Source organism: Thermobia domestica, chromosome 11, assembly GCF_964235325.1.
Source record: "Thermobia domestica chromosome 11, izTheDome1.hap1.1, whole genome shotgun sequence".
Taxonomy (NCBI): domain Eukaryota; kingdom Metazoa; phylum Arthropoda; class Insecta; order Zygentoma; family Lepismatidae; genus Thermobia; species Thermobia domestica.
The window spans coordinates 259,993,130-260,050,235 of NC_137464.1; the positions used below are offsets into that span (position 1 = coordinate 259,993,130).

Below are 57,106 nucleotides of genomic sequence, written 5' to 3' on the forward strand. Positions count from 1 at the left end.
ATACTTAGCATAGATTCATATATTTGGAGTTCGCTGATAATGCATATAATAAGACATACTAGAAATATTTCGTTAAAATTTTCGTTTGTAGATCTAATCCACGCTTCTCTCAATGACATAGATGTCGCTGCTTCGTGTTGAACTGCAGAATTCCCTCGCGTTCTTGAAAATTTCCCACTTTAGCAGAGTTGGTAATTCTCGAGATTTCTGTCGATTTAATGTTTTTTGCTTCTAATTTCTTTATTTTAAGCTAATATCTAACACAAATATTAAAAACGGGTTTGTTATTAACCTGTCCTGCTGGGGAAACCTTCCGAAATTTCGAACATATAAAGAAAACGGAGATATTTTCAAAAAACTTCAAAATAAAGAGACGCGTCATTTATTTTGCTCATGGTAGTACGTACCATGATTTTAGGATAAATAGAGTTGATGCTGTAGCTGCTTAACTGGAAATCTATAATTAATCTAAAAAAGGCAGAAATTAAAAGGGCTTAAACAAACTGTAGGACCGATGTAAAAAAATAAATAAATTGAAGTGGAAATGTGTTGAATAAATCCATTTTAAAAGTGACTTGTTTTTCTTAGCAAAGCTAAAGATTTCTCAGCATCCCTGTAAACTGGTTTGTGCAAATATCTGTGCTACTTTTTTAAAAAAGGATATTTTCTTTTCTTTCTTTATCCAAATATATACTTTTGTAAAGTCATATATTTAGATCTTGTTTTAGCACTTTTTTCATTATACTATACTGCCCTTTGCTAAAGTTGTTTTCGATGAGAAAAGCTAACGACTCTTCTGTTGGGTGACATATGGGTTGATATATGATATTAAATGTGTTGGGTCGGCTGGGCATTTAAAAACTAACTAATGAAATAAATGGAATTATCCAACTAGTCATTTTATTCAAATTTAATTTAAAAATAAAATATCAAATTTACAGCGTGCTAACATTCAGTAATAGAATGAATCGTCGTCATTTTTTAAATATCCCTAAGCGCTTTGCAAACAGAACTTACAATTGACTCACGAGTATCCAGTCTAATGTGGCAAGATATATATATATATATATAAAAGAGGATAGGCCGGAATTCTACGAACTCTTTAAGAGGCCTCATCACTGCGAAATTTAAATACCGCTAATTTTACAGTAATTAAGTAATATATTCAAATAGATAAAAGATAATCAAAAAGTGGAACAAGACCTCCTTAGACAGTATTATTTTGCGTGAGACACCGTTATCACGACTCATTTATCTGTTTTCGATTTCCAGCCATTTAGAAAAACGGCATTTATTTTCGCGTTTCTAAATAACAGCAAACGAAAAGCTACTAGGTGACTCGTGATAACGATACCTCATGCAAAATAACATCGTTTAGGGAGGTCTTGATCCACTTTTCGATTATTTTTTATCTATTTGAAGATATCACAAAATTACTGTAAAATTAGTAGTATTTTAATTTCACAGTGATACAGACTCTTAAGCATACCCCAAGAACAATTTACGAAAACAGTATTGTACGGTTATAATCAGGAACAGCGGCAAACCTACTGTGTTGGGCTCTATTACATACTGACAAAACAATGAACAAGGAACAGAACGCTGCTCTTTTCTTGTCTCAACTTGTAAGGTAGGTTGCAAAATGACACGAACAATCCAAATATGTGAGATAACTTTAGTAAACTCACGTCAAGAATAGAATACATGATATGTAGAGATGCACAACGGAGATATGTGTACAGACCATGGATAGTTCACTCATTTCCACGGTTAGCCAAACTGAAAACAAATAACAACCAGAACAACACGATAATGACTGCTGCAAAATGATACGAACGCAATGCAAAAGCCAGTTCTAGTAACTCACAAATGAACCACTGCGTAACACCAACTTGAACGCTCGATCAGACATGCTGTCTACCAGCGTTTGCAGCAGAGTCACATCAATTTGATTTCATGCAGCGATGATGGCATCTTGCAACTCACGATCAATGTTGCACTAAGTACCGTTGGCGTACACTGAGCGACACAATATGCCCCATAGATTTTCCATCGGGTTTATGTGTGGGGAATTGGAAAGTCAATCAAGGCCTATCACGTATTTCTAACGAAGCCAATCAATCCCTGGTGGTTCCAGCACCGTGTATTGTGGCATTGTCCTGTTGGAAGATCTACTCAGGACCAGCAATTTGCTCGACAAATGACAACAAATTGTCTGCAAGTACTGTTTTGTACTTGGTTGATGTCATTAGATGTAGGAAATGCGAGGTTTGTTGTACCATATTGACCAAAGCCCCCCACCACTTTTACTGACTCTCCTGCTTGCTATCGCTTTGGGAACATCTCTTCCTCCATCCGCAGACCGTGCCAATAGTATCGTAAGCCATTGGAAGCATCAAATTAATTTTTTTCACGTTACTAAAGTTGACACGACGCCAGTTCTGCTTCCAGGTCACATGTGTTTTGGCCCCGATTTCCCGTCGCACCTTGTGCTACGCCATGAGTCATGACTGACGCTTGCGCTTCTTGTATCAGAGATGATTGACATGTTTCACAGCTCTTGATAGGGTAGATTTATGTACACGGAATGTTAGGGTCTCGTACCAACTATGTAAGGAATATTCCATCACAACTTATCTTTCTAACAACCTCTTTTTTCCTGTTGTGGCACTAGTTTACGCGGCCTTCCTGATGATTTCCTTACTTCATATTGCAACGCAAGTTTAAGAAAATTCTTCACAACACCAGCAGTCCGCCCAATTCATTAACAGATACACCTTCTTCTTAATATGCTACTATTTGCCTCTTTTCGCACTCAGACAATACTTTGCCGTGGCCTATTATGTTCCTCTTACTCACCACCTCTCACAGACGTCCTCGCTGTAGTATACTACCGTACACTTTTATCGCTCGTTTGCTATACATCTCGCCTTCTCGTCTAACTCCCTCTATGTTCCGTAGCAGCGACCTAGCTATTTGTTATTACGCTAAACATGTCAGCGTTCGTACCATTTTGCAACACTTCTCTTGGGCTGTTTTATGATTTTCGTTTCGCCCTCTCGTCTATTTATATAAAACCTGTTTCGTGTAACATAAATACAACACTATAATTCACCCTCCCTTTCAGTTTCCGTTCCCTTTCTGATCACATAATGAGACGATATATTGTATCGTTCGTATAATTTTGCAACGCAACTTATTTTGTACACGACACGTAGGAGGATCAAAGCAGAGCCCCGCTTCCAATGCCTTGCCAATGTTGTCAATGTAACGCCTTGCCTTCCTCATTTAATTACGATAAAAAACTAGACCGGATACTCGGTAGTCTACTGTAATGTCTTTTTGCAATAAACAATTCGACGAGAAAACACACTTTTCTATAGCATAAGTAGAGACTAACGAAACTATGTTCTGTAAATACTAGACCACGATTTCACGTTAATCAGTAGGTCCCGTCTCATATAGCCTCGCTGCTGAAAGGGACGTTAAACTTAAAATCAACTGAACTCACTATCAAGCCAAAAATATGTATTGTGTTAAGCAAACTCGAATTAAGTACCGAAGTTAAAAAATAAATTAAACTAAATGCGAGAGCTAGTTTCTAGTGTGTATTAGAATATTAAGGAAAGACGAAATGAGCGGAAAACATCAACATCTCTTCGTAAAAGAGATCATTTCGCTTCAGCTGATGGTACCACTATTGTTAGATATCATACTTTATACTGTTTTCTTAAAACTTTCAAGATGGCGCTTAGTTTGTGTTTGATTAACGCGGTACAACTCACTTGTTCATTTCTAACTCATTTCGAAAATGAAAACGGAAGGGGGGGGGGGGGGAGAAGAAGAAAAACTCACACGTTGAGTAACAAAACAGGCTTAAGTTTTATTATTTACATTCTTCTATGATTCAATATATATATTCTACTTACATCAGAACCCTCAGCTTATCGATAAAAAGACAACCCTTCCTAAGGAGGTTTCTTACCACTTCCCCTTGTATACTCTTGATTTATATACAGTAAAATATAAATACAATTTACAAACAATGAACTTTCCTTAAGATGAAGTACACGTTGTCTTTGACATATTTTTCAATTAGAATTTCTCTTGAGTACTTTTCTAGTAAATAGCTTAGCTCTACTCAGTAAATTAGCCAATGTTTTCTCGATGCACCTAAACCTTGAACTATATAGTTACCACTAATATATGTGTTATCATTAGGAAACCACAAACAGTTGTTTTTTTTTCTTTCTTCAGATACAGTAAAGAATCTGTTTCACCATAGAATAGATGATCAGTTTTGACTATTACTTATATACCAATCAGGCATACTGGAGATTGGGATTAAGGTCCATGTTACTAAAATAGTCATTTATTTTGTGTGTGTGTGAGCGTAATTAAGAGCCTTTTGGTGTTTGTTAAAGTTGGACGCCCTTCTCATCAGCAAGGCTATATAAAACGTGGATCTACATTTTAAGGGACAATCCGAACCACCGTTAATCGAACCTGGGCTCACATGCATTACAGGAGCGCGCGCTAGCCACTAGACCAGCGTTTCTTAACCGCTGTGTCGCGACACATTGCTGTGTCGCGAGATTTTTAATGTTTTCTAAGGTCTTCCGCAAAGAAATTATCTTTAGAACAAATTAAAAATGTATCTCCAATCGACTTGATTTCACACTTGCCTTCCAAGTTTACAGCTGAAAAGTGTGCTTCTAACGCTGTTCATTTTTCTTTCGAAAGAAACACTGGAGATGAGAGTTTGTCTATCAAGAATTCATCCATGTATATATATATATGCTTTGCAAAAATCACCAGGGACAAATATCTGGTTTTAAGTTCGATGTCTTCTTATATTCTTGATGGTAACATTTCTTTCTCATATTCCTGCTTAAGAGTCATAAGTTTCTTTTATGTTATTATGTTTCTATTCAAGAGTCTTACGTAATTGGCTTGTGAGATTTGTATCTCATGATCGTTCCAGAATAAAAACATGTATGTATTTTTATGTTTGCTTTTTTGCATCTAGGAAAAAGTTACATGCAGGGGTATCGCGAAAGTTTGAAACGTATTTTCGTGTGCCCCAAAAGAAGAAAGGTTGAGAAACGCTACACTACATAGCGAGGAGGTTTTTTTGGTGTTTCAAAACATCAGCGAAAAACATGTCAAAACTAAATAAAACAGATAAAATACAAAATCAAATGAATCATATTCATATCCGTTTCAACCAGAATATGTTCTGTAGCGGACCACTTCTATAAATTACTAGCAGATAGCTTCTAACTGAGGTTTGAGGAATAAACCACCACGATCAAACACGAAAAGTTCGCGTCATTGGTACATCAAGTTTATTACCAAAGATTGAGTTTTTCTGTATTATTCCACCATTATTTGTGTACGTTGCTTCACGTAAACGGGAATGGAAATTTTTCTAATAAATTTGTTGCACAATGATCTACAACAAGTTCTTTATTTTTCAATTTCCTATTTAAAAGCGAAAAAACGTGGACGGGACAATGTGTACCTCCTCTTAAGTTAACCATTCCTGATTTCACATATCACACCCTTTCTTGATGTATTAACCTAATCGTATAACAGGTATTGCTTCCGTATCAAACATAAAATCATCAAACACTATCAAGAGATATTAAGATCTGTCCTCAAGTTCATGATCACTAGCACTTTGTCTGGACTCAGTTTATGAATCCCCATTTCTGCCAACACTTCTTTTGGCGCTGGCATCTGGGCGACGCTGTCCTCAAAGTCTGCCCCCGATGACTTAATGGTGTCCAGCAACAACAAAGCAGACCCTCTTGGAAGATTCAGGAGGATACACGCTTCTTTGATCCTGACAGAAAATAGAAATAATAATAATAATAATAATAATAATAATAATAATAATAATAATAATAATAATAATAATAATAATAATAATAATAATACCAGCACATGAAAAGTCATTTCTCGTAATTCTCGAGTAATTTGAGTTTAGCGTCCCTTTAAGCAGCGAGGCTATATGAGACATGGAACTATAACTTAACGTGGGATCCGAACCACATGAACTCCTGCCTTGAATAGAACCTGGGTCCCCGTGGTAAAGGCGCGTACGTTATTCACACAGCCACGAAAGAGCTCTTTCCCAGCATAAAGTATAAAACCCATTTGGAGATCAAAGTAGTAGAATAACCAGTATTTTCACACAATATAGTCTATAGGTATGAAATCAGTAAGATTTAGTGAATTGAGAATCGAAGCTGGGTCCCTGGCTTATCATGTCGGTATGCTATACGCTGATCACATAAGAAAATTTTCTCTATCTGCACAAGCATGAGCGTCAATAGGACAGATATACTCTTTTAAATTTGCTCCTTAACCTGCCCAACATATGAGCAGTTACTACCTCACAATAACAGCAGTTTCATTTTTATAGGAATTGAGCATGTTTGTACTCTGATTTCTCGCGTTAGATAGCACCTGAATGTTTATTTTCCAGTATGTTACAGAGGTTGTTTTCAATTTATGGTGACGAAATTACACACCTTGTGCAGCACCACCAAACGGGAACAGAAGGAAGTTGCGACTTGTGTGGGCACCTTGTACAATTGACTATGAGTGACAGGTGTGGTAAGTGCATATCGGAACAAATGCAGCCGAAAATAAGTGCTTATTGGGAGAGTTACATAACTACCCTTTCCGACGTGAACTACAGTTATAGTGCCATTATCAAATTTTGTAGTAAGGAGCTTAGATTCACTGTGACCAAACCTGGCATATCACGGATGTTAAAAGGGACGGGTAAGGCGAGGCATGGACTGATGCCTGTGGGGCAGAAACAGGCCAATCCCCGACCTGCCATTGGCCGCACATGAGCTTGAATTCGGGTAGACGGGTCTCTGGTCACCAGGGAGAATCCATCCACAGAGGAGTATCGCTAACCGGCTACAGACATCACTGAAGACACTGCAACCATCATTCACCGCGATTTGAGGATGGTAAAGCGACGGAAGGAGCGTGTTCCTAAGTTCTTGCCAAAACATATTCAGGAACATCGCACCAACTGTCGAAAGCTATATGAGTGGTACCTGGCCGGTGAAAAGTGGAAGTTTGCTGTAACACTGGACGAGGCATATGTTTATCTAGATGACTGTCACAAGCCACGTGCAATTTTTTATCGATCGACAGGTGCGAAGAACTATCAAAGATGGTTTACAGAATGCAAGGAAAGTTTTAGCACAGGCTTCATGATCACTGCTGGATACTCGTATCAGGGCAAGCTGGCCATACATCGTGTAGCCAAAAATACGAAGGTGAATTCGGAATATTATCAGGCTAACGCCCTGACACCCGTTTATCGCCATGACATTCCCCATCCTTACGAGAGGGACAAGAATCTTATGTAGGTGCATCAAGACAAGGCGTCAAGTTACACATCTCGCTCAACCCGCCTCTTCCTCCAACAAACGGCAGCAGAAACTGGAATTTATGTCATTCCATTCACAGACATTCTAGTGAAGTCCTCTGATGCGTCACTGATGGACGTTTGCGCCTTTGGCCTAATAAAACGAGCCTTGTCTCACAGGAGACCCCGCACTGTTGAAGGGCTATGGAAAGCCTGTCCACGAGGAATGGTTGCGGTTGACATGACTACACTGCGTGCCAGTCTCCTACAGTGGAAACATCGCTGTCGGGCAATTGCACAAATGCAGAGCCACCAAACGAACACTCTCGATGGTGGCGACATGCCTTCGCTTAAGGTAAGTGCAGGTTGAAATCGTCACCAGAGATCGGAAACAATCTCTGTATATGCTGAAATATCTTAAAAGATTATGATCCCAATTATTACCTCCCTACCGTGAAACATGGAGGTGACTGTAATGTTTTATACGTGCAATTTCCTGATATTCAGTAGATTCTATGACCGACGAACTATTGCCAGCAATTATGTGGACATTTTAAGTGATCATGATCGAGATCTTGCTTCCGGACAGTGACGCAATTTTTCAAGATGACAAGGCGCCAATTCATACTTTCGAGTTCTTGAAGCATGGTTTGATGAACATCGGAATGAGCTGTAACACCTTTTCTGGCCTGCCCAATCCTCAGACCTCAGCACTATTAAACAGTGAAAGCTCAAATTCAGGAGCTGATATTTTCCTCCTTCTCATGAAGACAATTGAGAAATAACACTTCGCTCCCTTGAATGCGGAATGGCGGAATGCGACACATATCCTGAAAGAGCCAGTCCTAATCAAGATGCAATGGATTCCCAACGTCAGTCAGCAATTGGTTCGGGTGTCATGGGCCTGTAAAGTTAACATAGGAATCCATACGAAATACAATGTCTAGGCATTTCCTTGACGTCTCTTTCTGTTAACCTGAATATAGTGCAACGTTGTTAATGAGGACACGTCATAAGAATCTGAATGTCTCAGGGTGATCCCAACAACTTGGCTGGAATAGGTGTAGCAGTTACCTTCGGCACCGTATGGAAAAGAGAAAACAAAAAGACAAATGAGGACATAAAAAAAAACTTGAACCCGTAGATGCTGATTTGAAGAAGAGGCTGATTCCTGGTGGATGTACAGGAAATATTCAACCATTGGATGTGCACTTCTTCGGGTAGTACAAGTCATTCGACCACTACGTAACCGACACACTGTTGTTGATGAGTGATGTAAACTGGCATCGTAACCGATTCTTGGCATTGCAGTCGTTCATGATCTATCAGCTCAGAGTTTCCCGGTTCAGGAACTCGATTCGGTATACTTCCTACAAAGCTGATTACTTGGACGAAGCACCGACAATGTGGATTTCCCCTTAAGATTACTGTTTTGACTCAATCGGCAGTGACACGTGTTCCAAGTGTAATGAATTAGCTTCTGTCAGATATGTACACTCATGTCCAAAATGATTGTCGCATATCTATAACTGTCTCCTTGTAAGAATATAATTTGATAGTGATTTTGCAGGGTACTTTTTATACTGATACTATGAGTATAATCGGAAAATGTACACTTGTAGTAAATTTCATAGGAAAAGAATTATAAATGTGAAAATTAGAATGAGTAAAACAAAATGTTGCTAAATGGACAAGAAAGTTTTATTTTCGTTTTATTGTTCTTATTTACTGCTCTTTTGACATGAAATTTGCCACATACATGTCTTTGTCAATTATACACACACTAAAATTATAAGAAATACCGGCGAATTCGTTATCAAATTATATTCCTACAAAAATGTATCTATAGACATGCGACAATAATTTTGGACATGAGTGTACATTGTGAGCTAATTTTCTGTGCTTCTCATGCTGTTTTTCGATCTGCACATAGATTGTTTTCTGCAAATCTTCCAACGTACCTTGAATAACAATCCTTTGATTTAAACTGAAGTCAGTCTTGCTGTCTGTTTAAATGCTATCTTCCACTTGCCTCTCATGTTTTATAGATATTATGGTTTCTATGTAGTACAGTGAAACCTGTCTACGTTGGCCACCATAGGTTCCACTGAAAAGTGGCCAACTTACAGAAAATAAGTGTGATTGGTGTACAGTATTTTTAGAATAGGATTTCTAGTATTATTTGATTGTAAAATTTTAATAACCAATAACACAACAGCTACTTTTAAATAATCACCACCATCCCTTTATCATGGTAGTGTTCTGGCCATTGACCTCCAAGGACAAATCGTGGGAATTCATGCTTCCTTGTCTCCAGCCACAAATACAGAACATCTGCCTCTCATATGGGAATACGAAAGAGTTAAGAAAAATAACAAAATGGTATTTTGCGTGGCCAAGATACGTACGTAAATTTATCATTATCATCAGTGAGTAAACATTGCTTCAATGCGGCCAACTTCCACGAAAGGTGTCCAACTTTTGAGTAATAAGTAACGAATGTCTTATGAAAAAAAAAAAGCAGGTTCAAGACGAATCAGGCCAAGATGAGCAGGTGGCCAACTTGCACAGGTTAACAGGTTTTACTGTATATTATATAAGGTTAACAGAAAGAGACGTCAAAGAAATGCCTAGACATTGTATTTCCTATGGACTCCTATGTTAACTTTACAGGCCCATCACACCCGAACCAATTGCTAACTGACGCTGGAAATCCATTTGCATCTTAATTAGGATTGGATCTTTCAGGATATGTGTCGCATTCCGCCTATTTAGATTCAAAGGAGTGAAATGTTACTTGTGAGTGTTGTAATGCACGAAGAATGTTACAATGTTCTCTGGGAACCATTCATGGCTTATATGACCTCATTCCACGGCGAATCAGAGCTGCTCTGCAGTTTAAGGTAGTCTCACGCCCTATTAATGAGATAAGCTGCTGCGTTGATATTATTTTTTAAATATATCTCCCTGTATTTACATTTCTTAGTTATTATTTTTCATGCAAGTAGCCGAATCAAATATTGTAAGTGAAGAAAACCTAAAATTTATGACTGGAAATTATTTTAATACACTTATTTGTTTGCTAAAGGAAAAACATGAACACTTCTTTACTTGTTTAACGTTAAATTTAACCAAAAGCAACTACATATCATTCCTCATGCTCAGATAGAGCTGTCAAAATTATCAGCAAAAAAGAGTGTTATGAACTTGATAATTACTATCTTGTTTAAATTTATATATATATGTTACTTACTCTCTGAAATAGTTCTCTGGTTTCTGCGTAAACTGGCCAAACAAAGGAAACAGATTTCGAGTCATATCGAACTGGAACTGGGCTGCTCCTCCTTCGTTGAAGTGGTTCTCCAGAATTACTTCCTCAAATATGAACTGAAAATATGTAAGAAAAGAGAGTTTCGTTTCACAGTGTAAAACTACAATAGACTACAAACCTATGAGAATTCAATGTTGAAAATGGAATAGTGCATCTACAACTTCCAGTAGCAACAGAGGAATAAGATAAAAAATAGAACCTGTTCCTCGAATCCTAAATCCATATCAAAAAGGGATTACCCACAATCTCTTACTGTTTTTCTTCTATGGAGATCAATATTGTGCAGTAAAATACAATGGTGTGCAGCACCCTGCTACATTACAATTATTACTAGAGACCGGATGTTAGGCAAAATGCCTAATTTTAAAGTTTATATGGCGGGTTATAGTTTCAATTTAAGCCGATTTTATTTGGCCTATTTTGCCTATTTCGCCCATTCTGCCTAAATAATTGCTTTAGTCCCTAATATTGCCTATTCTAAGTATTTCTTCAAAATAAGGCTTTATTGGGGAAAAATATATAATTTAGTACTTCAATAAAGGATTCTGCCTCTTCCGAAAAATATAAATGCTGTTTGTAGTGGTAAGATGTCGTAAAATTTTGGACTACTAAGTGTACTGACAAAGTGCTATAAAACTTTGGACTGTATGTGTACTGATAAAGTGTATAAAATTTGGACTGTTGTGTGAAGTGATAAAATGCTGTAGAGAATGTATTTACCAAATCTATATGGAACACATGTCAAATTTCGTTTACATATAAACGGTATCCATATATATATAGTAAAAGAAAATATTAACAAACACGTACGAGTCATGTTTCTATATTCTTTGAACATTATCTGTGACTTGACTTCATTTTTTATTGTATTGAGTATTTATCTTTATTATTTCGAGTTACATTTCAGTGCCTATTTAACTGCCTATTTTTTTAAATTTTAAGTGCCTATTTGTCTGCCTATTTTCCAGGTTTTTAGTGCCTGAACATCCGGTCTCTAATTATTACAATTAAAAATATTACAATTATAAATTTATTGGACTATTTAAATCACTGTTAAAAACAAATCATTTAATTCATTAATTCAGCTTCGAAGAACATTTGACTACGGGTGTACATTGTCAGACAACCATTTGTAAAATCATAATATTCATTTCCTCATTCTAAAATTAGTCAAACGAAAGACTGGTGTTCCTTTTCTACTACGCCACATTTCTTTAGATTACATGAGCCTTCTGGTTGAATGATCTACAACGTCATTGTTCTTTTCCTAACAAAACTACACGAGACACTTCTCAAGGAGGTAGTTGTGAATTGGAGGCAGAAGCCGTCTTCAGACCGTCCCGGACTTTTAGGAGCTGAGAGTTCATCGCAGCAGAAGCAGTCTATAAAGGAAGCCCAAGGCATCATTCATGCAAGCATGCCAGTTCATGTTTACGCAATACTGCTGATGTTATTTTACTTTTCAGCCTGAACATTTTATTAATTTTGGAAAAATCACTGACAAATCCTGTACTCTCCAAGAATGCCATCTAAGAACTGACTTAAAGACAAAAAGATAACATTGATTGGAGGGTTCTAACAATGATGTCGGAAAATCAGTAATCAAAGAAGATGTTAATGACCAATAAATAGATAACACATCAAAAGATTATACAGCTTATGAACGAGCCTAGCCAATCAGACGAAGCTTCAAGTTAGAAGAAACTTTTGATGAGAAAATAAAAATTGCTGAATTCTAAATTTTAATTAATTTCGAAAATATTAAGCTATACTTTTATTTAAACTATTTGATGACTTTTTATTTTTAAATATGAACGAAAATAATGAGATAATTAACTTAACAAAATATAGAACTGCCCAAATAATACCAAAAATAATTCAATATAGAGGCTTTTGAAATAATAATAAGTTAATTAGCATACTTAACATAAATTACAAATTTCACTCTACGAAAATAGCATTTCTTGAGAATGTAAAATTTTGAATTATAGATTTTACACAAAGTTCAGAATTTTACGACATAATTATATATCATAGCAGACGACCACACAGAGAACCCGAAAATATGATACATCGACAGATGGAGAGGTATTAGTACGTTACCTTCAACGTATGGGAAAGGTTCTAAACCTAGTTTCGTGGGTAATTCATTCATTCAGGGCAGACAACAAGAGCCAAAGTGCTGTCATATGCGGTTCTTTTCTTATCCACCATCGTGAATCCTTACGCCAATATCAGTCTCTTCTCTCGTATTGTTACCGGAGATGAGAAATGGTGCCTGTACGTGAACTTTAGGCAGAGAAAGGAACGGGTCAGCTCAAACAGAGGCAACACACAGGGTTTTCATCCCTAGAAGACAATAATTGTGCCTCATGGGACATCTCACAACTCCTACCCTCTACCTTGTAATCAACTCCAACGTGTCCATGCAGCACTTCAAGAAAAAAGGCCAAATAAACAATATGGCTTCATCATTTATATGGACAACGACAGAGCACATGTGGTACACATAACAACCGTTGCCATTCAGTAGCTTCAATGAGAGATTCTTTCTCATCTGTCGTATTCCCCAGGTATGGTTCCTACAGATTATCATCTTTTTCCGGTTTCTGTCGAATGCACTCCATGGAATATATTTCGAAAACAATGAGCCGCTGAAAAATTCCATTGATGACTTTTATGCATCCAACAATTGTCTGAACGTTGGGAACACAATGTGAACAATGTGGAGGAATATATGTGATTCTTGTCTAATTAGTTCAACCCTCAAACAAGAAATGTATCCACTGGCTTAAAACGCCACGAACTAATGAATCAACTCAACAGTTAATCTTAGCAGTCATCTTTGTTAAAGTATGGAAGTTACTGTTTACACGAAAAAAAAAAAAAAAAAAAAAGTTTGTTATTCATATGAAAGAAAGGAAAGTATAGAGCACATATGCTCATTGTGCTTCTTACCTGATTGAGTTGTTCACATAGCATCTGCCAAATCTCATTGAAGAGGGGCACCGACAGCAGCTCCTGGAGTTCGTTTAACTTTGCAGCTAAGATTTGAAACATTGGACACACACTTGGCGTTACACTGGGATTTACGAACTCCTTAGGCGAAGGCATTGCAAACCACCTGCAATCACAACACAAGCACATAAGTATCAATACACAACTACAAGATACAGTCATTAGAAAGAGGTAAAGCCATCCTTGAATTTAATTTTATAAAGTGATTCCACATGGCTATATGCTTAGCGCACGCGCCTTTCGCGTCGGAGACCTGGTTTCGATTCTCGGTGGGAACTCATGTGATCCGGATCCCATGTTAAGCTGCACACGCTCACCAATCTAACCAACTAAATTTACTTACGTCTTTTTTTTGGGGGGGGGGGGAGGAGGATAGACAGGTTCATTGGAGTTAAATGTGCCTTTTCAGTAGTGAAGCTGCAATATATGAGATGTAGGATCCGAACCACAAGAGCTACTCCTGGAAACAAAGCTGCACCAAAGAGATAGGATCAAGGATTGCCGTAGCCACAGAGGCATTCAACAACAAAAGATCACTAATAACTAGCAGGCTTAATATTGGAATAAGGAAGAAGTTACTTAAGTGCTATAGGCTTCTATGAAGTTTTGAATTGTATGATTCAAACTTGGACACTAAGGAAGTTAGAGAAGAAATATTAAGGGTACTTCGAAACGTGGTGCTGGAGGAAAATGGAGAAGATAAAATGGACAGAGAGAGTAACAAACGAAGATGTTTTAAAACGGGTAAGAGAGAAGAGGACGCTTTTAGACATCCTTCGTAGGAAGGCCGATTGGATCGGACACATCTTGCGATGAAATTGTCTTCTTCATAACGCCATAGAGCGAAAGATGGAAGAATAGTAAGAACACAAGTGACTGATGATTTGAAAAATACAAGAAAATATTGGAGAGTTCAAAGAAGCTGAAGATCGAGATCTAAGTACCAACGTCAATTAATTAATTAATTAATTAAGGTAGGTAGGTAGGAAGGAAGGAAGGAAGGTAGGTAGGTAGGAAGGTAGGATGTAAGAAAAGGAAGCAAGCAAACAAGTACGAAAGTAAGTAAGTAAGTAAGTAAGAAAGAAAGTAAGTAAGTAAGTTAGTTAGTTAGTATGTACGGAAGAAAGGAAGGAAGGAAGCAAGCAAACAAGAAAGTAAATTAGTAAGTAAGTATGTAAGGAAGAAAGGAAGCAAGTAAACGCATTAATCCCAGGACTTGCCAACAAGCAGAATACTTATCAATTATAAAATAACATAAGAATCATCAATACAACCATACTTAAGCACAATAGTATCAAAAACGCCAATATAATGTTCATTACACATAAATAAGAATTTTGTGCTTCAAGCACCGCATCTTATCTATCTTAGACTGATTGTGTCACATCCGAAATAATCGGGTTTTCAAAATTTATTTAAAACTTTATGAGTAATAATTTAAATGCAAATAATTTGTTGACTGCGTTCGGTTTCAGGTACTTACTTATCCTTTCTGTAAGGACGACTCTTCGCTTTCACATCCAACATAACAGCCTCACATATGGTCTTCAGAAGGTCGTTCTTCATTAGCGTCAAAAGTTCCAATATTTCATCAAACACTGTTCCTTCCAAGTCTTCTATTTTCATATCTTCTATTGGTTGATGAGTGAGGCTGGGAACATTGGAGCCTTCCTCAGACGGACTTCTACTTGGCTTGTCCATAGCCTCTGGAAAATCCAAACTTTCAAAGTGTTCCTGAATGTCATCAACGTGCAGATTTTCATCAGTAGCGGCTGCTAACTCTTGATTCTGCAACTTCTCTCTTTGGGCTTTGTAGTACTGCAGCTCTAAGAAATGCTGTTAGAAGAAGAGCAAAAAAAATACTTTCAGTTTTAAAAAGAAGTTGCTTGGGCTGTAGTTGCTTAAAATTCAACATCCGTGTTCAACACCATATATGATATCCACCGAAGAACTTACTACTCATATATATTAGAGCCTTTCTATTTGATCTGAGCCCCTTCTGGCGCTGCAGTCGATGTGTGCTTTCTCGTACCTCCCTCAAAAGAGGCGGGAGAAGTTGTTCCGGCCGAGATCTTTCAATTGTTGGATGCGGAAGCGTTGCCAAAATGAATTATTTCACGGACTTCGCTGTCCTCTATCTTGTTAGCCATTCTAAGTAGCCTACGATCTTCACTCGTCAGGACCAAAGGATTGAATGACAAATTGGCAACGCAGCTGAGGTCATTCACTTCTTTTCCGTAAGCAAAGGGAGAATTTCCTTCGTCAGAGGGTGGCCGGGGTGGGGCCGAAGTATAGTTCGCATACTTTCCGAGGGCATAGATGAGATAGACAGGCTCTAGCACTGGAAATCGAACTCATCTTTTCCGTATAAAACAGTAATCACTGAACCAAAAGGGGACCCAAAACACATGGCAGACGTAGAATTATATCCAATTATCTGGATCAGTGTTCCCAGATTTGGCTACAAGTAGTGAATTGGGCGATCTTTTAAGTGCCCTCGGTACCAAAATTTCAAATTGAGCGACACGCTACTTTTTCAGCTATTTTTAATTATCTGCACACTATAACTCTTGAGAATGTGCTACTTTCTTATTTTCATACATGAAATAACAAAATTATTAGTTTTATATAATAGAATAAAATTTGTGCGTGTTGAGTGTTCTATTCACAATGAACACTAGTTTTACTAAAACTAACATGTTCAATACTAGTTTATTTTTTTTTTTTTTAATCTCCAGCAGGGTTCGCTGGTTTAAACCAGCTGGTTTTTTCAAAAGAACCAACTGATCTAAACAAACACAAACAAACAAACAATAAAAACAAGAAACAAACAAACAAACAAAAACGAAACATGCTTTAAATCGTATGAACTTAATGGTGACGTTTCTACATATCAAACCATCTGCATTCATTTCATTTCCTTTTCACCTTTTAATCAAGGCGTCCCATGGTCAATTCTCAGTCGAACCACAACTATTCTCTCAAGTGTAAACCAAGTAGCGGTTCGGATGTCACTTTAAGCGAAGGTCTTCTTCTTACCTCGGTATTACATAAGGATGTTAAGCCTAAACATACGAAACGAAATCAAATTGTAGGCCTGAATGCCTGTTGTTTTATAAAGAAGCCAAGGTTGCTTAAATATATTGATATAAATTGGCAAAATTTATCGACTGTCTACATAGCTTCCAACATTAGCTTGGATTGGACTTTCAGTTTTAATTTAATTGAATGATATCTACATATTAAATTTTGTAATTTAATACCTGTTTTAGCGTACTGATGATGATACGTTAACCATAAAATTTTACATTACAAGCAATAGCGGGATTTTTTTCATTACTGCTTTTTCATTTAAAGCAATAACAGGATTTTCCAAATGGCTAAGGCGGGAGTTTCCCGATTTATATGTAATTCTGTATATTGGTTTCAATTGTGCAACTGTTTATCTTTTTGTCCTTCTGAAATGATTCTTGACAATTATATTAATAAGTATGTAAAGATCAGTCCAACGTTTTTTTTTTTTTTTTTTTTTTTTTTTTTTTTTTTTTTTATCAGGAGTCCTTCGTGAGTAAGTCGGCAGACTCATTGCATTTGTGGCCAATTAGTCCCGGTTTCGAGTCCAAATGGAAAACAATTTCTTTCGGATGTAAGCCGAGAAGCGGTCTGAATTCCGCTTTAAGCTTATTTGACCCCTTCCAGCATAAGCCCGTTGTTGCATAATAACATCAAGGCGAAACAAACTTATTTCTATTCATATAAATAGAGAGAGCAAATCATTTAAACAAAAACACCTGGTTAAAAAAAACTGGTTTAAAAAAAAAAAGTGTTTTCTTTGTTTTTTTTTCAATAAAAATATGGTTTTTGCCAACCCTGATCTCTAGCTCTGACAACACTAGACTTTTGTCCAGTTTGCACTGTTGCTGTTTCAGTTAACGCCTACCCCCTAATGCTGCTTTGCTGTGCTGTGTAAATGTGAACACCGCAATTTTAATTTTCTAACACTGTATTATCCATATTAATATAATGAATAAATGGAGTTACAATAAAAACTTCCAAAATTCATAGCCCTCAGATAAACCCACAAAACTGATTTAAGCGAACATGTACCATTGTAAATCAGAAAGTTCGCCCATTTTATATTATTACCGTCTGCCCAGTTCATTGCACACTGCTGTTCTACTGCTCCTGACGTAGTATGGAGTTTGCTCTAACGCACTACCACCAACAGTACGAAAGCGCGGTCGCTGCCTGATCGCTGCCAACCCAGACATCTGACGCATTTTTAACTCCAGGTGATCAATAATGTATAGCTGTAAAATAATTCATTTTTTTATGTTTGGGCTATAAATAGTTCAAATCCGCTACTTTTGAAACATAACCTCACTACTTTTTAATCTTCAGATCTGGCAACAATGTTGTGACCGTAAAATTCTTGAAGAATTAAACGCAGATTTTCTTCAAGTAGAACAAACTGATCAAGCTACCGTCACTACTGTTTTCTCTGTTACAACACGCACAGAATAAAAAGTTACTGAAAGAGTAAACTCATTCATTTTTAGTTAAAATTTATTCACAGACATACAGCTATTCTTAACACTGAAGAAAATTTTACGATTATGCACATTTATCAGGTATGAAAATATTCTAATTAAAGCGACTGGAATTCATCGTGATAATCTGAGTAGTGTCCGTGGCGACTCTTGAGGTCGCGAACTGTTGATCAATTCAATGCCAGCCTGCCTACTTCTTAAGCTAGTAAAACTCAAGAATTAAATTTCGCATTTCTGCTGTATAGCATGTTCCAAATAATATTTAACACAAAATGAGATGAAACGGAAGTGGTACGAGAAAAATCAAATCTTCTAAGTCTTGTATTACAAAAAAGAAAAAAGTTACACCTGAACTATCTCCACAAACGAAAAATATATAGATTATATTTTGAAATGGAAAACAGCGAACGCATATTTACATGTAAATTTCTTACTTTTTAAGTGTTTCAACAATTATACAATTTACCGATCATTTCGAACGCATACTGTCACTCGGGATTGTTTCGATAAGATTTCTAACATTCATTATTTTGTTCTGGATACAAGCGAACAAGTTTGGCATAATATTCACCAGAAGAAATGTCACCAGTGGTGATATCTGATTGTGTCATCAACTTTGTGAAGCATCGCTCAACATATAATTAACATTATAGGGAACTGAGCTGGAGATTATGTACTGGTACTTTTAATCACTCCTCTCAACAAAATTACCAGGGACCACGAAAAATATGGGGCTTAGGACTGAGATTTCTGGGCTTTCGGTATCTAAGGTCATTTGGCTCTTCACGTTTTTGAGGGATGACGTCCCTTGGCGAGCACACAATTTGGGGAAAGGGAAGGAAGAAAGGATTGGGGAAGGAAGAAAGCGGCCTGGGACCTATAAGTGAGATACCACCCCGGCATTTGCCTGGTGTGAATGAGGAAAACCCAGGAAAACCTCATTCAGGGTGGCTGGCCTGAAAAAGCGTTTTACACTTTTTCGACCGAATGGCACCACCGGGAATCGAACCCGGGACCGCTCGCACCGAAGGCGAGAGCGTTAGCGACTACGCTACGCGGGACCACCACGAAAAATATGGACATGACTATGTTCGAGATATCGTTTCAGGACTCCAAGGGCAAAACAAATTCATCAGACTAGTATCAGATCTCTTCACTGTAATCAGTAAACGGAACTTGGATGCTTGTTTCCTGCTTCATTTGGTGATAAAAGCGGAGGAACGTGAGAGCAATGTGACTTGATGCCTTGTCTATGTGAGTGTGTACATTTTTTTTTCTGTATGAACAAAAGTGCGATATCTGTGCGAAAAATGGGGCCATAATGGCTGACCAAAATACGCAGCATGCATCTTTAATCATCAACTTTCAAGCATAACCAAATCCCGCTAAAATATCCCTTCTGAAAAAGTTACCCTGTAGTAGCGGACAAAGTCACTCAACTTTTGCTTCGTTAGGATGGTAGGCAATGGATTAAATTTCTTCACTGTCGTATGGATAAATGAATGCCTTATCTCGTGTGACCACATACCTCTACTCAACCTTATAGACAATGTTCATACAGTTTCTGCTCGGTAATCTTTTGTTTAGCGATACGTTGAGATTGGTGGTGTGAACGCGGGACTTAGGTTGACACTAGCTGGAGACACGTGGAACCTTCGGGCTATCTTCCTTTGAGAGACTGGCTTTTCTTTCAAGTCATCCGATGTACGTTAGCAACACTTGATTCATTATTTTCACTAATCTTGTTGGTAAATCTTTCCCTACACGGCCTTATTAGGTAAAGCGGGGGCGCACGGTGACTCAGCTCACGGTGGTTTACCTTTGGTGCGAGGGTTCCTTGGTTCGATTTCAGGCCATGTGAGTTTGTTGTGGGTTATCTCGTTATCTCCCACATTCTCATTCCACCAATTCTTTCATTAATCATCCGTCTCCTTTAGCCTACAGGGAATTACAGTGGAACGTAAAATTAGAAAAAAAAATCTGATTTCATTTCATTTTCTGATAGATGTAATGGGTCATTATGGTATGAATATCCACGTTTATGCGGTTTTACGCTTTATCGTTAAGGGAACTCTGGATGGAAAAAAGATATTATACAGGGTATTACAAAATTTTGGGAACAGATTCTTCACATCAAAATAAGAAAAAAAAAATCATATGGACTTGTGTTCAAAAGTGGGTAGTTTCGGGAGTTATAGGGTGCTGAAAACGTGAAACAAGTGAAATTTAAATATTCATAGCTCTACTACTATGGGACCTATCCTCGTCAGGTCAAGACATCACTGACGAACTGGTATGTCAACTATCCAAATATCCATGTTTCAGAATGCTCCATTACTTGCACACCAATTTTTAGAGAGGTAAGTAGAGAGCGAGCAAGTACTTCCAAACAGCCTCTCTAAAAATGATTGTATTTTGATACGAGGAATCTATTCAAAAAATATTGTGACAATTTTTTTTAACGCCCTGTATACCACTTCCAACAGCGGTTCAGTTTCGGTGGCATTGTTACTGTTACATGCACTTTACTTCGGACGCTGGTTGAAAAAGCCGAAAATTAAAGCAACGAACTGTCCTTCGGTACAGTTGACACATCCAGATACTAACGTACTGAACTTTTCGCATCTCAAAGAATCTTGTATAAAAGTAAACTTTCACTTAAGCTATCTATCACTTTATTTCATGACTAGTGTGATACAGACTAAACATTTCTTTTCGCATTACTTTGAACAATGTACATTCAGCAGTAGCTGACGATAATTACACTATAAATCTAGGAAAATGCTTACATACCGGCAAATCACTCCACTCCTGTAAAACTGAGGCGAGGTAGCTGATGGTGTTAAGTATTGGCGGGAGAGCAGATGAAAGAGGGTCCTGACGTTCTTCGTGCAACAGCTGAAGCAAACGCACACGAAACTCATCCAGAAGTTCTAGTTGAAGATCCAAAAATTGGATCCTGTTACAACAGAAAATACAATTATTATTATTATTATTATTATTATTATTATTAACTATTAATTTCACCTTTTCTACACTTGAACTTAGTTACATTGCCTTATTTTTCTATTCAAATTTCTTTTTTGTTTGAGGGTCGTGTTCCATTATCATGAATGCTACAAATAAGGGTGGGTGGTTCGCGCTATACTCTAGCGGAGAATTATTGAGTAGAATAGAATATAATAGAATAGAATAATTTTTATTGTCATTAAACAACGAATGTTGCAGTCGATAGCGTCAATAATATATAAAATCAGATTATTTGTTATAATTTACACTTTTATTCAAATTCATTAATACTATAAATAGAATTATTTACAATGGCTTTCGAAATCGACATTACCCATCCTTCGAATATGTATTGGCAATACATTATACAGTTTCATGTCAGTATACTTATAGCTTCTTTGAGTTGTATTCAGTCTAACATGTGGGGTATTTAAATCATCGTTACATCTTGCATTATATGAGTGAACATTACTGCGATACCCAATACCATCCTGATTTCTCTAACGTTCATAAATGTACAAAGAACGAACTGCATTTCCTTAAAGAATGATCTACATGATACAGTATCTGGCAAACCTTTTATTGCTTTCATAGCTCTTTTGCCATTTGAAGACAGTCTGAGCACCCGATGAGTTACCCCGCAATAATATACCATATTGTACACGTTGATGCTAGTGGTCTACTACTCTCACGCTTAGCTGCATGCATGGAGAGAATGCCCGCGATCGTTCGGTCTATTTGATGGACGGGTTCCGCCAAACAAGGCACCCCGCCCGTAGTTGCTCGTGCTTGAACCTGAGTCCTCGTGCACGATGTGCACCGTCAAGATTTGTCCCCTAACCTTGACGCCTTAGCGTGTAACCCTCATTCACTGAGGAAGTGGGATACGCCCACTGCGCGGCCGGACCGAAGTCCTGAGTGCCTACCAGTTAACCTACTGATGGAGGCGGTCCTGCTAGCGAGTCCGGCCCTACCATACTCTGCAGGCATGGTGCCCGAGCGTTATAAGGCAAGCTCAACTCCCACACATGTTCACCGTTACCCAGGTTCCTGGGATTAGCTCCCATGTGCTACCGAATCCCACGGTATGACCACAATCCTGCAGAGTCCAACCCAATCCGGGAACCCCAGGCAATGCCCGAGGGTTCAACTGGCAACCGCCGTGTTAGAGGTACCACACACACGTCGAGATGCTTCGCATCTCATCCCAGATCCAATGGTACGTGTTAAGTCACCATTTGAGTTTGATGCCGGCCCATATCCTACAGGGTTTACTCCCTTGCGTGGGATCAGAGCTGTTACCTAGATGCCTGGGATTGGCCCCTCCCCACCTCCGTTTAGTCTCTCTAGTAGGCAGGAATCCGACACTCCTCTCCCGGTTGGATCGTCCATGCAATACGGGACTACCTCTCTTTAACGTGTTGAGGTACCACGTACACGTTGAGATAGTCAGTATCACTTCCCGCACCCAGGATCAGAAACTAAGGTTCCAAGGCCGATATTTCTGGAGTTTCGTCTTTTATAGAGATGTTTCAGCAGTTTCAGCCATCCGCCACCTACGGCACTACTTGTAGGCAGGGTTGGGTAATTACGCGTAAAAAAAGGTTTTCTACGTGACGTGTAAAATACGCGTAAAAAACGCGTAATTTACGTAAAATACGTAAAGTACGTAAAAAATTAGAAACAGGTCTACAAATTAAAAGAAAACGTTCTACGCGCTGAGCTTTAAAAAAATTCTTCCTAAATTGTATGGAATCTAGCTGGATTGTGCAAAACTTAATCCGTAAGCATAAACTGGGAATTTTGTATTGGCTTTGTAAAGTAGCATTGTATAATACGGTTTGCACGCGTGACTGTTCAAAACCCATTTCATCATGTTTCATGTTTTAAACCCTCTGTAATCGAGAAAAGTTTTATGCCAGAGAAGCCATGGAAGAAACTATTGTGCAATATAACAACAATGGTAAGCCTTCGTGGTCTCCATTTGTGACGACTTCCTGCAATGTCTGAGAAAAGCACCACGAACAAGTAGAGGAGTTTCTGTTGGAAAACCTCGGCCCTTCAGGAATAACTAGCTACCAGCAGTATCGGGGAAAATGTGGAAATTTTGAAGAACTTATGAAGAAGGGAATTACAACACCACGCACATTCTGGTATTTCGCTACTCGGCAACATAAGGAGTTGTCGGAATTTGCTATGAATTTACTGAACATCCTAGCATCTTCAGCGCAAATTGAAAGACTTTTTCTCAAATTGGTCCTTTGTCCATAACGTCACAAGAAACGGCTCAGCTTCGAACGTTCGAAGAAACTACTTCAAATATACTACACCCTCAAATTACAAGACCACTCAAGTTATATTAGTGTGATTAAGAGTATTGTGTTCGAATTGTACTAAACTATAATGGAAATGACATGTAACTTTTTTTTTTAGAATTAAAATAATGGCTAAATTTTAAATGAAATGATATACGCAATTTTATTGGAACCAAGTAAAATATATTCAGTATTCGAACTAGGAAGAAAGACAAACTGTTTCTTTCACAAAAAAAAAAAAAAAAAAAAAAAAAAAAAAAAAAAAAACCAAGTAGTCCGATATTCTGTTGAGTATTTTCTTCGGTTTTGTCTATTTATTATGAGCATGAAAAATGTTTACATTAAATGTTCAAATCATAGTCAAGTGCTAAGGAAAGTAATATATTTAGTGTTGTTGGACTTGGAAGAAAAGAGCAAAATAAATGAGTTCATTCCGAAAAATTTAGTATAATGTTCTGTTGGGTGCTTTTATATTTTTTCAGTTGTGTGTGTTTAAAATGAGAATCTAATAATTTTTACATCGAAAATTCAATATGCCCCAGTGCTAAGTGAAGTGGTATATACAGTATCGTTGAGACGTGGAAGAAAAACAAATCAGTTTATTCTAAAATTTCATTATTTCAATATTCTGATCAGTATTTTTCGTATCAGTTTTGTGTGTGTGTTAGTGTGTAATATGAAGGTGAAATGATCCTAACAGTCAATCTCTTTTTCTTTTCTAATAGAAGTTTCAAAGTATACTGAAATGTTTCGAGTTTTATATTAAAAGCTGCAAAGGTATAACAATAAATTGTTATAATCAAAAGGTTACTTGATACTTTCAAACATATCCGAACCAACACATATTTTTAATGTGTGCGCTTATATGTTGGGTGGTTGTGCTTGGGTGTGCGCTAATAGGTGGAAAGTAGTAGTGGGCCGGCGAGGGGCTATCCAAAATTATCTTTTATTACTATGATTTCTCATGAAATCATTGCTTTTAAATATAGTGTTTAGAAGATAATAATGTTTTAATGCTTAAATAAGAAAACTAAGGTTACAATATAACCGACTATTCAAAATGATCTTAGTTTTAATGAAAGAAATATAGTTTTCTACGTCTGCGTAAAAAACTGGTTTTCTACATGACGTATATTACTAGTAAATTACGCGTAATTTACGTAAAATACGTAACAAGTAAATTACCTTGCCAACCAGTACCGGCGGAAGGGCCGGGCGACCGCCCGGGGCGCCAAATTTTAGGGGAGTTTGGGGGGCGCCAAAATCCTTGCTAAATTTATATTATTGTAAACGGTGAACTAAAAATTAACTTTTTCATAAATAGTGTAGCAACATTGGTTACTACCTCATGCCATAGGCCTCACTCTTTATAACAACCCCGGTTTCTTCTTGAACCTCCTATAAAGGAAATCCCTTCATCCCTTCACCTTATTTGTCTATAAAAAAAAATCTCCGCTGACAAAGCTAAAGGCTATTGTTGAGAGTTGGGAGTTTTGAGCAACAATAACACGCTCTGACACTTACAACCGCCGCGGTGCCGACAATTGCACTCCTTGCGACAAAGCTATGTCGGCCGCTCTAACAATACATACAAACAATATTGAGTTATCGGCAACCAAAAAGAAATTAGTCCTGTTTGTACTGTCAAATGTCTCGTGAAAGAAAATCATGAATCAGAAGTCATGTACAGCGGTGGACACTTCTAAATGGTACACTTTAGCCGTAAATTTCCATATGGCTGTACCACTTAGAAGTGTCCACCGCTGTACATGTAGTGCAGGCTTCATGGTGTGCGTGTTCTTCTTTTGTCTCCTGAATTTCGACTCTTAGTAGAAGAATCGTTGCGTTAATGTGTTCTTTATCAACATGTCGGAAAAATAGAAGCCTTCTGGAAGTGTATACAGAAAAAGAAGAGCACAATTAGCGGCTGAAAATGGGAAACAGGCAGCAGCATTAAAGTAATTCTTTCGTACTCCTGAAACAGACAATAATGGAAATGAAAACGTAGAACCAGAGAATGAGGAAACCAACAAGAAATCAACAAATATTCCAGAAGATAACAACACAGTACAGGTAAGGAGGCTTACATTACGTAACGTATTTTCGTTTTATTACGTTTAGTAGAGAAGAGGTGTTTACACACGTAGCGTCTTAGCAAGCTGGGGTGGGTAGGGTGGCGGCCTCTCAGATAGGCGGCGAACTTCAGGCTCAAAGAAAGTTCTTTCCCCATTGATATAAGTAGCAATAATTACATTCTATACCAACACTGATGCTTGATACATGTACCAAAGCGATAAAATTTTTACTCATTAGATGTGTATTAACCAACTTTAGCTGTATTTCAAGCATTAATCTATTAATTAAGTAGAGGGCCTCCATAGTCTAGAGGTTAAAGCGTTGGACTCATGTCTACGTGCTCCTGGGTTCAATCCCCGGACTTTCCGCTTTTCAACGGCAGGAAAACTGGGGAGTCACATAAATAAAGATATGACGGTCACTTGGCCTGCAAAGCTCCTAATACGCCTGTTGGCGGGTAGTGACGCGACCGGCTGACCCGCGTTCTGTTACCCAGGTGGATGAATTTTTACCACTCGCTATCAGATGAGTTGGAGCAGGCCCAGGATCTATTGGTCTGCCGTGGCAGTGATTATTATTATTACTACTATTATTATTATTATTATTAGTAGTAGTAGTAGTAGTAGTATTGTAGTAGTAGTAGTATCGTCTACTAACTAGAATTCTGAAGAGTTAAAATGTATGATTGTTACCGTTAACAGATCTCCGTGGAGTTTCGCTATCACAAATTTTGCAATAGACCCATTATTTCATAAACATATCGTAAATAAGTAACACGTACCAGTGTAAGACTATATAGATTATGTTTCTATCCAATACGATTAACGTGACTTAAAAAAAGTTTTCGGGCTTCGGCAGCTAATTTAAATGCATTCGCATCTATTTTATGAATGCGCTGAATCTTGATGATTTTCACAACACAAAGTTGTTAATGAATACGGAGAGAATTTAATTTTTATGTACAGTTAGCAAAAGAAAAAATGAGGCCATTCTTACCTAGATTCTGTAAGAATAGCCCCATTTTTTGTTTTCCTAACTGTACATTTTCACAATGAACACGGAATATGTAGATTCAATATTTATACGCAGTTATTTTATCATTTATGCATTTTCTTCACCTTTAAAATACAAATTAAATATATTTTTTTTCGTTTAAGAAAAGAAACTTTATTTGTAACGTATTAGTTCTTTTCCTTTCCACAGGTGGATCGATCGATTACGAGCATTTCGCAGGAGGAAGAAGAACAATTGAAATCTGGAACAATTGATATACGAAACGAAGATGGATCAGCATTTCCACAGGAAATTGTAATAGACGTAAGTTAAACATTTTGCTATTTGAATAAACATACACATGAAGGCTTTCCAATCGTGGTTTGAACTTGCAAACCGATTACAGTCAGGTAAAACTGTTGACGCTGAAAACCAAGCAATTATTCGCAATGAAACTGAGCGTTGGAAAGAGGTTCTCAAACGACTGCTGTGTATAATTCAGTTTCTTGCTTCCCAGAACTTGGCATTTCGTGGTCAAAATGACACTATTTACTTAAGAAACAACGGCAATTTTCTCAAACTAGTTGAATGTATTGCACAGTTTGATGTTACTATAGCTGAGCATTTGCGACGAATAACATGTAAAGAGACACATGTACATTATTTGAGCAAGGACATTCAAAATGAAATAATTGAACTCCTTGGGTCAAAAATAAAGGATAAAATTTTGACTGATTTAATGAAAGCGACATATTATTCCGTAATATTAGATTGTACACCAGACGTAAGTCACACAGAGCAAATGACACTAATTGTTCGTTTCGTGAAGGTAGAACTGGGTAAGGAACCATCCATTGAAGAACATTTTTGGGGATTTTTGTGCATAAATGATTCTTCAGGAGAAGGACTAACTACCACTATTTTGGAAGAATTAGAAAAACTGAAAATTCCTCTCTCAAACATGCGTGGCCAAGGGTATGATAACGGTGCCAATATGAAAGGAAAGCACTCAGGCGTTCAAAAAAGAATATTAGATCTAAATAGTCGAGTATTTTTTGTCCCTTGTAGCTCCCAATCATTGAATTTGGTTGTGAATGATTCTGCAATGTGCTGTAGTGAGGCTGTAAATTTTTTTGCTTTATTGCAAGAAGTATACAATTATTTTTCTAGTTCCACATATCGTTGGTCTGTTCTGCAAAAACATATATCCAATTTCACTTTGAAACCTCTTAGTCATACTAGATGGGAGAGTTGTATTGATGCTGTCAAATCGTTTCGCTACCAGTTAGGAGAAATTTACGATGCTCTTTTCGAAGCATCAAAGAACTCAAAGATAGACGTTATGGGCAAAAATAAGGGTTGTTCCCTGGCTAGGAAGCTTCTGAATTTTAAGTTCGTTTGTGTTGTGGTGTTTTGGTATGAAGTTCTTTCTTGTGTTAATGTGGTTAGCCATGTTTTCCAACAAGAATCAGTGGACATTCAGCAAGCAGTTGATCTGCTTAAGAAAACCAAGTGTCGCCTTGAGAACATGCGAAGTGATGAAGGTTTCCAGAATATTTTGGTTGATGCCAAAGTAATTGCTGAAGAGCTCGACATTCAACCACAATTTGAGAATGAACCAAAACTCCGACCTAGAAAAGTCAAACGACAATTTTTGTATGAATCTGAAGACGAACCGATTAATGATCCATACAGTGCGTTTAAATGTAACTTCTATTTTTGCGCATTAGACACAATTATCTGTTCCCTGAATGAAAGATTTCAACAACTGAAGCAGCACAGCGAAATATTTGGTTTTTTGTATGACATCCATCCAATAACGGACAAAGAGTATTTACTAAAGTGTTGCAAGGACTTACAACTATCTTTAACAGACAAAGATCACTGTGATATTGACGGATTTCAGTTATATCAAGAGCTCTTACTTTTACCTTCATTTCTCGGTTCTGAAAGTGGGAGCAAACCGTTGCAAGTACTTACATATATTTGCAAGAACTCCCTTATTGGGTTATTTCCAAATGCAACTATTGCTCTAAGAATCTTACTAACTATTCCTGTAAATGTAGCTTCAGCAGAAAGAAGTTTCTCCAAGTTCAAACTTATAAAGAACTACCTACGATCAACGATGACGCAAGAGCGTCTTGTAGGCCTTTCTATGATGTCTATTGAATGTGATGTTCTGTGTGAGCTTGACACTGATACTTTAATTAAAGACTTTGCAGAGAAAAAGGCACGAAAAGTTAACTTTACTTAGCATTGTAAACAAGTCAAAGGACAATTTGCATTAAAACTGTATAAAGATATAAAATTATATTACTGGTTGTATTATTTGTATTACGAAATCTTTGTACAATGCTGTTACAAAATATATTTGTATGTTCTTTTGTTCATATATGTGTTTTCTTTCGCAGTTAACAAGGTTGTTTATGTATATATGTGTAAATAAATGCTGTATCGCATCATCAATCTTAATTTTATATAAATCGTTGTTTCTTGAATCGTTCTGTAAATTTCTAATCAGTGACGTAGAATAATTTGCATGCTCATGTGTAAATAATTGTTTCGTATATCGTTAACCAAAACTTACTCTGTGTATTTAACTGACAAAAGTTAAGATCTTACTCAGTTTGATAACTGATTCTTATAGTTATAGTTATAGAGTTCAAGGAGTTATCCTTTAAAAGCAGCTATCTGTAAGGTAGCATAGCAAATTTAAACTCAGTAATACCAATGGGTTGTAGGGGGCGCCATATGGATTCTTTGCCCGGGTGATATTTTCCCCTTCCGCCGGCCCTGTTGCCAACCCTGCTTGTAGGTAAACAAAAATGGCGACTAGTTTGGAAAACTGATCTCGCGAAAAAGTCCGCTCAGTTATTCGATTTCTGTAGGCGAAACATGTAACCATGGCTGAAATTCACCGGCAGCTGGTAGAGGTTTATAGAGAGACTAACTCTCGTCAGCATATCACAGAATGGTGTCGAAAGTTTACGGCTGGTAGAGAAAACGTCACCGATGAGAAGCGCAGTGGCCGACCGAGCATGGCATCAACATCGAACAAAGCTGAGACATCATCCTCCCTACATCCCGGACCTCGCTCCAAGCGTCTTTCACTGGTCCCGCACTTAAAAGAGTACCTAGGAGGATGTCGCTTCGTTTCAGGTGAAGAGGTGCAATACTTCGCGACAACGTGCCTGAACAAGCAAGGACACGATTTTTGCCAGGAGGGGATCTTCAAACTCATTTTACGATGTGATAAGTGTCTCAACCGACATGAAGACTTGTTGAAAAATAACCTAATGTATGTGCTATTTGTTGGCTGTATTGATCGTATGAAATAATATATACACGCTTTACTGCGGGCTCTGTAACCATACTTTCTGATTACCCGTCGTAAATGACAATAAAAAAAAAAAAAAAAAAAAATGGATAATATGCAGTAAGAAGCGGGGTTTCAATAACTGTTGTCCTTAGTTCGCGAATTGTGTGATCTTTAGCATCAACTGAAATATAAACATGAAGATATCTTCTCATCGGTTTTAAAGAGGCGTTAATGTGTGAGTTGGTAACATTAAGATACAGGTGCAATACTTCGCCGTTGTTAATTGATCGTCTACAGTACGTCAAGCAGGGTGGAACGGAGACGAAATTGTAGGTGCGCGGTTAGTTGGCGCCAGTGAATTTAAGATGGCCTCGCGAGGAGCATTAGCGCAATTAGTTGGCGCAAGTGGGTCTAAGATGGCCTCGAGAGGAACATTAGCGCAGTTAATTGACGCAAGTGGATTTAAGGTGGCCTCGCGAGGAACAATAGCGTCGTTAGTTGGTGCAAGTGGATCTAAAGTGGCCTCACGAGGAATATTATTGAAGATGATGACGACTGGCGAAGAATAACAGTGAAGAAAAGAGAACGCCTCAGCGGCAATTAAAGCTTCCCCGTCTTCGATTCTCGACAGGAGCTCATGTGGTTCGAATCCCACACATTGCTGAGAGGGACGCTCAATTCTAATCCAGCCATCCATCTATTGGAGAGGATTATTACCAATGACCGTAGAACAAATAGGCCAGAAATGTCTACGGAACTCAATCAACACCTAGAACAGCCTATTGCGACAATCCTTGCTCGACAGAGTAGCATAAGTTGAACACAAGCAATTGAGTTTTCCAACCATTAAATCATTTCGAACAACTCTTCGGCGAAAAGAAAATAGTTCCGAGAACATGCAAAGTGGACTGTCTATTGTAACGTAACAGCCTCAATAAATGGAAGAAGATTGTATTTCAAAATATTAATCTTGTACGAGCACGATTATTAACATCCGAAACGAGACAGAGGTATAATCTAATTATTTGTTCTCACTGGTTTTGCCCTTTAGTGACTATGAATGGAATTAGGCCCGATGTTGACCGACCCGTTCCGAATATGAATATGAATCACTCTGAAGCTTGCAGGTAAAGAGTAGCTTAAGGGAAATAACTTACCCTATAAAGATCTTTAATATTCATATATATATATAACTAAATGCATTAATATTTTATAAAACTGGGAAGAAATGTCATCGGTACCATCCTGGCATAAATATAAATGTTGAAAAATGCTTTAATTTTACTAATATATGGTATCTATAGTTCAAAAGAATTAGAAGTATTAATATTAAAATTTATTATGGACAAAAGGACTCCGTGCTATTTCCCTATCAACCTGTCAGCTGAAAGGAACCGTACTCAAATATTAAAAGAAAATGAAAGTGATATAATGCTTGTTTAAACCTGTTGTGTTATCTTTTGAAAAAAAAGAAAAAGAAAAGAAAACACTATATATATATTATTGTTAATAAATATTTCACATTAAAATTTTGCTTTGCTATCACGATATACACCTTCAAGGCCCGTGTTGGTTTCAGCTTATTGGTAAAATATTTTAGAGGCATAAACATGTTACACGATGACTGGAATCACATACTATGATACGCTTAATCCTCCTCTATAATTCAGATGTCTCCAGCCAATGACGTCATTTTACAATACGCCAATTCACACTGTTCGAGCTGTTCAGATATGGTTTCGCCTCACTAGGATGATCTACAATACGTCCGCCGCCCAATTACCACTGAAACATTTTCAAATACGTAAATTAAGCCTCAAGCGATCACCAACAGCTAAAACTACATTGTTGGTGATTTAGATGCACTACCCAGCAAATAATACTAAAACGAAATTACATTTTAAACTTTCCCTAAACCTACACTTAGGAAATCATAAGAACAATTACAGATAAGAGAATATAAACTGACCTGTGTCCAGGCTGAGGCAATGCCTTGTATCGCTCAGTCATCGTTAACAACAGTGTCAGGAAGCTTTCTCCACACTCCGTCACCTTCAATTCATCAAGTTCTGCGGTGCCCAAAGGATGCCACGCTGTCTCAGAAGACATCATTTGGTCCATTTTCTCGCCAGCATCTACATGAAGACAAAAATTACGCACATTATCAAATTATCGAATACGAATCTAGCAGGAAAGATAGAAACTTTTTTTTTTCTCCTTTGCAAGATGCAAGTTGCAACTAGCTAAAAGTTCATGATAGAGATTGGTGTAGGTAGATCGCTTATCATCTGAGTAATGTCACAAAAATGTCTTAATTTCGTAGGTAGGTAGTTTTAAAGTTTAGCGTCCCTTTTCAGCGTGAGATGCGAACAACATGAGCCCCCATCCGCAATCGAACCCGGATCCTCACACTGAAGGGGCATACGTTACCCCTGGCAACCACCTTTTACGACTACAACACTTCACAAAATACGTGATACAAATCAAGTTTTCTTTGTTTCATTTTCTGTTTACTAGTCTCCAAAATTGGCCTGATTTTTTCGAATTGCTTTCGACTTATACTGCTTGTAACAACGAACGAAATGTCCCTTAGTTTCCTCTTCAAAGACCGAAAAACGAGGTGATATTTTTATGGGCTAAATGGAAAGCTCAGACAGGTCGACACAAAAAGTGGTGGAAGTGTATGTTGCTGAATGCACAGTCTGCAACATAATCACCAAATAGTGCAGTTATTTGAAGAGAGCAACATAAACCTTAACAATTCGTTTCACTCGGCCCGGTCTTAATTGCTGCCACACCAACCACTGTTACAAGCATTAAGAAGGTAATTAGTATGAATGATGGATCTATCTGCTTCACTGTCACAGCAAATTACCACTTCACATCGCACAGCATACAATATTTTGCATGATAAGCTGAACTTTAAAGAATCCACCGAAGCCAATGCGCGGTGAGTGGCCAAGAATATGACAGACAAAATTTTTTGTTTAATTTTAGCATCCCGTTCAGAAGTGAGGCTATAAAAGACGTGAACGTACAGCTTAATGTGGAATCGGAACCACATGAGTTCCCACCGTGAATCCAACCCGGGTCCCTCACGCTATAGACATAACCGCGAGGAAGCTCGACAGACAAGGTTTTTAGGATTTAGGAATTATATTTCTGGGCTTTCGGTATCTAAGGCCATGTTAGCCCATCACTTATGAGGGATCACGTCCATAGCGATCACACTATGCGAGGAAAGGGAAAGAGGGAAGCGACCTGGGACCTACAAGTTAGGTACCATCCAGGCATTTGTCTGGTGTGAATGAGGGAAACCTAAATCAGGATAGCTGGTCTGAAAAAGCTTTTACACTTTCTCGACCGAATGTCTCCACCGGGAATCGAACTCGGGACAGCTCGCACCAGACAGGTGCAGCTAGAGAATTTAAGACCATTTAATGCGTTACAAACGAAATACTTCTCGAAAATATTGTGACGGAAAATAAGTTCTGTGTAGTTATGTACATTTTCGAAACAAAGCAAGAGACTTCTCACGGCTGTATGGTTAGCGTATGTGCCGTCACCGTAGGAAATCCGGATTCAACTCTCTGTGGGACCTTATGTGGTTAAGTAGTTCTCCGTTAAGTAGTAGGCCCACATCTCATAGCCTCGGTGCTCAAAGGGACTTTGAACTTTAAACCAACAACATCGAAACAAACCAATCTAGTGTAATACGAAAAGATCCCAACTTCTACGAAATTCAGAGTCGCCTATTTTACCCAAAAAGTCTACTAACAAATATGTTCTGATGAAATTTCGATACCTGAATCCATATAACAAAATTGTGTCCTGACCTTCGTCGAAAACACTAAGAATGCTTCAAATATCAGACTCTCTCTTTCATATTGTCCGACACACATTCGTGCAAAAATGATAAATTCATCTGAGAAATACTTCAATATCCATCTTACAATCTGGACCTTGCTTCTTCAGACTTTCATATTTTTGATCCCCTGAAATTATTTTATGGGCAATCAACAGTTCAGTTCGGTTAAAGAAGTCCAATTCGCAGTTATACGCTCAGAAAGCGAACTTTTATGACCAAGGAACATTAAAACTAGCGTTGCGCCTGGAAAAATGTCTCGAGTGTTTTACCTCTTATATTGTAAAACAGTTTCATTGTGTGTATATTTTGTTAGGGAAGAAAGAGTTTGCTTTACTTTTCGGAATCTTCTCATAATTTGCTCAAACCTTATATAATTGAGGGACCTTTAACCTTTAACAATTAACTGACTTTTCTGGGGTGCAAATCAGTTTAATCATTCAACTTATTAGTATTTCCTAACTACACACTCCTTTACACATTCCCAACAGTTTACTACTTATAACTTTAAAAATAAAAAGGTCAGCAAAATTGTTTGTTCGTTAGGAGTTTAACATCTCTTTTCATCATGCACACAACAAGAATCCTACCACATATACTGCCAATGAGAACTGAACTTGGTCATCCAGTAGTTGGTAACAAAAACTTCAATATTTTATACAAGAATATAGAAAGAGTGCAGAAAATGCACTACTGGACCTGGCTTACCGTCCTGATGTGTTCACCACACTACCCAGTCCTACATTCTATCATTCCTGAAGTTATACTCACACATTCAGATCACACGGACTGTATCACAGCTCTGTTGAGCTTGGCAAAACCAATATTTATATTACAGACCATCTCTGACGATTCAGTCGTGCAATTCTTTCAGTCTTTATATAGCACTAAACTAGCACCTATGGTGAAATTAGTGTGATATTATATATTTCAACTCTTACATTTCTTTTCCATATTGATCCACTTGACAAAAAGTTGAGCTTGTGTAAGAACACTAATAACGCTGGGTTCAGATTTGGGATAGCCAAAGTTGCATCTGAGCTCCCGTTCAAACGACAGCGTCTCATCCACCATATGAGAAAACAAGTTATCGTCATACTGTTGCTCAGGTAACTCCGTTTGAAGTTTCTCCACCACTACTTGAACTAAACCTCTCATCAGTTCCACCTGGTAAATGAAAATGAAATGATTAAAAAAAAAAAAAAAAAAAAAAGCTAATTATTTTTAGCACGTCGCACAACCACTTTCTTCTGAAGTATTTGTAAATAATAACAACAATGAATATTATAGTTAGGTCATTTAACGTGAACTTCAAGAAAATAGGCGGGCTACGCGCGCAACAAAAAGTGGGCGGAGACAGCAAAGCCAATGAATATCCCATGCTCTTGCCACATTAACATCTGTCTCGCTCAGTCACTGTCAAGATTTCATCTTTCGCGCCCGAGGTGACACATGAGAAGGGAGACTTGACAACAGCGAGGTGTAAGGTGCACGTGCAACCCGTCTATTTTCTTGAAGTTCACTTTAGGATTTATAAAATGTTACTAAATAACAAGCACTTGCTTCCCAGATTTTTAATACAATTAACTAACAAAAACTCGTACTCGTTACTCCATTCATACCGCACGAAGCCAACCGTATATTTTCAACTCTGATAACAGTCCTTTATTGAAAGTTAGAAAGTAAGAGAAGTAAATATTTTGAGTATTTAAAAGAATACAACGAAAAGGATTAATAGATCATCCACGGAAGTTCTCAATACTATTTACATTTGGCCTTCTTTGATGACCAATGAAATACAAAATAACTAGGTATGCAATATTGCAAACTTGGAGCAAAGCGATAACCTTTATTGATTATTCATAGAATTTTTTAGTCCATCATTTTTCTCGTGAACGAACACGATATGAAAATAATTGAATTTGGCATATTAGCGAAAAGCAAAATGCTTTTGAAAAATTGTGTTGGAAGAACAAAATGAAAAGGATTTCTCCCTATTTCTATTGCTTAAAATTCTATTTTCCATTCTTTACAATGAGAATTTACGCGCCAAATGCTCTTCCAAGATTAAGTCTATGGGTATCCCGTTTTTCGGTGATTATTCCTCAATGGTATGTCCGATCGGGACATGCGACTCCGTACGACAATCAGTACGCGCTCTTGAATCACCATGTCAAATTTGCTTAAGAGTCTTCATCCTGGTGAAATTAAAATACCGCTAATTTTACAGTAATTATGTGATATCTTCAAATAGATAAAAGATAATTGAAATATGGAACAAGAGCGCCCTAGACAATATTATTTTGCGTGAGGTACCGTTATCACAAGTCACCTAGCGGCTTTCCGTTTTCAGCTGTTTAGAAACGCGAAAATAAATGCCGATTTTTCAAAATGGCTCGAAATCGAAAGCAGATAAGTGAGTCGTGATAACGGTTTCTCATGTAAAATAATATTGCCTATGGCGCTCTTGTTCCACATTTCGATTATCTTTCATCTATTTGAAGATATCACATAATTACTGTAAAATTAGCGGTATTTTAATTTCGCCGGGATGAAGACTCTTAAGAATGGTTCACGCATCTCGTTGGAGTATCCGCACACACGACTGCCTAATCGAATGAAGAGGAGCTTCGTTTTGAAAGCTTATGTTCGCAGAACAAAACGAAACGGGCTTCGCTCTATTTCTTACGCTGAAAATTCTATTTTCCATTCTTTACAATGAGAATTCGCACCCCAAATGCTTTTCCAATGTTCAGTATATGTGTATCCCTTCTTTCGGTGTTTTATTTCTCGGTCTTTCGGCGTTTATTCCTCAATGGTTATGTCCGATCGGGACATGCGACCCCTTACGACACTCAGCGCACGCTTTCGAAACACCATTTCAATTTGGTGAAGAGGTTCAGGCATCTCGGAGGAGTATCCGCATAAACTAACGCCTAAATCGATTAAAGGGAATCTTCGCTCCAATAGTGTTTCTTATTAAATGGATTGGAAATAAGCATCCCTTGTAGCACCGAGGCTATATGAGATGTGAATCTACAGCTTAACGTGGGATCTGAACTACATAGCAGCGAGGGAACTCAAAATGTTCTCTATACTTACGTATTGTAAATTCTACCTTCACACTACCTTAACATGAAGTGTAATCGCAGGCACGATAACAGTAATAAAACCTTCACCTTTGGTGTAAAAGCTTCTCGGTTCGATTTCCAGACAATGCACAGTTGTGATAGATCGGGTCTAGTTTCTTGCCACTATTTTCAATTCAACAATTCTTTCATAATATTTTACACGCATTATCAATCTTCTTTCACAGCGCTCATCTCTGGTTCAATTCTTAGATGGGGCCACGGTCTCAATGATACAACGTCCATCTATGGTACGCGGTGTTCATGGCTCGATTCCAACCCTCGCCAAATGGCTTTTGTGCTGGACAACGACCGTACACTTGTATTTTTCCGGGTTCTCCCGTTTCCTTCCACTTACTACATTCCCATATTCCATTCGTAATCATTTGGATCGCGAAAGATCAACGATAGAGCGTTCATCTCTGGCTGATTCGATCCCAGCTCGCATCAAGTGGGTTTTATGATGGACAAACGACATGTGCGTGCGTTCTCTCGTTTTTCGAACTTTATTCATTATCATCACCATCTCCCTTACCCTTGGTGCATAATCGTGGGACGTAAAACTGGAAATTTAATTTCGTTCATTAGCCTCGCCGTTTCCATAAGCCTCGCAGCATAACGTGGAACATTAAACTTAAGAAGATTCCATCATTAGAGTTTCTGTACAGAGAGAGGAGAATTTTCAATATATGGACTGAGTGTTTACAGACAAAAACACTCGAGAGAATTATTTCAGTGTGTGGCACAAGGAAAGCTTACCTCATTGATTCATTTTTGTATTTTTACATTCCTTATCAGCAAATAGGCTATATAGGATGAGACATAAAAATAAAATGAAATACTTCAGTTTAACGTCCCACGATTATATCCATTTAGCTAAGGAAGACGATAATTTAGGCAAGTGAATGATGATAGAACAACTGGTGGAATGAGGATGCGGGAGGAAACGGGAATACCCCGAGACACGATGTTGTCCACCACAAACTTACTTGTTCGGGGATTGAACCAGGACCCCAAGCACCACAGGTAAGCGCTCTACTACTGAGCCACCGTGTCCCCTACTTAAATAAATCATAACTAGTTTCTTTGTCACATATGCCCCTTTGAGGCCAGGCGGCTGACGCGTGTAATCCAGGGTTCGATTCTCACTCAGCTCGGTAAATCTAAGTAGTGATCCGATTTTGGACCCCGATAGCTCAGTGGTAAAGCCTTCACCTCTGCTGCATGGGGTCCTTGGTTTGATCCCAGCTCGCACCAAGTGAGCTTTGTCGTGGACAAACACCGTGTGTGGCTCAGGCTTCTCTTGTTTTCTCCCATTTTCTTTATTCCATCATTTCAATCATTTCTCAACATCACAGTCTCCTTTAGTCTAGCCGTTACAATCCTGGGACGTAAAACTTGAAGATTCCATTTAATTTCATTTCCGAATTCTATTTTAAGCATTGGGCCCTGTCTCGGAAATTCAACTCCTACCAACCAATTAACGCCGTCCGTCGCTCTTATTAACACTTTATTATAATCCAACTAATTTTCTGGACTCCTTTCAACCTTAAAAAACAAAATCATCAGTTTCAATGTAATACACTGAAAACAATGCGTGAAGTGTACACATGAATATACACCAAATAAAGATAGAGACTTACCTTAGCCGAGAGGTTTCCGTAGCCCTGCTTCTTCAGCACCGGCTGCACCCACTGATCGAGAAACGCCGAATGATCTTTAATCCACGTAAGCACTTGGGTAAAGTACCACTCTGGTTTATCCGGTCTGTTGGTAGGCTTTGCTCCGTAGAAGTGGAAAAGAAACCGTTTTCTCAATGGCTTTAACAACAGTTGCAAAGGCAGCAACAGAGGTTTAAAGTCTATCATCAGAGCTGATGTCACAGCCGATCTTGTGCTTAGTTCACCACTGGCGACACAACAGTTAAGGAAGCAAAATTAACACCTACGATTGCATCAAAGTTCTGCGTATCACAGTCCCTTGTGCATAAGAATACCATGTACACTACATGCGATATCTAAAATAGTAGAATCACTATTTATTTCCCACTTTTAATATATTTCATACACTTGTGATATAATGCAAAACTACGTTCTAGTGACTGCCTACTACAGATTGATGCATATTTTTTGTACTAATTTGAGCATTATTCTAGCAGACAGTACAGCCAAATTTTGACACATTTCTTACATTTTCAGGTTAGGTTAGAGCTTTATATTTCTTTTAGCAGAGCATGCACTATATGAAGAGCTCCATTACTACTTGCAGATTGACTTCAGCAGGGCTCAGTATAAATACAGTGGATGTATGGCATAAAAACTACAGTACATAAGACACGAATCAACTTGTGCTATGTGGCCAAAAGCACGAGTGCTATCTACCTGAGTTAGGGTAGGAGCGCATTAGGAGGACTCGAGTGATAGCGAGCGGGTGAGTCCATAGGGAGCAGGCGCGTCAGCGATGGGGAGATACGTATATGCGAGGATAGTGGATACACTTACACATACAATACTTTCATTATCACTTAAAATTCATTTCAATATGCTGTCATTGATGGTAATTACTTATATTCACACTCTCATTCCTTCACGAAAAATGTAGGGCTTCACATCGTATTTTACCTACAAATTTTCTATTTCATAGAACCGTTTGCTCGAGTGAACCCCTAATTCGCTTACACGTATAACCACCTTCGCAAATTCGTCCGTTCCCTACGGACATACCTCGACTATAGCCCTCCAGCTTCACCTTTGCATAAACCGTAATAGATGCAAAAAATTGCTTGTAATAAGCAGCTTGCAAAGTTTGGTGCGTAGTTTTAAGACGTTTGGCTTTTATTATATGTACTAACTATGTATGTATGTGTCTTATACAACTGTACGCAATTGGTTGATTACACTCTAGGAATAAGTAGATAATACGTTTTGAGCTATTTGCATGGTCTCCCCCCCCCAAAAAAAAATACTGTATTTACAGACAACTTTTATGCCCTCCTAAGGTTAACCTTTACTGGAAAATTGTTTAGAAAATACATTCTCTAAAATACTATGGGCTCATTTTGTCAAAAAAAAAAAAAAAAAAAAAAAAGTACAGTGTATATGCAACTTATTTCTTGTGGGATTTCTATTATACATCTACAGCCTCACACGTTTTCTAGCTACATATCCTCCTTATTTCTTTTTGCGAGTTAACAACTTTATTTGAAAATTATAAAAAGAACTGCATTTCTAATTTACACCGTTATATTTCCGCCTTTGCAAGAACAAAGTTCAGAACATTTATTTCATTTTTTGATATAGCATACATTGTATCTATGCAGTTACTGCTTCCACGTTAATGCCTTATTATAGTAGAATTGAGTTTCGGAGTTTTACCTTCAACTTTTTTTGACGAAATTTTAGCCTCGCTAGAGGTGTGGCTAGACCAATCAGCCCTCAGTGTTAACCGTACCTGAGAGATCACTTTGGAAGCTTTATGCATTGCACAGTCAAGGTGAAGGTTGAGGTATCCCACAGGTACGGTTCGTCTAGGGGACCCCTACGTGGTCGACTATGCATATGGCCCTTATATCGGTCATTTTCGATCATTATTATATATCTTCCTCTTCACCAAATTGCGGGGCTGAAATTGGATTTAAATGGGATCGGAAGTGTCACTGTTCATCCCTGACCCTGAAACTATGAATTCGACACAAATATCGGTCATTTTCGATCATTTTTAAATATCATCCCCCTCCTCTAATTTGCAACGTCAAAGTCATATGATAAAAACCATCCCAGGTCCGAACCTCATCTATATTGAAAGTTTGATCGAGATCGGTCGGGTGGTTCAAGAGATTAAGAGTCACAAACATAGTCACCTTCAATTTTATAATATAGATTAAAAAAAGCTATTATCACTCAGAGTTAACGTTTGTGTACTGCAAATACAGTCATTTTGAGGAGGTCCCGGATTCAAATCGCGAAGCCGGCCATCCTGACTTGGATTTTTCCCTTTTCAATAGACGGATGCCGGAATGGTACTTTTAATATATACGCCTTGGCGAGTTTCTTCCAACTGTATATGAACTTTGTTTATAAATAAATAAAATAAACCAATTAGAAGCACTGACTTACGTTGCATGAAAACTAAGAAACTAAAAAAAGGATACGGCAGTTGAAGCTGAAGTAAATACTGCACAAGCATCTGGAATCTCTGCAACGCTTCTGTCGGTGGAGCAGGAGCAGAAACAGTGATGTTGCCCATCACAAAAGGCCACCGAATCACTTTCAATATTTCTTCCAATTCACTGAAATACAATTATATATTAAATTTTGTTGAAAGCTACAAAAGCACTTGGAATTATAATAACATATGAAAGTGCTTGATAAGCCAAATTTTTAATTAAAAATTTCAAGTAGTACGCTTACCTCGAAAACTTTTCCTTGAGGAACTTGTGCCAGAACAAGACGGTGTCATTTATAAATTTTACTAAATGTTTACATGATGAACTTCTTAACTGCGTACACAGTTCACATAATTTGACAAATCCCATCACCGTTTTCTGCTCTTCTTTCTCCAAGAAACAGGTCTCCATTGTGGTGCTATACAAAGGAAAACGAGAAATCGTTATATCTTACCCTAGGAAACAACAGAGGAAAGTTAAGGTTTGACAAGTAGTAACTGATTGAAAGCCTTTTTAACGGTCAAAATTTTATTAGTAAGCAACCAAGAGTTCAAAATAATATTATTCATTCCACGTATGCTGATAAGCAGTCAAAACAACCTCTCCAATCCCCAACCCCCAACTCGGTAACTACAAAAACAGAAACAAGCAGTTGATCATGTCAGAGAGAGAAACTATTTTAACGTATTCCATCATTCACCCATGTCATTGCTCCTCTTTTCAGCTAGCCAACAACTGCTACCAAGAATAACTGTATTTAACTTCATGATTGTTTCATTTAAGAGTCGAGTAGGTTGTAAGGCAAACCAACCAAGTTGAAATTCATTTTTGTTTCAAATTTTAAAGAAAGTGAAGTAGTCTTCAGGTAATCGAATATATAGAGTATTGATATATGTAAAATATAGTATGAATTTGGAATGTGTGTGTGTGTATTATTTGTTACAAACTGTATTGTATATTCACTTGTAGCACATTTCATTTTAGTCTTCTGCAAAGGGAAAAATTCATATCGTGATACATTATTATTATTAACTAAATAAGAAAACTGATTCTACTATACTTATACATGTATCCTGTGAAAATTTTCAAGATCTCTTTTGTCATCTTCATAGATCATGATGAACGTGCTTACTGGTCAATGAATGCTTATTATTTTTCGCTTTTCATTTATAGTATTATAACCTTATGTTTCTGTTTTTGACAATTTAGTTATATGAGTGCTTTCAGTGTTTAGACCAGATATGTGAATATTGCAACAGAGAGTCGGCTAATCACAGATGACTTGCTGCTGACGAGGGGCGTACGAGACAATCTATAATATTTTTACAAGAGCTGAATAGCCATATTCAATGGAGACACTCGTTCATGTTACACTATAAATATACCACATTGACTTGATCCCTAGTCTTTCGTTGCAAGCACTGCTATCGGCTGAAAGAATTCCACTCGCTTTCTCTCCCTTAGCAACAGCTGAACCCTTATTGGCTCAACGCGTGGGTGTGTGAGGGTGTGAGCTTTAGTTCGCATTTTTGCCGCGGCTCAAGACATTTTGGCAGCACAATAACATCAAACTAACTATCTCTATAGCCTATGAAAGCCGGAGGTTCAATGCTGTGTTCCCAAAAGCTCTCTATTGACTTTTGTTCTTAACCAACTAGATCCATTTTCTACTTTCTATTCTTATTTCTGCGAGATCCATCTTAATATTCTTCTCCCATCTGCGCCTAGGTCTTCCTAATGGTCGTTTTCCGATTAGACTTTCAGTTAAAACTGAAAGCATTCCTACTTTCTTCCATTATGGCTACATGACCTGCCCACCTGAGCCTCCTAGATTTGATGGCCCTAACAATGTTTGATAAACGATATAAATTATGTTGTTCTTTCTTATCAAGTTTCCGCCATTTACCATTCCCGTTCCCCTTGGGCCCAAATATTCGTCTCAGATCTTGTTACACTAGGGTCATTCCACGTCAGTTCAACCAAGGCTTTTAACCCACTATCTCATATTTGGATGGAATTTGGTAGTGTAATAAAACTTTTTATGCTAATTGCAAGTATGTAAATTTTATTGCCATAGCATCAGCGGCTCAAAAGTTATTGCATTTCAAAAATGAGAAGAAAATCCATTTTTAACAGTCGTGACATGATATTTCCCCGTTTTGGAAGAACACTAAAACAATTATTTTTCGGTTCCTATTAATGCCAGAAACATGATTCTTTTTCATTCAGATTGTCTTGAAGTTGTTTACCATTAGAAAAAATGATAACTTTCCGTAGAGCTGATAGAAAATTTATAAAGTCATTTGAAAAGTAACATTTTGAGAAAAAAAAGATCTTGAACGTTATTTTGTAAACTTCAAACTTTTATTTTTCAAAATCCCCATCATGGATTTCAATGAATTTGTTTTTCTTTAAACTTACTTCATCTAGTTTCATATATACAGAAATTGTGGTGCGTCATCCAAGCACTGAGGAGATATCCCAGTCAGTGTTGCCAGCTGATTACGAAACAAACAGTTTCCAATAACTTCCATACGATTTAACATATCCACCTAAAAATACTCAGTACTCTTCAGTATGCCAGAAACACGTCTGAGCATTACCACTCCTTCCAAGCAAATCAGTTTTCAGGGTTGCCTGTCACAGTGTTAGACGCATCTGTACCACATTTTGCAGTAAGCTTATTACATTTATTTTCACTATACAAAAATTGTGATGGGTCATCCAAGCACGGAGGAGAAATAGGGAGTTTTGAAAATTTATAGTTAAGGGGAAAAATACAATAATCTGAGCAATAAATGAACATTAGCATTTTTAAATGTTAATCAGAATAATACCAAATAACAAATATAATAAGCTTGACAGTATTATAAGGCCTACATGTTATGACATATACGATTCGGTTTTGCTGTAATTAGATTTAACATCAAGTACTTTTTTGTAAACGTTTCCCAAATTGAAGTAACTACTTGCAGAGACTTTGGAGATAACTGGTATGTTCTGCCAGAAACAGTTGTTATATCTTTACATAAGATGTGAGTAAACGGAACACAACAGGAATCATTTTCAGCCCAATAAAATTAGGGAGATGGACCATGGGGATGTAGGAAATTTACTGATGCATCACCTTCATCACTATCCACTAACTAAAATCTTTATCCAGACTTGTACGCTTTGTTTCAATCTTGAATGGACCCATTTTACAAAACAATGCATTGCACGTGTTCCCAGAATAGTTTTTGCTCTCAGAAATCTTTGTTGAAATGTGGCACAAACAACAGTCATTTCTTCTTTGTGTACAAAGAAAAACACGGTGCTAATGATGTTTTCTTCACAAAAATGAAACATAAGAGCACATGTATTTATTTGATCAATGATCTCTGAAAGCTTGCTTTTGTCACTACCCGGTTAAAAGCCCCACCAATTCCATCGCAAGGGAACTTTTCCAGGCTGGCAGAAAAAAAAAAAAAAAAAAAAAAAAAAATTCTGCCACCATACAATGAAAATCACTTGCGTGGAAGTAAAGATTTAAGAAGGCTTTGCAGTTTTTATATTGGGCTCCACATACATCAGTGAAAAATTCCACTTTTGTTATGTGAGGAAAATTTTGTTTTAAATCCGACATTACCAGTTTCTGTGTTTGAAAGACTGTTGGTACGTCATGTTCTATATCATCTGAAAGAATGCAGTAACTTTTGTGTTGAATAGTCATAAGTAGTTGGGGGAATCACATTGGGATACAATAGCTTCCTTAATTCTAACAATAACTACATTAGAACAGCAACATAAGGCTTTACTTGTTATAGATATACTAGCTGATACGCCCTCCGTTGTGCGGGATAAGCAATATTTGGAAGATGTTGAAATCAGAAGTGACCACTTTGACCTAATCTCACTCAACCTCACGCTCACACCACCAGTCTGACCTCACGCTCACTCAACCTCACGCACACATCATTCTAACCTCACGGTCACTTCGTGAGGTCGAGGTCGAGTGAGCGTGAGTTCCGAACTCGTGAGCGCCGACCTCATGGGTTTGGACACCTTTGGTTCAAATACATTCACTAACTCTGACTTTCGGAAAGATTGGGAGCGTTGAACTAAATAGTATTTTTTCTAGTGTCATGGACATTTTCAAAGAAAGAAATTTAAAAAAAATGAATTTCGCTACTGCTTGGAAATGAGAACAGAATGAATACGGGTTTTGAACCCTACGTACAGTTAGAGGATGTCGAACACATAGTGTTCTGTATTAACTGAATATATAAGGCGCGAAGTATGAAAAGCCGCCAAATTCATTTTTTTTTTTCCGAAATTGAGTTATATATCGCTTGTTATATGTTTGATCTAAAGGAATTCCATGGAAACAGAATTTTGTTTAAAAGTTTAATATTTCATATTAAAAAACTAGTTCAAATATGGAACTTTGTGCGCGTGTATATGGAACTTTGTGCGCGTGTATATGAAGTTTCACTGTACGTTTTGTGAGATTACTCGAATCTAAGCGAAATGGATGTAACAGATTTTGATACTAGGCGCCACATATATATTAGGTTTCTACGAAATTGACAGTTCAGTAATTAGGAGTATTTGGTAAACAATGGTATAGCATCCATACCACTATTTGTGAATAAAATTGATTTGCGTTATTATTTGTTTGCTTAAATGTCGTTTTTGTAGAAAAATTATGTTTTTTATTTTAAAAATCCATAATAATTGTGCCAGTACTATATATATATATATATATTACACACCAAATCCTCTATAATGCGAATTCACTTGTATACAAAGAGTAAAAAAGGTGAATGACTGAATATGAATACTGGATTGTCCAAGCACAGGAACTAGGTTGTGGTACAAGCTTTATGATCCAAATCAAGATCAGATTTCAGGAGTAGGGGGTGGATATTCTGCAAAAGGGGAATGGGAACCGTAGTGATTAATGCATCGGTACGTCACACAAAAGATTCCCGGTCCAATCATTCACTTTTTCACTCTTTGTATATCATTGAATTCACACCTACAGAAGATTTGGTATGTGTTACATAAATAAATAAATAAATAAATAAAAGTGTTCTCCTTTCATTAATATATACATATATATATAAATTAAAGTGACTATCTTTGTTACTTAATAACAATTGAACCTGCCGACCGATCTCGATCAAATTTTCAACATAGACGATATTCGGGCCTGGGATGGTTTATATCTTTTCACTTTGATTGTGCAACTTAGGGGAGGGGAGGGAGAAATATTTAAAAATGACCGATATTAGTATCGAATCCATAGTTTTCGGGATCGCTGAAGACGAACAGTGACATTTCCGATGACGTTTAAATCAAAATTGAGCCCTTTATGTCCAAAATTAAACGTATTCTCCCCGTGCGAAGAACGGGTATTCTGCTAGTATATAATAGCAGGGTTGGCAAAAACCATGGTTTTTATTGAGAAAACCAAAAAACCAGTTTTTTTTTTTTTTTTTTTTTTTTTTTTGTTTAAATAATTTGCTCTATGTATTTATATCACATATGGACAGAAATAAGTTTGTTTCGCCTTGGTGTTATTATACAACAATCGGGTTACGCTTGAAGGGGTTACGTAAGCTTAAAGCGAAATCCAAACCGCTTCTCGGCTTACATCCGAGAGAAATTTTTCTCTATTTGAACTCGAAACCAGGATTAACTGGCGATACGTTTGCCCACTCACTCACGAAGGATTTCTGACAAAAATACATTGTACTGATCTTTACATACTTGTTAATATAATTGTAAAGAGCCATTTTACAAGGACAAAAAATAAACAGTTGCACATGTGAAACCATTATACAGAATTACATATGGACAATTTCAAAATACTGCAGAGTACAGAATAACTAATTTAGTCCAAGTTAGTTTACTACAACTTTTATTATTCCAAGTTAAAGAATATGAAGACTTAATTTGCATATTAGTAAGAAAAGTAAATAAAGATAGGAATTATTTGAATCCACTTTGATTCTGACCCATTTATATATAAATAGATACCAAAGATACTTCTGATTTCAATAAATGCCTCTGGTGGGGTTTTGTATGACCCTCTTCCCCCCCAAAAAGTACGGCATTTCGATGTATTTTACCAACAGTAAACATTATTAAAACGAAACAATATTTAGAATTTTTCTTAGGTTGCAATTGCATAACAATAATAACAAACTATAAAAAAATCACAAAAGAAACATTCATAAAGTTATAAAAAGAACAAAAGTTGCTTTTGTAGCATAATCTCTTTGAGTACTGAATGGGGAATTTAGGTCTGAATATAATACGAATAATATATGGGAGTGAAACGTGATAACCCACAAATGTGTCTTCAACCAGATTTTACGAACACTTACACTTTTATGAACATTTTTTGTTTTTTGGTTTAAACCAGCCAACCCTGTATAATAGTTTCCGAAAATGTTCACAGAACAAATATGCAAGCATGATAATGTCAGTTTAAGTATTGTTTAATGTATTTAACATCTGTCATAGTTTCTCCCATTTCGTATATGATAACGTTCGTACCTTATGGCTTCGACAACTTTAATCCATTGCAGATATAGCAGAGTCTTACCTTATGTCTTCAACAGCTTTAATCCATTGCAGATACATAAGAGTCTTTTCGAGTTCGTCAATCGTCTGAATGTATTCTTGCACTTTCCCTGTCACCGGCTCAACTTTCTTCAATTGACTCCGGATACGACAGCTCAGAGAATCATACGAAGCTGTCACTTCATTAATTTTATCGTGAACGTCTTCAACATCCTGCACGGCTGCACTCACTTTGGAAGGGACAACAGAACTCGCAAGCGAAAGCTGAAAAGAAGTATTAATAATATTAACTTTTTCCAATCAAAGACGCGATCAATACGGTGTCACATAGGTATGAAACGGGAAAAGAAAAAAAATCTTTTAAGTTTTACGTCCCACACATATGCCGGTTAGGCTAAAGGAGACTGTCATGATGAGACATGAGTGAAATGGTGGAATGAAGAAAGTGGGGGGAGACGGAAAAACACCAAGAAAACCCATGAGCACGGTGTTCGTCCACCACAAAGTCCACACGGCGCGAGCTGGGATCGAACCAGGGACCCCAAGCACCGGAGGTGAACGCTCTACCACTGAGCCACCGCCCCTTCCCCCGCTTCCCGGAACAGGAAAAGAAATTTTGATAAGAAGTTAGCATGAGTCTGCCTTATTCAGAGCAATTTTAATTTGCGCCTGCACAAGAAAAATAACTCGAATTGGTTGCATACAAACGAGACATTATACAGATTTGAAAGACCTACAAACAAGATAGAAATTCATGGTCTTAGACATACAATTAAAAGAAGGACAAAAAAAAAAAAAAAATCAAATGTAAAAATACGTGTGTTTAAATCATATAAAGGCAGCGCTACTTGTCTTATCGAAAGTTACCCAAAGAAACACCACAAACTTCATACACTGGAGATGCTATGATTTTATATGATCATAAAAAAGGCCGGCGGGAATACATGTGGTCTGGACCACATATTAAGCTTTAGGGTCAGATCTCACACAGCCTCGCTGCTAAAAGGACGCTAAATTCAAATCAAAGCCAAAATTTATCATAGAGGTTTGAAAACTATTAATCTTTTTTTCTTTATATATCCTGGAAATTCTAATCGGATTACTTTCCTGATGTAATTTCGGCACCCAATTCTATTGCCATCGACTGCCAGATAACAAATTTGTCTGTACGGCAGAAAGTGGCGAACTGTTTAAGAGAAATAAGAAAGGGGCGTTAACTGCCGCAGATGGTGGCCCCGAAATACAAAATTTACGGAGAAATGAACAGAATCAGACGAAATGTCAGAACGAGAGTAACGAAGAAATGCAATACGGCCATCAGTGTAAGGTAATTAGTGAGAAAACCGAAGTTAAATTCTGGACTATATGAGTTCATGGATTGATATGATAGTAGGTGAACAGGCAGTAGAGCATAATATGACAGTGTTTCAAACTCACTGTCTTATTAACTCACCTACGACGTATATGCTGCTGTAATGGAGGGAAATACAGAAATGTAGACAGGAAACTAATAAGAGAGGAGTTGCATATGAACTGATATACTGAAATGGGGAAAAAATTTTGGTGCTATTCCATTTTATGTATTAGGGTGGGTGGGGGGCGTAAATAAGTAAAATCCACGGATAGGGGGCGTAAATTAGTAAAATCCACGGATATGTTAATTGATTTCACGGTAGGATTGCACAAGAAATGAAAATACATCGTGATCTTATATCTTCCACGTATATTAAGGTAGAAATACGAAATGGAAAATGTGCTCTTTATTACAGAGTACTCCGTAAGAAAGACATGATGAAGCGAAGTGCAATGGGAAGGCAGTGTACAAAATGATCATACAAGTGTTGCAAAGCTAAGCAATACACAAAGCATGTATTTTGTGCCATACAGTGTTTTTCCACTACCCTCGTTTATACGTACCACCCACTGTTGTTGACGTGCCTGCTCCCTACGGACGCATCTCCTCGCTAATGCTCAGGTCCCCCTCCTGTACTCCTACCCTCGCTCGGTTAGATAGTTCTTTTTAGTAGTTTCCTAGCATAAGTTGGTTCGTGTTTTATGCACTGCAGTTTTTACGAGAATGAGCGTGCAGGAATGAAGCATTTTTGTATGAGTTTTGTAATTTTTAATATCCCAGGGACATGACTTTGATAGCGGGCACCACCCCGAACCCCCCTTTAAATATTTATTTACTATAATATTTATTTACTGTAAGGATTCATTGTTTCCAGGGTTTGAAAAAACCCGGGTATTTTTGAAAAACCCAACCCACCTGGGCCCATGTGGGTTTTTCGGGTATTTTCGGGTTTTATTGGGTTTTTTCGATATATTTCAATCTCTTTGGGGGTAAAAATGTTAAAATATGATTTACATTTCATGAGTGTCATTGTCACAACTTGCAACAACTTTCCATTCACTGCTGTTTTGAAAACAATGCCGCCATTTTGAAATTTTATATTGGATCGCCGAAAAAATCTATACAGCAAGTTTAGAATGTCTTGTGCTTCTACCCTCAAAATATCAACTTAAAAACTCCGAAAATTGCACTTTGTAGTATGGATACCCGCTATTTTGAAAAATGGACGCCATTTTGAAATTTTATGCCGCCAAAATATATACAGCTAATTTAGTCTCTCGTGCTTCTACTTTGAAAATTTCAACTTGAAAGACCTAAAATTGCGCTTTGTAGCGTGGATATCAGCAGCGGCGCAAATTTCTCTTCAACATTGGGGGGACGGGTAAGACGGTATATATATATATAGCCCTATATATTCGATGTACAAAATATTTATGAAGGCGAAAAACAATGCTGAGGAGGATTACCCATGTCGGTCCCGGCGTCCTCTACAGGGGACATAAAATATGACGACATTATTATTGCTTTACAACTTTAAAATCAGACTAGCAACATTGAAAACTGTTTACAGGGAATGATCATATTTGGATCATCCCTTGTAAACAGTTTTCAATGTTGCCGGTCGGATTTTAAAGTTATAAAGCAATAATAATGTCGTCATATTTTATGTCCCCTGTGTGGGACTCCGGAACGACATGGGTAGGGGAGCAGAGTTGTCTTCAACATTGGGACGCGGTCAGATTTGAGGCTTATTCTGGGAGGTATCAATTTCATCTCACTTTCCTTTGTGACAGTTGGACACAAATCATCACATTTCTTCCTAAAAGACACATTTCAAATCGGATTATTGAGGGGGACAGTTCCAAGATTGTAGGGGATATGTCCCCATCATCCCCCCGGGATTTTCGCCAGTGGATATCAGCTATTTTTTTTTAAAAAAAAGCGCGCCATTTTGTAATTTTACGTTGGTATGCTGCCAAAATCTAAACAGAAAATTTAGAGTGTCTCTGGTTTGTATCCTGAAAATTTAAAAGACCGAAAGTTGAACACTGTGTGGTAAAGGCAGACAAACTAACAAATGTAGATCGAGTCATCCTAGGAGCCTCAGTGACGTTCGCCAAATATGAATACCAAATAGCTATATTAATTTAAAAAAAAGGCATAATTCATCAAAATGTCTTAAATATTTTTCAACATAAAATAAATAGTCTTATTGTTGAAGTTCACTTTCGATGCTTTGTGCATTCAATTACAATAATTACCCGAGCACTTGTTGCAAGACCGTTCTTTTTCGAAAATTAATTTTAAACAATTAACAAAGATAGGCCTATAATTCATATTTTATAAAGTAAATGTTTCAAAATGTCTAAAATGAAATGAAATATCCTCCAGCGTAAAATAAATAGATTTTTTGTTGAAGTATTCACTTTCGATGCTTTGTGGGTTCAATTGCGGGAATTTCCCGTACACTTCTTTCATGACGGGTTTTCCCTGAAAATGCAGCTTGCTTTACTGTACATCCAAACTTCCATTAATACTGAAGTTTGAATGCAGCACTTGAAATAGTAAGCGTTACGTAGTCTTCGGAGCTCCGAGCATTAAGCTTCTTAATTTTGACAAGAATTTTTTCGTTATTGCTAGTGTTGATTCTACAGAATGCTTATTTGAAGGCTAGCAACAAATGACTGAACTTAACTGTTGTTGGAAAACCAAATTTTACTGAATACTTTTGTTACCATCAAAGGTTAGAAATAATACTAATAGTTTTACTAATGTATTTACATATTTACTGTTAGTACCGGCACCTATGACCTTAAACCCGTCAACGTATGAGGGATAACGTCCATCGGCGGCGCCGAGTCAGGTAACACACTATTCACGGAAAGTATTTTCTAAAATATACAATCGCTTACTTTACTTCAAATACGCTATAAGCATAATCCGCACATTAATTTGTTCTACAATAATCTCAAGCTAAGGTGAGGTTTTTTATTTATTTATTTATTTATTTATTTATTTATTCAGTACATTTAGAGCTTTATAAAGGTCTTATGTTGAATATTGTTGTCTATCTTAACATCTTAACATGAAAGCATATAATTCGCCCAAAGAAAGTTTAAAATCTGATAAAAATAACTTTCAATGTGATCACCTTAGTTGTACAAATAATACACTAACAAAAAAGTCAGAAACCCAGATGGGTTTTAAGATGGTTTTTTTCAGGTGGGTCCAACCCGAAAAAACCCAGTGGTTTTTTTCGGGCTGGGCCCACTTGGGCAAACCCTGATTGTTTCAGTAATTTCTGAGTAGTGAGTATTTTGCAACACTTAATAGTTGGAGGGTATTAACTTTGCGCTCCAATACTATAATTATAGATGCATATGGAAGTAGGAAAGGACAAAGGAAACATGAAAATAAGAAATATTTGTAACACTGAGAAGTAAACGCCGGAAATTAAACAGGAGTAACTGAATTCACTGTATACTAAAATAAGAACAGATAAGTAGTAATACAACGTTGAAATAGGTTAATGTGTATCTTATCTGGGGCAGCCATTTATGGAAGTTTACCCCAGAAACTATTAAGTGGTGAGGAAATTACTGTTCATTCTCAAACAATAGAAAGCAAGAGACGCAGTGTAGAGTATTCAATAAGGGATTCGGGAAAAAAAAATGAGTACATCGCCTAATAGATTATTCAAGTCTTCTACAACAAATGAGACAATGGTTCATATTTTTCTTCAAGGCAGTCGCAATTGTACAAACCGTGAAGATAAGTAATTGCAGTGAACGTGTTAGGAAAGCAACTAACCTAGTGTTTTTTTTTTTTTTTTTTTTTTTAGCGACATCCTCATTTACGCGCATACCCACCACTGCTGGCATGCTTGCTCCCTACGAACGCTCCCCCGCAATCCGCTATCAACCCCCTGCTGCGCTCCTGCCCCGACTTGGCTAGATAGGACTTGTGGATTTTAGTGGACACCTAGCACAGGTTGGCGTATCGTTTTCATATTGCAGTTATGGCATATTTTCGGACACAGTATTTACACGCAAAACGTTAAAGATTTCTTAAAATAAATGTGAACCGAGAAATTCTTGAAAAACCTTTTCTAAAGTAGTGATAATGAATTTTCTGACACATGACAAAATTTTAACGTTTTTAAGCTGGAAATACAGGATCTACTTTTTGGCACAAAGGCCGGTTTTCGAAATTCATCGTTCTACTTGATATCCTAAAGTCTGTACCCGACAAACCAATCTGTGCCAGGTTACCACCAAAAATCATGAATTGCATTTAACAGTCAGTGCACGGGCGTCCATAGAGAGCAGTCCCATCACAGACGGTCAGTATGCGTGTACCGAGAATGTTGAAGAAAACAATGTTGAATTTAAAGGCTCCACGATGAACAACAAGGCAACGATGTAATATCCGAAACCATTTCACTACTCTTATTTCTCCAGTAAAATTTTCAATATTTAAATATTTTGGCTCACATCTGCGGAACAAAATCTAAAAGTACTGCCACTGTTTGTTTCTGCGTGGAGATATCAACTGAGGCGGGCAATAGAACCCAGTATGACTTCAACGGAACCCAATATGACTATTTCGGGAACCTGGATTCATAAACTGCACAATTTGTGCAAGGGTTAAATGCGGCCCCGAAATACAAAATTTACGGAGAAATTAATAGAATCATGAAATGTCAGTAAAAGAATAAGAAAAATAAAAACGCAATAACGGTCATCAGTGTAGGGTAATTAATTAAGGTGAAAAACGAGGTAAATTTGAATTATGTGAATTCTCAGTATTAACAATATCAAGTAAATAGGCAATAGTGTATAAGGCAGTGTTTCAAGCCCACTGTCTTATTAACTTACCTAGATCGTATATGCCATAGTAATGGAGAGAAATACAGAAATGTAGAGCGGAATAAGAGAGATGCACCTTAACGAAATGAGATATACGGTAACGGGACAAAATTTTGGGTGCTATCCCATTTTATGCAGGCATAAATTTGTAAAATTCTGAGAATTTGTTAATTGATTTCACATACATTACTTGATTAGACAAGCAACTTACTCAAAATGTATAGGGATCTTACTTCATATCTGTATAATAGGTACAAATACGAAATAGAAAGTGTGTTGTTTAGCACGTTCCAAAGTTATGCAATTCACAAGGCATAAATTGTATACCATACAATGTTTTCCCACTATCCTTGGTATACATGTGCCCACCGTCTCTGACGCGCCTGCTGCCTACGGACGCACCCGCATACTAACGCCCCGGCGCGCTGCTCTGTTCCTACGTTAACTCGATCGAATAGCATTCGCGACCATTTTAGTTTCCACCTAGCACAAGTTGGTTTGTTCTCTAAAGTTAATTCGTGGTTTATGCACTGCAATTTTTGGGAATATGAGCACACGTTGCAGTTCTACTCAGTCTTCGCGAGGTCAATCTGCATTTATTAATTCAACTTCTCCCTTAAGATAGAATTTCTAAGGCAGGAAGAGTGCATTGCCTGCTATGGGAAGTTTATATTTCAGGAATATAAGGATGAGGGAACCGCCCCCATCCTTCCTCTAAAAATCAATTTAAATAATAGTTGTATATGTTATCTCTGAAATGCAGTTTGTAACAATCGTTAGAAGGTACTGATTTTGCGCAGTAATACGATACAAATCTTATCTAGCAAAGAGAGCATAAAAATAAGATATATTTGTGGTGAAGAATGAACGATGGAAATGAAAGAGGTGTGACTCTTAATAAGGCATATTTAAAATAATAAATAAATAGCAACACAGCGTTGAAAGTAGGTGCGTGTCTAATCCGGGGCTGCCATGTGCGGAAGATTGGCCTTGTGCAATAACAATTCACTTACCCTATTTTCAATTGATTCCTTTTCTTTCCGAAGTTCTTCACATATATTCTGGCATTTGCTTAAATTTTTAACATCTCGTCCGAATTCAGCATTCAGTTTTTTAGTAACTTTTTCTCTCAAATCCATGATTCGTAAATATAAACTTGTTTCTACCCTATACCATTCAAATATTGCAATTATGTAGACTTTATAACTAAAATTGATTTAAAAGTTACAGTATGATATGTAACCAAATTGACCCGTCGAGCCCGAATAGCCGGATCTGAATAAACTTAATTTCATTTCATTTCGGCCTCCAATTGGACACTCAAAAAGACACAAACGGGACGGGCCCCAATGTTTACATTATCAAATTTCCTGTTACAGAATCAGAATCCACGTAAACAGAATCGAATCATTCATGACATGATTCGGTCACTTTCAGTCTCAGCCAAAACAATTTTTAGTTTTTATTTATTTCGAATCAGAATAAAAGTTCAGAAGGAGGATGAACTGTATCGGTACCGGTTAAAATGAAAACTACCTACAAGTTGCGACTTACTTTATAAATTTTTGGCATTTCTGTTATAATTACTGAATTATTTGCGTTACCTAATGATCCGTAAATTTTGGAAAGTTCGCTAGGGTCTCATTCTGTATCGTTTTCTTCAGCGGAACGGAAATTTTGTAATACAAGTTACAAATATAAATTCAGTATATAGCAAATCTCACAAATTATGCCAACCATGTTAAAGAATCAGGCTCCCTGAGACGAAAATTTAATACAACACAATTTTACATCAATTGAATGTATATAATTCTTTCACAGTAATGAATCATAACGTATCATTTACACTTTTTTTTATGATATAATTTCCTAAAATATAGTTTGTACTTTGGGGCGTAAATATTCTTCAACAACTTATTCCACCTTTCCTTAATCATATTAGGAAGTTAATTTCCATTCTGACATCTTTTTGACCATTCAAGAAGTTTATTTTGATTACTTTCTTCACAACAAAGGCCGGCTCTACTTGATGTGCAACTTGTACTTATCATCATAGGCAGTGGCGTATTTAGGGGTGGCTTCCGGGCTTAAGCCCTCCCCGAAATTTTACTTAGTATACTAAAGTAAATGAAATATCTTGCAGAATTTTCCCATTTCCAGGCAAAGCCCCCCCCCGAAAGTTAGCAAAGCCCCTCCCGAAACAAAATCGTAAATACGCCACTGATCATAGGTATTCTGCCCTTATTGACAGGTCACTCACCGCAGCTGAACAGCTTCCATGCTCCACAGTGCTCCGTCTTCACGTGTGGTCTTTCTGTTTTTATATCATTCATTAATTGTAGTCTCCTTCCCGCCATCATACTCTCTAGAATGTTCCTCATGATATAATTTCTTAGGCAATGTCCCAACCAGTTTCTCCTCCTCTTCTCAATAATATCTAGAATGTTCTTTTCTCCCTCACGTTTCTAACACCCTCTCATTCGTTTTCCACTCGATCCAAATAATTCTTTCCATTCTTCTCCACGCCCACATTCCGAAGGCTTCCAGTCGTTTTTCATTACTTTACATAATGTCGGAGTTTCCACCCAATAATGTACAACACTCCACACGAAGCATTTTATGAGTTTTTTCTCAACTCTTTATTCAAGGTCCAACAAAACAGACTTTTCTTTTTCCTAAATCATGTTAGAGTGGTATAATCCGTACTTCGTAATTGGCTGGTCCTGGGCTTCAAACCTGGAGCCGGTCACTATAAATAAGATGTTGCAAATATATAAATAAATCAGTACGTAAATAAAACTAAACCACAATAACCTACCCAGCTTAAAATAGTATATTTCTCATCACTGTGTGTGCCTTTCTCAGATGGTCTTGAGGATCCGTGGGGGTGCGCGGATCCCAGGTCAGGAGCGGATCCAGGACCGACTTCTAGGGGGCGGTGGGTTGTCATAATGCTAATTTTAAGGGCTCCAATCTCAGGGATGGATTTTATTTATATATATATAAAACAAGAAAATTCGCTCTTGGGGGGGGCGAACTCCCCGATCACCTCCCTGAATCCGCCCCAGCCGCATGTTGGGAAAGGCTGCTATACTGGAAACAGAAATTCTGAAAGGTCCTGTTCATCTGAACCAATCGCGGAT

At 37.4% G+C, this 57,106-nt stretch overlaps 1 protein-coding gene across 1 annotated transcript; it reads right to left on the reverse strand.

The window, feature by feature from the left end:
• Window positions 1-3,858: 3,858 nt before the first annotated feature.
• On the reverse strand, window positions 3,859-55,353 carry Rint1 (RAD50 interactor 1). The gene is made up of 12 exons (XM_081732160.1): window positions 54,977-55,353; window positions 47,764-48,005; window positions 41,413-41,586; window positions 41,154-41,291; window positions 38,647-38,911; window positions 34,817-35,042; window positions 31,980-32,145; window positions 21,092-21,257; window positions 15,232-15,584; window positions 13,689-13,854; window positions 10,653-10,786; window positions 3,859-5,848 (listed from the first exon to the last, which is right to left on the reverse strand). Exons 1-12 carry the CDS (start codon window positions 55,100-55,102, stop codon window positions 5,638-5,640), a joined length of 2,367 nt encoding a protein of 788 aa, XP_081588286.1. The 5' UTR covers window positions 55,103-55,353; the 3' UTR covers window positions 3,859-5,637.
• Between the last annotated feature and the right edge of the window lie 1,753 nt (window positions 55,354-57,106).

Excerpts from the sequence above, each read along its gene's own strand:
- Rint1 (XM_081732160.1), bottom strand. The coding sequence starts at position 55,102 with ATGGATTTGAGAGAAAAAGTTACTAAAAAACTGAATGCTGAATTCGGA. Across the intron at positions 32,146-34,816 it reads GATCAATATGGAAAAGAAAT|ATGCTGGCGAGAAAATGGAC; the intron begins GTAAGAGTTGAA and ends GTCTTCATGTAG. Across the intron at positions 21,258-31,979 it reads TTGCCTCAGCCTGGACACAG|GATCCAATTTTTGGATCTTC; the intron begins GTCAGTTTATAT and ends CTGTTGTAACAG.